Here is a 72,089-nt window from a genome sequence, read left to right on the forward strand (position 1 = left end):
GACGAAAGGAAAATATTCCCATGAGACAAGAACCATGATTTTCCCAGAAGTGAATGCAGAGCTACGGACTAATCAAATGTTTCGAGAGAATAAATACCCAGAGCACCAACGTGCCGTGTCTCTACTTACGGAACTACCGATAGACATGATAGATGATGTCATTGTTGGAGATGCGTTACATTTATTAGAGTTGGGCATTATGCGGAAGCTGATTAATTCTTGGCGTACTGGATGCATGACGAAACGAGCGAAATGGAGCGCTTACGGAAAACAGGTTATCTCTGAATATTTGGTTGATTAAAGGTTCCCTGTAGAGATTCACCGACGTATGCGTTCGTTGGAACATATTTCACTTTGGAAAGGGTTGGAATATCGAATTTTTTGAACTATGTAGGAGTTGTGCTTCTAAAAGATCATCTACCACCTAAGTATTATGAACATTTTTTATTATTGTTTTGCGCAGTCCGTATTTGTTCTGTGGAAAGATACAAATCATTTTTACCAATCGCGAGAATGCTCTTAATTGAATTTATAAATGATTACAAGATACTGTATGGTACGGAGTTTATCACAAGTAATGTACACAATGTTTGCCATATTGTAGACGAAGTGGAAAAATTTGGAACATTAATATCTCTTTCCGCATATCCTTTCGAAAATTGCCTACATTCATTGAAAAAGCTGGTGAAACCCGGTCCTAATCCGTTAGCTCAAATAGCCAACCGAATAACAGAAGCTGAATGTAGTGAAAAATCATCAAAATTACAGCATTTCTCCAAACTTACTTTAATCAATGTCATAAAAAACGAAAAAGTATGTAAAATTACCTTTCCATAATTTATTTTGACAAATAAGTTTACCAACAAATGGTTTCTCACAAATACATTAGAATTAGTTGGAATGACAGATGTTCATGAAGATGAAGATGAAGTATTAATCAAAGGACAACATTTGTTGGAAATGGAAAATTTCTTCCCAAAACCAATGGATTCTTCTTTTCTTTATGTATTCAGCTCAAAACTTGTGAAAGAAAATTTTTCAAATGCTAATTTCTATAGACCTGATTTGATTTTATGTAAAATGGTTCCTATCAACCGTAAAGATAAAACTGTATTCATACCACTTATGCATACAATGGCAAATTTCATCTGAAAATGGTTATACGATTGGCATTTAAAATAACAGATAATACCTAATGTGAGCATTATATCAAGTAATAAAACTAAGAAAGCAGTTTATTTGTTTAAGATTCCAATTCAACAATTTTTCATTTAAAAAATAACAAGAAATGTAAAAAAATCATTGATAGTCACGACCGTAACTTTAATCCTTCATTCCGTGATCAATCATTCAGAAGAACCATCACTGTTGCCTGTAGCTTAGAAGTCTCCATCATTGCCTTCAGATGTATCAGTGTCGTTTGGTTGATGAATTGACCCTGTGTTCTCAAAGTTATCCATATCCTCACCATCAGAGCCATTGTCATCAAGTTCGATGTCGTCTGTAACATTCATAGCACCTTCATGATGAGGCTTTGACCTTTTAACACCTCGCTTAGTACGACAAGATGACTTTCGCAGCATTTTGTTAGCAGATCGTGTCTTAGCATGTCTAAATAAGCGCGTTTTACAAAACTTCTCCAACTGCTGTTTTGTATATGTGGGGTCACCAATCTGAATAAGTTTTAAAAGCAGTTCCGTGACGTTTCCAAATTCACGGAAGCCTCGTTTGGATTTATGTCCTCTGTTCACGCCTGTCCAAGTAAATCGATTCCAAAATTGTCTAGTGAATAGACAATCTGCAATGACGTAAAACGCGTTATCTCCTTTTTCCACGTACGAATTAGGAACAATAATTCGGGAGAAAAATTCCATCTGGAAAAAAGATGTAATATTTTAAATTATGATACATTTGAATTCTTGAATAATTTATGAAACGGTTTATTGGAGTACTCACATATTTCATTTGAAGAGCATCATTTGTCAACTCAGCATTCCAATCGGTAACATGCTTCTCAGTATCAACAGGTGATCGTAACTCGATAACTGTGTCGTCTTTGGATGCCGTTTTATTCAATACCTCCGTCATGGCTGCTAGACGAGCAAAATTAGTCGCAAAACTTCTATCGACAGCTGCATTTACCGCACGTTCTACTATGTTTTCGATGTGTATGTCAAGATAGCTCCGCATTGCATCATTGACTGCATCGAAAATATTTTGTTTAATAAGTGCATCTAGGTCCGTTGCAGTTTCAACTTCATCGGTATCTTCACCTAAAAGGACATTTCATTATTTGTATTGTTTTTTTATTGACAATGATTATAATAAAGCTGATAATCAATATTAAATTAATATAAAAACTCAAATACCTTCCACATCCATATTCTTGGTATAAGCCTCAAAGTGAATGTTCTCTTCAGGAACATTTGGCGCAAATGATCGATAATCTGCAAAATGCATGCAATCAATAAATTTAATTCGGTACTAAGGCTGTGTTCCATTTTAAAAAATTTCACTTAAATTTGACACATTAAAAATAAATTAATCAGTTATTGATCGGTCGATTTTCGAGAAGGTGTCTGTCAAAATTGATTTTTTGTCTGTCAAAAATATGCAAACTCACCAAATGGAACACATGAATCCAAAACACCAATAATGTCATTTAAATTTGTTAACTTCAACAAAGCAACCACAATTTTTTTTTTTTTCAGTGTCAAAATTATCATTGAAGTTTTTACCTGGAAGGGAACTAGTAGTTTCCAGCGGTTTCAACTGGATCTGTTGAAGCATGAAATCCTCCGGCATACGTAGTATTGGTTCCTGGACAACGTTTGATGTTGATGACTGCTGCACAATTTGAACTGCTCTCGCTATTTCCGCAGATGTCTGGGCAATCGTTGTGGTTGTGGCAGATGGTTGAAGAAATGATTGGAAATCATCCCTTGGAGCTGTCACATCCCGCCGAATATTGATCACCGGTTCCATTGGCTGTGGAGGACGGATTAGATTTTCCGGTGGCGTATCAGGGCGAATATTGATGACTGGTTCCAATGGCTGTGGTGGACGGACCAGTTTTTCCGGTGGCTCAACCGATAGTGCTTTAACTTTCTGAAACGAGCTTCGGGAACTGCAAGCTTGTTTCTCTTTGCCAACGATTGCTGAAAATAGTCACGTTAGTTTATAATTGAACCATTTAAATGAAAACATACCTTTACAAAGTGAGTTGTAATCGTTCCGTTTTTCCGCTGGCCTCTTTTTTTTTTGCAGATTTCAGTTGCTTTTTTTTTTGCTTCAAAATCCGACACGTCTTTTTTTGACAGTTCTTCCACAGAAGCTTCCGCCGCTTGGAAGCTGCGGAATTTTCGTGTTACGATAACTGGTACGGATTTGGTTGCACCTTTAAAAATCGTCCCTTCCTTCCGCATCTTATCGATCTTCTCGTTGTTCAATGACTTTGGCCACATTAGGAACTCCTTTTGTATCCAGCTCATGGGTACTGCCAGAACCTGAAATCGGCCGTTTTCTATAAACTGCGCAACTCCGTACATCTGAAAGATTTGTTTTTGTTTTTAGTTTATTTAAGAGGATAAAGTTTTAATTCAACTTACTGTGATTAATCGACGAGAAGAAGTAGCTGTTCGATGCGATGAGGACAGTGTAGTGGAAAACGAATGTTTATTTACATTTACCGATCACTACTGATGAAAAGCCAGAGTAGCCAGTTATGTTATTTTGATATCATTCTTAAAGTTTATAGTGTAACACATTTCCCTTTACATAAGAGTGAAGTGAATTGCAATAATCAACCAAAACTGTTTTTTATTGAAACTGAAATTTCTTATCACATAATAATCTATGAAAATGGAGTAATAATTGGTGTGAAGAATTTGTACTATTGCTAGTATCCACTGGTTTGGGAACATTGATTAGAAAGTTTTGCTGCTGTTCCTTAATCATCGGTCCATTTAATGATCGTAGCAGTGTCCTAATAATCACATATGTTATGATGTAATTGGGAATGCATCGTATTTCGATCAAAACAATGTCGTATAGCGTTACTGGCATATAAAATTATAATAAACTCAACAACAGTCTTATAAGATGTTGAACTTAATCTTGAATCTAATGATTTTGTAAGATAGACGAAAATTCGTTGATTGACCAATATGTATATGGACTAATGGATAAGTAGCTGCCATGCAGATATGAAGACACCAGGATCGAGGCTAATGTAACCAGGTATGCGTTGAGTTATTTAAAAAGTATGTGTTCAAACCAATTATCATGTAGATCATTAAAAAATTCTCGAATTTTCAGTAATATGTAATATAAAAAAATCCATATCATTTGATTTATACCCGCAGGATTTTTTTTTCGTAAAAGTATGGATGCAAATAAACTATCAATGCATTGCGGTTTAACCATGATTATATATATATATATATATATATACACATCTGCGGATATGTTTTTTAGCATATCCTATAATGTGTACAATACAGTAACTTGAAAAGTTATATAAGCTATGATATATAATTGCATTATGCACGTTATGTAATACAAGACGAAAAATAACAGATTGCGTAATCATTCTAATGAAATCATAAGACATCTCTTATACGATGTTTGCGCTAAATACTATTTGTACGTATATGGCGTCCACTTTTGTACGCATATAAGGAATTCATGCATCTTGTACGATGCTTTTATATTGTATAAGGCTACAGCTAACTGAATTGCAACTGAGTAATGTTAACAAAATTGTTTGCTGGGTAATATGCGATATGCAATAAGCTTGAAATGCGAAGAAGAAGAAGAAGAAGAAGAAGGAGAAGAAGAAGAAGAAGAAGAAGAAGAAGAAGAAGAAGAAGAAGAAGAAGAAGAATCTTTGAATATTCGTACATTCTGGTTGTCTGGGTAGTATATATTTTGCGACAAGACATATGTCCAAGGAAGTAGAGACATTTTTCAACATTCCTAGACCGAACCGAGAATCCAGTCGCCTACAGCATGGTCTTGCTTTATAGTTGCGCCTTTACGGACTGAGCTAAAGAAGGCCCCATGTTCCCATCAGAACTAATTAGGAATGTTTGGTACAGTATGGTGATTTTTTGTTTGAATCCTGATTAATATGGGCGTCTATAGAGGAATATTTGTGTAAAGAAAGTGAGATGGATTAGTAATTTCCATTTAATTCCACTATCTCAATTGCTTATACTTAACAGAAACCCGAATTTCATCTGTATTGTGAATATTTCTTCAGTTTACTAATACTCGACTGGTATTACAAGCAGCAATTAAAGTAGCGGAACTAAATGTAAATTACTATTACTGCTCTCTTTCATGCCTTTTTAATTCATTTGGCGCCAAACATAAAAGCGTCATGAGAATTGTATTCTCTCAACCGTCATAAGTAAATACAATAGACGTGGACACGAGATGCTCTCTAAAACATCGTATGTATCGATGCTGCAGAGAAAAATTGCATAACTCCACGAGCAGCTTCTGCAATCATCACGTACTCTTAGCCGAATCACTTATCATGCACCACCAGTATACAGTAACTGCTTTTTTTCTGCATGTGCATCGGTGCATCAATTACTCACTCATCAGCACCTACGCTGGCACTGTACCGATAGACAGGACCGAGCCCCGGAGGGAAAACCGATGATTTTCCTTCGAAGGTTTTATTGATTGTAATGGGTTTTCCAATTTAGTCCGACCGCGAGTCCAAACCAGATCGGATCACTGTTTCGTTGGAACGCTCTGACCGATTGACTGATTGGGTGTCCTTACGAGGGCCAAGTCTCTGGTTGTTGCGATTTTTAACGTGTCTACATGAAGAAGAATCCGTATGATTCCTAACTGTGCTGAATGATTGAATTCGAAGAATAGGTGCTAGTGTGAATCGATAGTTTTGGAAAAAGAGGAAACATGAAGGGCAATAAGAGCCATGTGATCCTGTCGGTGCTGGTACTGGTGACAGTGATAAGTGTTGCCAACGGTGGCAGTTTGACCTATCTGAATGTGCTCAAATCGATAACGGATGTGCGAGGTGACATTAGGACAAGCCTACGTGCTATTCGGGAACTGGCTGTGCAGAGCGGGTTGATTGCAAGTTCGAAAAACGGAACTTCCACACCTGCTCCAGCTATGAGCGATCAACAGCCTTTGGAGTTACGGATGGATCCGGAAGAGTCTACGGAAGAGTCGGACGAGGAGTCGGCGGAGGAGGACGACGAAGAAGAGGTGGCGGCAATTACAGAAGGTTTGTTTGATTGGTTTATGTCGGGTTCTGTAACAATCTCTGTAACAGACCCGTTGGTCCCGGTTCATGAGTTGATGAGTCAATTGGTAGGGTCCAGTTGTGGAAGCTGCCTCCCTGGCGTCGGTAGCATTGGTGCTCCGCACGGAAACAATATAGATGGAAAACGAATCAAGGAAAAAATGATATTGGTATTTGGGTTTCAGCGTGAATTAGTTTCAAAGCCAGAAAGTTTCAATATTCCGAAGGAATTTTGGCAGCTTTCCGAGAAATATATAAATAGAACTTTGGGCTGTTCATAATATACGTAAAAGTTTTTGAGTGATTCTAACCACCTCCTCCCACTGCGTAGACACTTGTTCATACACTTTGTTTAACTATTTGTATGAAGCGTTCGCAATTGAACAGTTTCGGGCCATATCCCAGACAGTGTCCCATACAAATCCTGATCGTTACAAAAATCGATTAAATTTTGCACAGTTATTGCGGACCTCAATAGGAATCTAATGAGCTGCGAGGGCTTAAAAGTTTTATTCAGACCTTCAAATCAAAACTGAAGAGCTTGAAACGTGATAAACTTACGATGCATGCGGCATGTGCAGTATCTTGCTCACCTACCGGAAGACGATTCATCTTGCAACTGGGAAATCTCCGGTCATGATGCTGTTTAAATAATCGTCAACTTCATTCCCGTTTGGATCTTTTGAACGCAAGTGCTACGTTTGTCATAAAAGCGGTTCCTGAAAAAGTGCGTGATATTCCTGAGGAGGCGAGAGTTGCGGCGAGTGATTACTTGGACAGAGAAAAATTGAAGTACGGAGTTATGATGCAGAAGCTTGGTAGGCTGCATAACTATGTTGAACTCGACGATGGGAGAACTTGGAAGCGACACAGCCTGCTGCTATATTTCCTCAAGTAAACCAACCACAACCAGGCCACCGACACTTCAAACGATTTACTCATAGAACTACCGATTGTGTCAACGCAATCTTCATCATCATCTGGTATCGCTACGGGTATGAGCTCGTGCGATGTTTTTGCTACAGTGTCTACTACACAGCAAAAAATCAATTTTAATATTACATCCAAGAGGATGCACTTCAATCATGTCGAAAATCTCATGTATTTTTTATGGCCACAACAATAAACAAATGCAGTAAAAGCAGCGTAATGTCAGTTGATGCGCTGTATTAATGATAATTTTCTCCTTTTTGGCAAGTAATATTACACCATATTTTTGACACAATTGAAGTTCATCCACTTTGATGTGATATTAAAATTATTTTTTTGCTGTGAACAGTTCAACCGACCGCCTAATAAATTGAACCTATGAATTCCTTTGCTATGGCGGAAGAGAAGAACCTTTGTACTTTTGACTTTGTCGACAGCTATCATTTCTTCCCCGCGCTTTTGTTCAGTTTGAGTATACCACGAGAATAGAAAGTTCAGTTGTCTTTTTTGCATTTTGCTATATATCCATTACGGAATCCTTTTGAATACCGAAATGGCTGTTTTGAACATGGTCTTTATCACAGATAACCGACAAACGATAACACCAAACATTAAATTTAGAGAATCAACTCCACTATCAAATTGAACGTTGAATCACTTTCACCAGCCGCCGCCGCCACCGCCTCTGCCGAACGATACGAACAATGTCTCGTGATCTCGATTCCTTTTGCATGTCTAACCGAAATGCACCAGATCGTAAAACAACGATTTCAAATTCCACACTCATAAAGAGATTCCGATTTGACTCCAATCGACTTGCGGTACGGAAGCTTGGGCTGGGGCAGCCTGGACCAGGCCGCTTTCTCTAAATCATTTCCCACACATAATTTTTACAACAATCATATGTGGAAGGCGCCACCACCGACCGATTGAATGGGGCTATTTTAATGCGTGACCAAAACTAGGTAAGCCATATCACCACCCCGTGGAAAGCCTGTATCGCTTTATCTTATCTCTAAGTGGCTTCACAGCCGGTGGGGGGAAGGGAGATGCTACACGGTTGTAAAACAAGCAAACGGCTGCAGCGAAGAAATATTAGTGTTGCCAAACGCGGTGGTGGCGGCAGCGACGGCCTTGGTGTACGGTCAGCGTGGTTATCGGATTACAAATGCACTAACATCGCTGATGCGATTCACTGCTCTTTAGTAGGATTTTATTCAGTGATATATTGCAGTTTGTGGTCTCTTATCTAGTTGATGTTCGTTTTTATGTTTTAATAAATAAAATGGTTTTAAAACGGTAGGAGTAAATAATGCATAAACCAGTGCTGCTTTTAACTCGTGCTTCGTCTATCTTTGTTTGCAATCGGTAGCACCTTACTCAATGTGAATTTTTCCCAGCTAAAGCTTTGCTCAAAATCTTAACAAAAAATTGCAAAACTCAATCTTAAATTACACGTTTGTTCATAAAAATCAAATAGGTTGATCTTAGTACAGTTGTCTGGACATTTTGGTGGTTGCATCGCGAAAATAGAGTAAAGAAATGAACATTTGTTAAGAGGACAAATCTCTAGCAGACTATTTTGATATACTTTAAGATGCAACTAGCCACATCTGCACCTTCCATATCTACGTAAAAAAAGAGTGTAAAATTTATCAATAACTCATTCAATTCAAATTAAAGAAGCACAGTATATTTGAAGAAGTTGTGCATGATTACTCTGTTAACGACTTTGTAGAACATAGTGAATATGTACAAGTTGAAAATAAATAAATTCAACTATAAAAGGTGTTTTATGGGCTTCATTTTAAATATGCTCTCTAGCTTTATAAGTTAATAATAAAGTTATTTGGAATATTTTTTGCTTCAGCTTTGCCCAGGACAAAAAATAAACTGTGTATCTCTCTTTTAGGGAGATTGATCCCAAGCAACATTGCAGGTTTTATCGAGGTTTTATAGCATTCTACAAGTCTAAATCATGGGCTAAAGAACCATCATAAACTAAAATTGTTACTTGGGATCACAAAGCTCATCTCATATGAAGATGAAGGACGTCTTTGCTGAAGACATCATCACTCTTAAGCCTCTGCTCATGGTGCTATTAAATAGCGTTAAAATGTACTTTTAAACTGAACCAGGAAAATTGAAATTATTCGGAAAACGTAAGCAACCGAGAAATAACCGGGAATTTTATTAGAACATTTTTTTATTGTAATTATAAAAATCTGAATCTATGAATAAAAATAATAAGACCAATTGCTCAAAAATTTCTTTTAGAACTCTGATTATTTATTAAAACAAGAAATTCATACCTTATCCATAGTATGGCCTACTTACCTCACCAATCAGGCTACCCGTGCAAAGTAGAATAACAACCCGATATCATCTAGATAACAAGTCTTGTTATCCCAGATATCATTTTGTTTTCAGTTTTTATCGCATAACTTATTTAGTTATCAGTCTTGATCAATTTTGTTATCAGTTGTTATCATGAAAAATTCACTATAAATTTATTAACAATGCAAGGTTAGTTCAAAACTTTTAATATTATTCGCATTGAAAAATAAAAAATAGTGTTTTTAATCCCTAATCATATTTCAGTTATAAGCGTAAGGTTTTGATAACAAAATGATAACATGATTTTAAATTTATGAAATAAATTTGTATTGCTTACAGAATTTGTTATCAAGATATTATCAATGCTAACAATATGAGTTATTTTTGTGATATCCAACGAGCAATTTTTTGTTATCATTTTTGTTATGTTGGCTGTTAATTCAACCGTAATGATAACATATTCAGTTATCAAAAAGTGATAACCGGGTAATAGAACTTGTTATCAATTTGATATTTTACTTTGCTCGGGTAAGGTCTTGTTGTTCTCTGATGAGAGCATGAACGTGAGCATTGACGACCATACATTTCAGTAGTTGCTACTCCGTGATTGACCAGATTAAGCGAAATTGACTAGCAATCCATTCTCAGTGTACAGAATCCAGAGAATCCATATTTTTGAGGTCAATAATGGCGCCGGCCACGTCCTTACGGTCATCAGCATTGGCGTAAATAGAGGGGGCAGAAAAAACTACCGAAGCAATTCATTTTCCAGATTATTCAGAATAAATTCTGCTTTGATTATAAATTGCTTAATATATTGCATATTCATGGTTGATAATTTATATTTGGAATCATCCTTAAAATACGCTACACACTTAGAAATACATAATTTTACAAGTGATGGAATCCATCTCTGACATAAAAGATGAGACGTAAACAAACATGTCATGTAATATTAAGTGCTCCGAGACCGAAAAGTTCGTTGCTTGACGAAAAGTACGTTTGATTAAGCTATATTTCGCGTCTGTTATGACTCAAATTTATGTCAAAATTGACGCTCGTATATGTCACTCTCAGAGCACCTAAATTTACATGAGTTTTTCTAAGTGTGTACCTTTGATATTTTTCATCAATATCAGCATTGAAATTATCATCAGAACACCCTTTTAATTATACTTATATTTCTTTTTGAACTCTAATCGGAGGTCTTTTGGAATTCTACTTTCATTCCCCTGCTATTTTCTTCACGATGCTCATTAATTTCCTCAGATTCACCTATAAATTCAATTCAGAACTTTCTTTTATCTAACAATTTCTAAGAACTCCTTCTCAAAATTGTCTTGTAATGTTGCTCCCTTAGAATGTTTCCCCTATTTTTTTCTCCTCAAAATGTCTTCAATTCCTTTAAATTCCTTCCGCAGAACTCCATGGGTATTCTCGGCAGAGTTCTATAAAAAAATCTTTTAAAATTAAGAACCCTGAACATTCTTCTGAATCCCAAAGCCTTGATTTTTTTTCAGGGCATAATCTGGAACCTTGATAATTTAACAAATCTTATGTTTTGAGTTTTTTTTTTTTTTGCTCAAATACAGATTAACTTTCATATCTGTTTTTTTTTTTTTGTCTCTAAATTAACCTTTGTGTGCCTAACGTCTGCATTTGCATAGATTTCAAAATTAGCTATAAAAACATAATTTCTCAATCTTTTTCTTCTAAAAAAATTGCATTTTGTCGAAAATCTATTGAAGTTTTTGAAACTATCTGTAAATATTTGGATCAATTCATGGTTCCGGAGTTATTCCGGTTCCCGTTGGGGTCACTTTTGGTCGACATTCGGCTTTACTGTTCTGTAATAAGTATACACACGATGAACATCATGTTTTTTCTCTCCAATGATGTAATTGGACCAACGGCAGCTATACCAACGGTCCACGATCACATTTGGCATCCCGGAAATGTTCCGGTGCCCCGGGGAAGTGGCCAATTCTCAACAAGAACCAAAACCCATCATGCGAAATATCAAACTTCATGATTTTACAAATCTTGGCCGGTAATGGCCTTATTGAGCGTCTATGGTCACTCTAGCCCTCCCGGTAATGTTCCGGTGCCCCGAGGAAGTGGCCAATTCTCAATAAGAACCAAAACCCATCATGCGAAATATCAAACTTCATGATTTTACAAATCTTGGCCGGTAATGGCCTTATTGAGCGTCCATGGTCACACTCGCCCTCCCGGTAATGTTCTGGTGCCCCCGGGGAAGTGGCCAATTCTCAACTAGAACCAAAACCCATCATGTGACATATCAAACTTCATGATTTTACAAATCTTGGCCGGTAATGGCCTTATTGAGAGTTCATGGTCACACTAGCCCTCCCGGGCATGTTCCCCGGTCAAGTGGCCGATTCTCCACTAGAACCAAACACGTTATGCGACATATCAAACTTTATGATTCTGCTGAACTCGGCCAGTAATTGTCTTTTTGAGAGCCCACGATCCCATTGGCCCTCCCTGGGATGTTCCAGTGTCCCCGGGTATATTTTCTTGTATTATAAGAAACATCAATTAACTTGCATACATACTTTCGCCTTCATGGAAGTTGATAGAGTTGATTTATTTCTCTTCTTAGAAGTTGATGGTTCAGAGTTTTTCTAAATGTCGTCTATCGATTTTCGATCCGTCGATAGAAGCAACATAGTTTTACCCCTACGCTCGGTCCAAGATGTGAGCATCATTTTTTCACTGTAACCATGTAGTACAGTGCCAGCCTCTAGTTTTTTTTTTCTTATCGATGAACTCTGGTGGGATTTCTTTTTTATTACATCTAAGAGTACTCAAGGACACAGTCGAGCAAACCTTTAGCTAGAGGCAAGGTTGCAAATACTGATTTCAGCTAAAACAATGTTTTTCTAAATTATGAAATAATTAGATGCCATGATCATATTTTGAATTGGTAGCATACAGGAAGAGGTTGCAAAGAATGTGTTTGACATATCAAACCTGTTTATTTCACTTCATGAGAGTCACAATCAGCGATTTTTCACACACTCACTCACTCACTCAGTGATCAGAAAATTGCTGATTGTGACTCATAGAAAGCAAAATTTACAGGTTTTATGTTTCAATCGCATACTTTGTAACCTCTTTTTGTAAGTTACAAGTTAAACATGACATCATACCATCTTTTGGTTTTATTATTCCGAAAAACATTATTTTAGCTGAAATAAGTATTTGCAACCTTGGCTAGAGTATTTGGCAACCTTGGTACTGATGTAAAAAAGTTATCGAAACAAATCCTGCGTCCAGAGTTGTAGAATGGTTTCATCAGTTGTGTTACAACACGCTGTCCTCGATTCTTCTCGGGTTTATCGTTGATTTTTCCTAATAAATAATAATAATTTGCCTTATCATTAGAGAAGATGTCGGCTTCGGCATGTCCTTAGCCTATAATTGTGAGGGGTTAAATGAAGTCGTAGAGTGTTAAGTTTCATAAAAGGATACTCTGGATCATGACGCGCCTTCATGCACTCCCTGACGATAATAGGTTAAGAAGTACCGAAGCTGTTGTGGCCTTACAATAAAAAATAAAATTCACGTAATCTGAAAAATTTAACAAGATTTACGTTCGTAGTACGAAAGCAGCAAGATAAGTATTAGCTGAATACAAAACAACAAAAAAGTCAATTAACAATTGCATTGTAATCAGGAATCGTATGTACGCTTTAACTCTCCTGCACAGGTTTTTTTTCGAGAGCAGGAGACAAGAGAAAGCATGTTACAATTTTGAAAGATGTGCGATCTATGAAAGAGCGCACAAAATAAGAACAAAATAAGCTCATTGCAATAAAAATTAGTTCCAGAATCAATGCAAAAATGAGCAACATTTTGGGTCTTAGTTCCGTATCATGGAACAATATTGTGCTTCACTGAAACTTTAAAAATGGTTATATTTTGGAAAATGAGATAATTTTGCATTAGCGTTTATTTTTAATTAGCGAAAGCTCATAGTATCAGCTCATTGCACATGTATGTGCTTTGTGCAGTTCCATATCCCTGATTGTAATAATCACGTTATCGAAAATTAAAATAAAAGGTTAAGTCATGAAGAAGTGAACATTTTAAATTTTAGTATTACACAATGTTCTCAATGTTGTTATAAAATGATTCAAATAAAATAATTTATTCACAAGAAGATCATTTTATTAACCTGTATAAATGTCAAAATTGGTAAGAACAGAAGTTTGAGCATCAACTGCAGCCCAAACTTTTATGCTGTATCTACATGGTATTCTTTTCAGGTAGACTCTGAAGGCACATCTCATCTACAGTCTAATCCAAAGAAGGAATGTAAGAGCTACACATATTTTCTCGCATTTTTTTAGTTATTGAGTGAATCAGTCGCAATCGATCAGTTGCCAGGGTTGACCGTCCAGAATCTAAGTTTAATGCTGTAGGTTTGGCTAGTTTCGCCGCTACCTTCATAGATCGGGCAGGTCGTCTTGACAACGAATCAGCGAACCGAATATATCGGCATATCTGCTGAAATCTAAACACGAAACATAATTTAATCACCAAGGAACTTAGTTTTAGTCAACAACTACCTGTTTCGACTCATGATTGCAGAATAAAATACGTGTGTCATATCGTCACTTGACCATAGCTCCCGAGTATTAATTTTGGAATCATGATTTTTACCAGCACCAATCAAGATTCCAATAAATGCATGCATTGAATGTATATTTACAGGCTTGAATTCGTGTATTTTACAATAATTTCAATAATACTGCGGTCCATGAACACTTCAAACGCATCTTTAGGCGTGTTATTTTTCTCTATATCAACAGTGAATTTTCCATTACTGACGTGATTATGCCGCACAACTGAACTGAAATGTTACACGATGGGTTTTGGTTCTGGTTTGGGATTTGGCCACTTCCCCGGGGGCACCAGAACATTCTCGGGAGGGCTAGTGTGACCATGGACTCTCAATAAGGCCATTACTGGTCAAAATTTGTCAAATCATGAAGTTTGATATGTCGCATGATGGGTTTTGGTTCTTGTTGAGAATTGGCCACTTCCCCGGGGGCACCAGAACATTTCCGGGATGCCCAATGTGATCGTGGACCGTTGGTATAGCTGCCATTGGTCCAATTACATCATTGGAGAGAAAAAACATGATGTTCATCGTGTTTATACTTATTATAGAACAGAAAGCCGAATGCCGACCAAAAGTGACCCCAACGGGAACCAGAATAACTTCGGAACCATGTATTGATCCAAATATTTTGAAATGGATTCAAAAATTTCAATAAATTCCCGACAAAATGCAATTTGTTGTGAAGAAAAAGATTGAGAAATTATGTTTTAAGAGCTAACTGAATTTTGAAATCTATGCAAATTCAGACGTTAGGCACGCAAAGGTTAAGAATCACTAAGATTTGTAAAAGTTACAAATTTCGAAAAAATGTCATAATCTAAGACTCTAAACAAATATTAAAACCTCACAGTCTTGTCAACTTTCTTAGATCCCAAAACTTCTCCAAGAAATTTCCCTAGATCTAATTTGTTATTGAATTAAAATATTCTAAAACAATTTCTTAGACCATTAATTCCTTATTAACAATTTGATCTCATGACTCATTCAGGCCAATAGTGTTCCTGCTTAGTGCCCATTATAAATATCTCTATTTCTCAGAAAATTCTGGAGTTTTGAAAACATAAGGTCTGGGCTGGCGTAAAACATAAGGCTTAAAAAAGTGATGGAAATTGATTTCTCTAAGTACTATAAAAGATTTACCCACAAATAACCACGAAAACTTGCACTTGGTTTGAGGAAAAATACCCACTTTTACTTTAAACTAAAAATTGAAAATTGGGAAACTTTTGAGGTTCGTGAAAAAACGGGACTTTCAAAATGAAAAGTCACAGGCCACTCTGGTTTAACTAGTGAACATAATTCCTTATCATGCTTTTAATTCAATTTTTCTTTTTTTGTCCCACAATTCTTTTGGTGAAAAAGAGGAGTGAATAATAAATAATATGTCGGAAAATATATAGAATCAGAAGATTTCTTGCATAATTTTTTATTCTTTCATTAACATCGAAATTAAATTTGGCATTCGCCACCGAAAAATATAAATTATTTCACAATACATATTTGTTCTGCTCTAATTAGAAGTAACGTATGGTAAAAATGAAATTTCACAAACAATTGAGATGCTTAAAATCACGTTAAGCTACCACAGAATTCCTATATTGACTTATACTGCCGATACTCGCATAATTGTCCCATCTTTGCTTGATTCCCTATTCATATGGGACAGTAATGCTTCTATGGGCAGTATGGGAAATCGACAAAACTGTGCTAACAGCGGAAGCAATCGTCTTGCAGAATGTCCTCAAAACAAAAGGCTTGTCATGTAACCTCGAAAATCTTAAAAGGGCAAACTTACTTTTGAAAATAAACACCAATAAATGATCCATACAATATTGGAAAACGTTCCATAAAAAACATCCAAATGATCCATAAAACTTCGGAGAAAATCCTTAAAAAAGTGTGAATGATCCATAAAAAATATCAATATGATCCATATTTAATGTAAAATTTAGCAACACAATTGTAAAAATGTACCGCTAAATTTCTAAGGAATGAACATTGAAATTGTACGAATTACCCATAAACATATTGCAATTGATCCATAATACATTCATCAGTGAACCTTAAACTAAAGAAATTGATCCATAGAAAATCATGTTTGCGCACTTAAAAATATAGCCATGTTCGTGTTAATGAAAGCAACTTCCTCAGAGCAGTCTCGTTTTGGACAGCTTGAAGCTAAAATAGGTTTTATTAAACTAATATAAAATCAAAACCAATATTAATACTTATAAGGTGGCAAAAGGAACCAAGAAGTCTGTCCCAAAGAAACCATCTAGCAGAAAAAATAGAGTGAGGAGTGATGCCGCAACCGAATCTGGAAAAGGAAGTACCAATGAGGTCAGCCTGGAAGAATCCAGGCTGACCTCATTGGTACTTCCTTTTGCAGATTCGGTTGCGGAATTTTCAAACCGAGAATTATCTTCCGTTACTCTTTCAACAAAGATTTGGCTAGATTTAGCATTTAGGGATTCAATTATTATTTTAGTTAAACACACAAACGATGCAGAATGAGCTACTTACTAGTTACTTAGGGTAAATCATGTATATAGCGTTTAGGAACAAATTGTAGGTTACCAGATTTTAGGATCAAATTGTAGTATCTAGATTAAGCAAATATAGGGTTATTAAATTCAATATTTGCACGAATTCCACCTCCAACTAACCTAATTCAGTAGCTACATAGAGGTAACTTTAAGACCAGAAGGTCCCGAAGAAAAGTGCTCAACTTTTTGGCTAAGCTCTGGTACTATCTTCGGTCCCAAGCTTATCGATGCACCCCTATAAAACACGAGAAAATCCACGAACCCCTCATTTTACCTGTCAAACTTTCATAGCAAATCAAAACAAACATTGTGTAGTACTAGAATTTTGACTAGAATGGGGTACGTTAATCGATTTGCTTGGGACCAATAGGCAAGTCAAGTAGTGAGCCAATTTAAAATCGTTAGTTTCGTATTGATTGTTGGTAACTAGTTCACTACAAATAACTACAATTTAATTAAACGATAGGTATATTAATAAATGTAGGCAATTAAAATAATTTAGCTGTAAAACGTTTTTTAGATGGTTTGGAATTGTATCATGTTTTCCTCTTTTTTTTTCTCGTTCATACTCCGACCTATCTAAGGTTTGGTTCAACGGAACTGTGAGTTCACAGTTCCGTTGAACCAAACCTGATGTCTGTCATTTCTGACAGCAACCGTTACCGTAGCTCTCTGAATCCCCCACAGGGTTGTCACTGGGCTTGGCGGTACAGGGTTATCCCGATATTCCGAACAGCCATGATCCATAAATTAGACGTATATTATTAATTTTGATCCATAAACCATGAAAAATTGCTCCATTACTGCTTAACTACTTAGATTTACTGTCCTGCCGTGTTTTAGGTAGATGGTCAAGCGTCTAGAATTAGCTTCCAAAAGAAGCTTCTATAAAAATCTTCTTAAGAAAAAATGAAAAAAAAATGTTAATTTTATGGATCATACCTAGGGTAGGTGTTCCAGTTGTTGGTAGACGTGCTTATTTTGGTGTGTTCCAATTATAGTCTATATCTCGGTCTATATACATATGTTTTTTAATTTGATCAATAGACCTTGGAAAATTGCTACATTACTGCGTAGCTACTCAGATTTACTGTTCTGCCCGTATTTTTTTTTGTCAGAAGAGCGATGGGCGAGAATAAGCTTCTTAAAAGGTTTCTTAATGAAGCTTCCATAGGAAACGTCTTAAGAATATTATTATAGAATCTTCTTTTGAAAGGTAATTCTAGACGCTTACCCGTCGCTTCGCACATCTACCTTAAATACACGGGCAGGACAGTAAATCTAAGTAGATAAGCAGTGGAGCAATTTTTCAAGGTTTATGGATCAAAATTTAAAAAAATAGTGTCCTAAACATGAATAATATACGTCTAATTTATGGATCATGCCTATATGTTTAAGTGTGCAAACTTGATTTTTTATGGATCACTTTTTTTAGTTTAAGGTTCATTGCTGAATGTTTTATGGATCAATTGCAATATGTTTATGGGTAATTCGTACAATTCCAATGCTCATTATTTAGAAATTTAGTGGTACATTTTTACAATTGTGTTGCTAAATTTCACATAAAATATTGATAATATTGATATTTTTTATGGATCATCTACACTTTTTTAGGGATTTTCTCCGATGGTTTATGGATCATTTGGATGTTTTTAGTGGAACGTTTTTCAATATTTTATGGATCGTTTTACAATTCTAAAGGTGCAAACTTAGGGCTGCCTCTTAAAAGTGATGTTAGAGAAGACCTCACACCTAACATGTACAAGTTCTTACAAACTGCAATTGGTCTGCCGGTCAGTTCAGCAGGGTGTGAGAGAAGCTTTTCTGCCATGAGGCGCATCAATACGTGGCTGAGAACTACTATGTTCCAAGACCGGTTTTCATCACTAGCGGTACTAAACATTCAAAATGAATTTGTCAAAGAAAAGGTTACTCCTGAACAAGTTTTCAACAAGTTTGCTAAAGGCAACCGAAAAATAAAACTCGTGTGAAACTTAAAATTCTAAAAAACGTATTCGTCAAGGTAACCTCAAAACAACTTGAATATGGGTACATTTTTATATCATGTTTAAAATCGTTTAAATCAATGAAATTTATGCGAATAGTACAAGTAGTTATATAGAATAAAGTAATCTCCCTCCCCATACTACCGATGGTTTATGTCTTGTCAGCTAGGGACATGCTCCCTCCCCCAAGCCAACATGCTAGTTACGCCTCTGGTCAACGGGGAGGGAAAGGATTGTTATTTCAACAACCGTTGCTACTAGAGACTGAGTATACCTTTGCATCTCCACGGTTGTCACGGGAAGAACGAGTTTGTTCCAAGGTTGCAAATACTCATTTCAGCTTAAACAATGTTTTTCTAAATTATGAAATAATGAGATGCCTAATCATATTTTGAATTGGTAGGATACAAGAAGAGGTTGCAAAGAATGTGTTTGACTTATTAAACCTGTTTATTTCACTTCATGAGAGTCACAATCAGCGATTTTTCACAAACTCACTCACTCACTCACTCACTCACTCACTCACTCACTCACTCACTCACTCAGCGATAAGAAAATCGCTGATTGTGACTCATAGAAAGCAAAATTTACAGGTTTTATGTTACAAACGCATACTTTGTAACCTCTTCTTGTAAGTTACAAGTTAAACATGCCATCATACCATCTTTTGGTTTTATTATTCCGAAAAACATTATTTTAGCTGAAATGAGTATTTGCAACCTTGGTTTGTTCGTGGGAAGGGTAAATTAGATCTGGATTCACATTGGAAAGTGATGCGATCTTTTAAAATCTGTTCAGCAAATGACGCAACCCTATCAACTTAGTAATGTAAAGAGGCTTGGGTTTTAACCCACGATCTTCTGCTCAGTAAGCAAAAACGGTCGCTCTAAGACCACCGTGCCCCTTACATCACAACAAGCTACGACTGACGATCGTTCATTATCGGTTACAAGAAGCTATTACAATGAAATCATCCAAATTATTTAACAATGTCTTCCGAACCGATTCAGGTGTACGTCACATTTGTCTAAATATACTTTATGCGTTTCTGAATCGTTCCTCCAATTTCTGTAATTAACGATTTTCTACAATAGAGGCCTGCATATATTAACTAAGTAATGTAATGAGGCTTGGGCTTTAACCCGTGATCTTCTACTCATTAAGCAAAAACAGTTGCTCTAAAGCCACCGTGCCCCTTACATCACCACAATCTACGACCGAATCAACAAAAATTTATTCAAATAAAGCGACGTCTCATAAAGCAGCCAAGAATGTCTTCCAAACATGCACACACCCTTCCGAAATTCATGGTTTAAACTATTCAAGTTTTGGTTATTAACTGCTCTTTATGCTCTCGGAACCCAACGATGGTGGTTTATTCTGTTGTGGGAGAGCTTGGGATTAAACCCATGATATTCCGATCACTAAGCAAAATCGATCAATCCAGGGTTATCGAGCATCTCAATACTACAACACTCCACGACAAAATATGATTGTTTTTACATGATATGTAATGAACAACAGAGATACGCGATAATTCTTATAGTTTCAGCGGATATGGTTAATTTTTAATATACTAACGGTACTGCCTACGGCGACTACGACCGCGAATACGACGGTGCCTATGACGACGACGACAACAGCGAATTTGTAACTTACCATTTGTCTAGGATATAATACCTTTGCCCGACACCTCCACGATTGTTTCAATAGAGGCCTGAAAGGATCAACTCAGTAGTGTTACGAGGCTTGAGCACGAATACACCCTTTCTGAAATTTCAAATCGCAACAATCGAACTACACACGTCGTGTGAAAATCAAGATCAGTGACCAGGGTTAAGCTGGACGATTTATCTTTAAGATAATTATATATGACAATTTTACTAGGTTTGCAAACAAAATCGAACTGGTTACAGTTACAGATATAAATTTCCTCTAGAGTTTACAGTTGCTTCACAGCGATATAAATGTGAAAACGCTCAGGCGAATTAGAGATAATCAAATGATATTACGTTGCTCCTTCCAGTTGTGTTTTGATCGTGATTTAAATATTTATCATTGCATATATAATAATAGTATAATAAGACCTGGGATTTATTCAAACTCCACGGTGATGCCATGTACACAAGGATAAGCCTCTACTACCAATGATCTTTTAAACCTAGAGATAAAAAAGCTACGAAAAAACGCTTATGCCCTAATTAAATTCTAAATTTTACGCAACGTTCGTTGTTTCGATTTGGTCCTTATGTAAAATGGGAACTGAATCCATAAAACTTTTACATTTTTGGGCTACCCTTTATTCACGCTTGTCGATTTTACCAGCGTATACATATTGCATATGTTTTAAGCTATCTCGACCGAACTTTATTGCGTTTTAAAACGAATGTTTTCTCCTTCATATTTCGTCGTTAAAACCACCAAACCCCGCAATCAAACACGACCAGCCGTTAGTCTTCAACCACAGCCCTCATGATCATGTTAAGAACACACCTAACAACACAACAAAAAATAAGCGGTCAATGCCGAGCTTGTATGTTCGGTCGCGATATTTATTTTCTTAACGAATCATGCTTCAACTTGAAAAAAAAATCATAATGGATTATTCGTACACACCTTACTATAAAAACTCAAGGAACATGCTTCATGCGATCGAGGTCATCCCTCTGACAAATGGGAACGATGAAAATAAATCTCGATTACTCCCCCGAAGGGCCGCATCGGCTCCCGCAAACAATTTGCCCCTACCTGATAGCGGTGCAGCACGCACGGGCGAGCCACTAGCCACACCAAAACGACCATCAAACGCACTGCCCATAAAAGCAGACACGTCCCCTCGAAAATGCATTCGAGAAATGTATAAGAACTCCACCAATGCACTGAGGTTTATCGTAAAAAGTCCGACGCGTTTAAGCTTTTCCGGAAACGTGGAACACCCGTGTATTTCGAAGCGTACTCGGCTCTTGTACGCGAACTCAAGAGCCTCATCAAAGCCAAGAAACGCGGATACTGGCGGCAATTCGTGGACGGATTATCGCGCGAAACGTCGATGAGTACGCTTTGGAATGCGGCGCGAAGGATGCGTAACCGGTTTTCAAACAACGAGAGCGAGGAGTACTCGGATAGTTGGATTCTCAAGTTCGCGCGAAAAGTAGGTCCTGATTCTGTGCCGGCACAGATGATTCCTCGCGAAACGACGAATTCGGTAGACGAGATCAGCCAGCCTTTTTCAATGCTGGAGCTCTCACTCGCGCTCCTTTCGTGTGGCAATTCGGCTCCAGGGGCTGATAGAATCAAGTTCAACTTGTTGAAGAACCTCCCAGACGTCGCTAAGAGGCGCATGTTAAACTTGTTTTGTCAGTTCCTGGAGCTCAATATTGTTCCGGATGATTGGAGGCAAGTGAGAGTTATAGCCATTAAAAAGCCTGGAAAACCCGCTTCAGATCATAACTCGTATCGTCCCATCGCGATGTTATCGTGCATTCGAAAATTGTTCGAGAAAATGATCCTTTTTCGCTTGGACAAATGGGTTGAGACGAACCACCTACTCTCAGATACTCAATTTGGATTCCGTAGGGGCAAGGGAACGAACGACTGTCTCGCGTTGCTTTCCACAGAAATTCAGTTGGCTTTTGCTAAAAAAGAGCAAATGGCTTCTGTATTCTTGGATATCAAGGGGGCTTTTGATTCAGTATCCGTTGAAGTCCTTTCAGACAAACTCCACGCTTGTGGCCTTTCTCCATTAATAAATAACTTTTTGTACAAACTCTACAGCTTCTCGATTTAGTTACATGGGTCTCCCCCAGGGCTCATGTTTAAGCCCCCTTTTGTATAATTTCTACGTCAGAGAAATTGACAATTGTCTAAGTGACAACTGCACGTTGAGACAACTTGCAGATGACGGCGTAGTGTCTATGACAGGGCCCTAAGGGGTCGACCTGCAAGGACCCTTACAGGATACCTTAGACAATTTGTCTACTTGGGCTATCCAGCTAGGTATCGGATTCTCCACGGAGAAAACTGAGTTGGTCGTTTTTTCTAGGAAGCATAGCCCAGCACAACCGAAGCTTCAACTTTTGGGTAAGCCGATCACTCATTCCATGTCTTTCAAATATCTCGGGGTCTGGTTCGATTCCAAATGCACCTGGCGATCCCACATTGAGTATCTGAGACGAAAATGCCAACAAAGAATCAATTACCGGAACGTGGTGGGGAGCTTATCCACAAGATCTTCTAACGTTGTACCGGAAAATACGGTAGTTTTTGTTTCCAGTCGGCGGCTAAAACTCACATCATCAAACTGGAACGTATCCAGTATCGTTGTCTTCGTATCGCGTTAGGATGCATGCACTCGACTCATACGATGAGTTTAGAAGTGTTGGCGGGCATGTTGCCACTATCGGATCGGTTTTCGGAATTGTCCCTCAGGCTCCTCACCCGTTGCAAAGTTATGAACCCACTGGTAATCGAAAACTTTGAAAAGCTTCTTGAGTTGAACCCTCAAATTCGTTTTATGTCATTGTACTACGTGTACATAACACAGGATGTCAGCCCTTCACAGCATAATCCTCATCGTGTATGCTTCTCCGACTTCGGCAATTCAGTTAGTTTTGATTTATCTATAACGCGGGAGATTCGTGGGATCCCAGAACATCATCATTCCATGATTGTTCCGTCAATTTACGCTGCAAAGTTTGGCCAAGTTGATTCCGCAAGATCGTTCTTCACAGATGGATCATTAATAGAGACGTCCGCTGGTTTTGGTATTTTTAACGAATTTCATAGCGCCTCTCGAATGCTTCAAGCTCCTTGTTCCGTATATGTTGCTGAGCTGGCGGCAATATACTATACGCTAAAAACGATCGCCTCACTTCCACCAGATCACTATTTTATTTTTACGGATAGTCTCAGTTCTGTCGAGGCTATTCGCTCCATGAGGTCGGTAAAGCACTCCTCGTATTTTCTCATGAAAATACGAGAGTTTTTAAGTGCTTTATCTTTAAGATCTTTTCTCATCACCTTTGCATGGGTCCCATCTCATTGCTCGATTCCGGGCAATGAGAAGGCGGACTCACTTGCTAAGGTGGGTGCTATAGAAGGTGATATTTACGATCGACAAATCGCCTACGATGATTTTTTCTTCATTTACCGTCAACAGTCACTCGTCAGCTGGCAGAATAAGTGGAGTGAAGGGAGTTTGGGACGATGGCTGTATTCGATCATCCCTAAGGTATCGAAGAGTCCTTGGTTCAAGGGGTTGGATGTGGGTCGAGACTTCATTCGTATGATGTCTCGCCTCATGTCCAATCACTACTCGTTAAACGCTCACTTGTTCCGTATTGGGCTGGGGGACAGCAACCTCTGTGAATGTGGACAAGGTTACCAAGACGCCGATCATATTATTAGGTCTTGAGCTGAGCATCGTGGAGTCAGATCTGAGCTGTACGATTCCCTTCGGGCTCGAGGTAGACAACCTAATGTTCCAGTTCGGGATATTTTGGCTAGACGTGATCTGGAGTTTATGAAACTCATATATGTTTACTTTAAGAATATTAACCTTAGATTGTAAGTTTGATTAACCTTGCGTTTAGTTGTATTTTGTACGTGTGGGTTTTTTTATGTTTGTTTTCAAGATGAATAGAAATAAGTTCATGTTTTAGGATTAATTAAACATTTGTATCGTAAACCACATTTCAAACCTCCCTCTCCCTTTTTCCATAAAAAAAAATTGTAAATCCCCACTAACCTCGAGACAACCGCGAGTATCCGGTCCAGCTCCTCTAACTTTAAATATAAGACATCAATAATGTATAACGAAAATGATAACTCGGCCCTGTAAAGTTTATTCGATTGAGCCTGTACAAATAAAGTAATTAATAAAAAAAAATCACTGTAGTCTATTGATCTGATTTTAAACTAATTTCTCATGAAACAGAGAAAAATCACAACTCACGATTTTTCTAGGGATTAAAATTTGTTTTAAACTTGACATGACCTGATTTTAATATACTGGCATCGTGGATAAAATTTCTGTATCTATTTATAAATTTGGACTGACCAGTGATCCAAGAAGCTGCCAAATTCTGGAAAAGCCATGATCCTCTCTGCAAAAAAAAAAATCAGGACCTTGCAAAAATTTTAGACCCTCAGTCCGGAATCAATTTTCAGGATGCAGTCACAGCCCTTCAACTTTTAAAAAATCTAAGAAAACTACAAAGAAATTTTGAAGAATCTTAAAATATCTTCAAAGTATTTCAGAGATAAATTTCTATGGAGTTATGGAAAGCACTTTTAGAGAGTATTGATAAGAACTCTTAGTCAATTTGACGAGAGAGTTTCATGGTTATTGTGAGAAAGGCTCCTGATGAATTTTAAGGATAATTCAGTGATGAATATTTTGGTTGATCTGAGGAAAATTCGATAAAAATGCGAAGACGTCGATTATTTAATGGATTCCTGGTTCATTTTTGATGAAAATACCAAAATAGTTCGGAAAAGAATTTCTAGAGATAATTTCATGAAAATTCCAGCAGTATTTTTTCCCTTGATTTGTATGATTACTCACATATAAATTCTGATGTTATGTGATATTCAGATAAAAATAATTATTTTTGTTTTTCAATCAATAAAACTATCACTTTGCATTTGTACATTTTTCAAAAGCTATTTTATGAAAAATTGAAGAAAAAAAAAACGTTTATTGTAACAGATTACGAGAGTTTTTGCCTATCGATTGGTGTATTTGGATTTAAATTTTATCTACAAATGACAAAATTATTAGCGTTCAAAACCTTACACATTTTCGTAACGGTCGCAATTTTAGATTTTAGTCTACGTCAAAAATATGGGAAAAGACAGGAAAGCATGCTAATGGCAATTTGCTGATGCTTTCTTAAAAAACACTTATCAATTTCAGTAAAGTTCCTCATTCGAACTAGTGAACCCGGCCTTATTACGTTCGACAGTATAGTGTTCAGACTAATGGCGTTCTAACCTATTCACTAGACTGATGCAAAATTTGAAATTTTCTCTCCACAGTGCTTAAACGGTTCCAAATTGGGTCCTGCTTAGCCTCCCAAAATTTGAACTACTTTAGTAAGAAACTGACTTCGCACAAACCATTTCAAGTTTATATGGGAATTACTATGGGAAAACTTATGTTTTTGTTCATATGTATCTAACAATTCACCACATCACTATGCTTTTAAAAATGATAGCAATGATTGTAGAAAATTTTCTCAGCTACAACTTTGTTGAAATCCACTTTTCAATCAAATGTAAGGAACAAAAGTTATTAATGATTCAAGTCACTGATGTCTTATGATTATGCTCATTCAACTGTTCAGCAGGCAACATTGGTGTTTCTAGTGAGAAGAATAGAGCACAAATATCATGGCTACTATGTCACACTGCAGAATACAGTGTTGCTAACAGAACAGCTGCTTGATCATGCCATAAGATTATGAATCTCTTAAACAATTAATAACTATTTAATTTGACATTTGGCTGAAAAACGATACTCCGCAAAGTTGTAGCGTAGAAAAATTCCCATAAGAATAATTATAGAACTTTTCGAAAAAGCAATATAGAAAATGGGTAGTAGACAATGAACAAAAAAATTGGTTTTCCCTTAGTAATTTCCATACAAACTTCGAATAGTTTGTGCCAAGTCAGTTTCTTACCAAATGAGTTTAAACTTTGGGAGGCTAATCAAGACCTGATTTGAAACCGTTTGAGCACTGTGGAGCGAAAATTTCAAATTTTGCATCAGTCTACTATTCACCCATCATATACAAAATTATCTTCCTCCCCTATTTCAAAACTTAACTACGCCCTTGAGTGCAGTACGAGTTCGCAACTAAATGAGCTTAAATTTTGAAAGAAGAACTTGGAATCGATTTAGGGGGTTGAACAAAATCAATATATTGACCCACCATGCTATCCTATGACATAACATTATTACTGTTGTTCAACAAATACGAGCTATTCTAAAACACATGAAAGTCTCATTGAAGCAGCCGATTTTTTTCTTTCAGGATGAAAAGTAGCTTTGTACTGTTCGTCCTCACTAGCAGTATCTCTGACTTGCTAAAATCTTCCACCATCGAACAAGTTCAGTGGCTTCTGTTCCATATCAATTTCGACTTCATTAGACAACACAAAACAAAAAGACGCCAATCATTCAATTTCTTCTAACCCAATGAAATCGGGGCCACAATTGGGGCCATCACCGAATCATTCAAAAACTGACCCGTCCCAATCCATATCGCAATAATGCATAACAGGAATTTCCATTCCCAGGCTAATATTCCAAATGTGTTGCAACCTCTCAAACCAACCCACTCTGAACGATTATTATTTGCTCGAATTCAATTAACAAAAAAAGATGGAAACAGAAAAGAGCTGCAACAAATCCCGTATAATTTATCAATTTGGAATAATTGCTATGGCAGCAGCGATCGGAACCGATAGAGCCGATTTTGAACATTTAACTAACGCACTACTCGGGTGCGACTAATCCAGATTAATTGTGCGAGGGTGTCGAGGCCAGTTGAAATGATTCGAGATGGAGCCAAGTCTTGAACGAGTAAATATTTTGACATGATCATCATAAACGAAGGCACCAAAGCAAAAAGATAAAAGCAGAGAAACCATCGCAATTCATCTGCTGAGCCAATTACCGGATAATGGATCCACGATAAGACGGCGTTTTCGTTTGCAATAAACAATCGGATAACAAATTGAGTTTACGTTTTTTCTTCAGCCAATCCGAGCGCAGATTTGGTGCTACAAATGGGAAGGAAGCGAACCCATTTCTCGGCTCGGTATGATTTTCCATTTTGCTGTTGTTGTTGTTGTTGTTTTGGTGCAATTAAGCACGTAATGTTTAAGACCATTAACATGTCATGCAGTGGAGTCAGGGGAGGAATATTGGTGCACTCTCCGGCGTCGATGAAATGGAAGAGAGGAAAATGCTCTAGCTCCGGCTGCGTGAGTGCTGCTGCATTTTTTTTTTTTTTTTTTGTCTTTATTTTAGAGATTTTTAGCCTGAGGCTAGTTCATCTCTTAAGTGCTGCTGCAGTGGGTGGCGATTGGGATGTTGGTTGGTTATGGATGTGTGTAGAAAGCGTGCAACAGCCTGTGGATGTTGCTACAGCTGCCGCTGGAGGCAGGGAAATCATACAACAATGTTTGCGTTGTAAATGGTGCATTAGAACAACGAAAGACTCTGTTTTCATGAGTAACCGTGACTGTTTGGACTTAATACTTATTACTTGGAATGTATTAAGTTTCGTAGAAATCCTTAACAGCTGTAGATGAAAAATGAAAGCGTTGATGTAAGATCGTTTCAAAAAATAACTCAGCGCTTCTCATGCTTACGAACATAAATTTCATTGAACATATTAACAAGCAAAAGTTCTGCTATCGATAACTTTTCCATATTTTTTAATTTTCTTTATAACATTTATTTTGGTAAAATAACAATTTCGGTACAATTATAATATATTACTGAACCCTCAACACGAATATTTGATTAACATACACTGCTCTGCTATTCATTCTTACGGATCCTAAATGGCCCAGGAAGTTTCGGAAGAAATTGCTGATTATCACCGTAGACTTTCGGTATTATGCTATGAATCCATGTCTCATTCCTGCTGTCAATTAGTCATTGAATCTGCTCTTACAATTTTGCATATGTCATTGGATTTCTTCTGCTTTTATCCGTCCTCCGCCAATCAATGTGATGCTTATACGAATCATTCCAAGGACAAAGCACACTGCTTTCGACGTAATAGTTCGGTATGACTCACAACATGCATGAAGATGCCTTTTGCTATTGCTTGGTCCAGAGTCATTCAACATGATTCTAGCTGCTCGTCGATCATCACCCCCAAGTATTTCAGCACATGCTTCGATTCTATGACATGATCCCTGAAGACAAGTTATGCTTGGTGACCTAGATTGCAGCTACTGATCAATATCACTTAGGTTTTTTGATAGACCACCTGCAGTTTTAAGGCAGGACTACGTCTTTCTTTACTATACATTGAAACCTCCGTTTACAAAGTTTTTTTTAAGCAGTAGGGTAGAGAACTACTTCGGCCTAATCGCCCATTTTGGGCCTATCGAGCAGAAAACTTCATATAAATCCATGATTTCAGAGTTAACAAGTCAATTATGCGTTTGGTACAATACTTTAGTTAATAAGCTACGGAACGAAGTCAATGAGAACGCGTGATATCAAGGTTTGCATCCATTATTCCCAAAAACAAAAGAAGCGCTCCGACCGAATCAATTTTTATCGTCATCCGATAGGCCGAAGTGAATTCATTGGCGTTTCAATGCGTTAGGCCGAGTTTAGAATCTGTAGGCCGAGTTTGGCGTCAAGAAGCAGTGTTAGACTTTTGGCAATATCTCAACGATTGGTTTCTCTTTATCAAATCTTACGGTATATACGGAAAGGTAAATAAATTTGGAAGCCATCAGTAATAATAACATTTCGTTTGGTGCTAAACTGCGCTAGATTAAGAAATACTAAGTGCAGGTTGTGCTTAATAGGCCGGTAATGGGGTAGTTAACCCTATTCAATTTACGTCCCTCTTTTTACGAAGTAAATCCCAAAAAAATAACGAGGTTTTGTTACGAAGTAAATTCCAAACAACGAGTTTTCTTCGCCCTTTTGGGAAACTGCACAGTTTAAAAAGGTAGTGTAAATTTCCGTTACTATGAGCGTCATGTTGTTTACATTATTGATCAGGTAAATTTATGTGACATGTCATGAAATATTCCATATATTGTATACAATTGTCCATCTTTCTAAGCAACATTTCTTGCAAGCTGCTAGTTTACGTGAAATGGAAGTTTGCATGCATGGATATTTACATCACCAATAACATTCATTTTTTTTCTGGGTGGGAAATACTATGAAAAACCCCACAATATGGGTATTTTTACAATCGGAGTACGCGTAGGGACTAGGAATCGATATCTGATGAGATTTTGAAATCCAATATGGTGCAGTTACAGAAAAACTTAGGAATCATGTCAAATACCCCATAATATGCGTATCTTTGAAATGTTTGGTTGGTTGTCTTCATTAAGGAGATTTTCAGCCAGACATCTGGTTCATCTCCGCTAATCTTTGAAATCTGATTGACGTGTAGGGACCGAAAATTCATGTCTGTCGCCATTTTGCTATCCAAGATGGCGGCTGCCAATTACAGAAAAACTTGGAAGTTCTGTCAAATACCCAAATATGCGTATTTTTGGAATGGGCGTGACGTGTAGGGAACAGAAATCGATGTCTGACGCTATTTTGAAATACAAGATGGCGGCTTTGCACAGTGGTCTAGTACTGTGAAAAGACGGTCAAAAGTCATTATCTCATGAATCTTGCAATTTTGACTAATGGTCCCTTGAGGTTAGTTTCTGGATATTAAAAGTCCCCTCTTTTGACAATAACAAATAAATGATTAATCCTCCTAGAAGGGAGATTTAAAATTTATTTTTCCAAAAACTCCACATTCAGGATCGGTGTCTTCGGCAAAGTCTTAGAAAATATCAAAACAAGAAAGTTTGCTAAAGGCACTAGGTGGCTATTTCTTCATCTCATTTCATTTTTTGGTGGAAAACCTCTTAATAACAGTGTCTACTTAATAATTAATTTATTTAAATTTCTACTGGTTTGAAATGTTCTACAAAATTGTTCTACACATTAATAAACATAAGTTTGAAGAATATCATGGCATGATTTGTCATTGTCAAAAGAAGGGCCTTTTAATATCCAGAAACTTTCCTCAAGACGCCATTAGTCTAAATAGCAAGATTCATGAGATAATGACTTTTGACCGTCTTTTCACAGTACTAGACCACTATGCTTCGGGTTACAGAAAAACTTGGGAATTCCGTCAAATACCCCGCATTATGGGTATTTTTTATTCGAAGTTACTTTGTAGGGACCGGAAATCATTGTCTGACGCCATTTTGAAATCCAGGATGGCAGCTTCCGGTTACAGGAAAACTATATTCTGTCAAACACTCCACAATATGGATTAGACCTGTGCGCCGGTCAAGTTCACCGGCGGCGGCGGCGGCGTAGAAGCTGTATTAGCTTCAGCGGCGGCGGCGGCGTGCAGCGGTGTATCATTTTGATGGTCAAATATCGCATTTTCAACATATATGCAACAAAAATATTGTATTGGTGCTTGTGACATGTTATAGAAAATGCCATCGGAAATTACCTACCGACACCATCGTATCTTTTCGGAACAGAAACGAAATTAGAGTGGATTTTAGAATTCCGTGACAATTGGTAATTTTGTTCTTATCGAAGAATATTAGATAAGTATTTTTATGAATCATCATTAGGGTGGCCTCTCCTGTGTTATAATTTTTGAATTCCTGGGCTACACCCGTATTATAAAACGACCCATATTGTGGGGTATTTGACAGTGTTTTCCAGTTTTTCTGTAACTGGAAGCCACCATCCTGGATTTCAAAATGGCGTCAGACATGTATTACAGGTCCATACACGTCACCCCAATTAAAAAAATATCCATATTGTGGGGTATTTGAATGTGTTTCCCCCAGTTGTTCTGTAACCGGATGACGCAATCTTGGATTTCAAAATGGCGTCTGGCATGAATGTTCATAGTTGAAGATGCTAATTTCAAATAACAGACTAAAGTGGTAATTTTTATACGATAGATGAGGAGATGAAAGTATAGAATTGATAGTTCCGTTTAGCGTACGGCAGTGTAAAAATTGCATATAGAAGTAGAAAGCGAGCTAGACAACTTTTAGGAAGGTACAAATCAGTTTTATCATCTCTCTTTACCAAACTCCCCCTTTGGAGAGGGATGGTGAGGGGTGTGTCATCTAAAATATAAAAGTAAAACAATCCAACCTTTTTTCATTCACCTCATAGGTATAAACTTGTTGCTAAAATGCTCACATGCTACCTATTGCTAAGCAATTCATGGTACCAAGTGGTTTGGTTTTGAATTACCTACGTCCATATATAAGCCAAATCTGACACGTAATCAACATTAGAATATAATTTGCTGTGTATCTGTGAAAGTGACCTGCTTAAGTTCAGTAATGCAGAAGACGAAGTGGTAGTTAAAATGAATACTTTTCATTAAAAGTGTATACATGTGTTTAAAAAAAAAGTTGCTCGAAAAATTGCCGAAATCTCACGGATACTAATTTACAGAAATTGGTTGATCTGGGTTTTGCGGAACAGAACCAACTTAACGGTAAATTAAAAATTTGTGATTCTTGTCGTATACAGCTTTCTAAACGTACCGAACTATCAAGTAGCGATGAGTTATCGAACTGCGATGAACAAGATATCAACATGAATGTTTCACGTCAGGAATCTTTAGTAACTGTACCATCAATACCATCGGTAGAAACAATCGACTCTAATGTTGGTGAATATTCGCAAAGCGTCAATATTGAACTATTGAGCTCAACAAACAATACTCAAGGGCTATAACCATTCAAGGAACTCAAAAATACCATTCATTTATTCCTATTTCTAAAAGAAAAATAGAAGTCAGACACTTTTCAAACTGTAATACTGAAAAGAAAATAGTTGATATTACTAAGAATTAAGGTAAGGATTTCTATTACAACTATATCAATCTAACAATGTAAAAATAAATAAAATCCTTCACGAAAAATTGCAATTATAAGATTTTTTGCATTTGCTAACGAGCGAAATATGCATTTACAATAAAATAAATTGTTTTATCATATCGATGAGCCACCAAGAGCATTTTTATTGTAAAATTTTCTTATCGGTCGAAAAAAAATATTTTCGGAACTAGAGAACATACATTAAACTGGCCATAACTACCAACATTTTGAAAATATCTACTTTAAAACCGCTACATCTCGAAAGCGGTGCGGTACTCAGATTCTTTTTTATTGTTAATTTGGTGTTCTTTCATTAAATAAAGTCGAAACAGTAATTGGACCAAGTTTTAGATATTTTTTCAAAAACTTGAGTTTTTTTTTTTAAATCATAACTTTTTTGTCCATCAATTCTCCATCTTAACCTATAGTGCAAAAGATGGCATTTTTGTCTCTTAACATACATCAGCAAATAAAAAAAACACAAAATATCATTTTATGATAAAAATTGTTTTTAAGACTTTATTTAAAATTTAAAAAAGTTTTAGAGTGCATATTTTTTTATACAGTTTCATCTAATACCTGCAATATTGTCCAAGACACCAATCCGATCGGACAAACAGTTTTTGAGTAAAAAAATTCTGAAGATAAGCTTGATATTTTTCTATATGCCCTTTTAAAAAATAAGGCTGAAATCAAAACGGCGATATTAAGATGCAAAATGGCATTGTTGGTCATAAGAAACGTATCCGCAAATGTTCAACCAAATAAAAAAAAATACAAAAATAAACCGTTTTGCGAATTCGTAGGGAATTGCTCAGTGTAGTTTTAGCATCATCGGAAGTAAAATTGTTTTTCTGCAAATGGCAATTTGCCAACCAATTACCTGCACACGGATCATCGTCATCGAGTGTCAGCATCTGCTTCCGCCTTTACATCGCTCATCCATCATCGTGTGTACAGCTGGGTGCCGGGCCTCATATAAGTACACACTAGAAATACTCAGAGAGAGAGATAGGCGGAGAAAACAAAATATAATTCGGCAGCAGGGATTTGTACCTAAATTATCTTGCAACCCTTGCTAGAAGCCAGCATTTCACATGACTTTTATTTTTGATTCGATTTACATGCAAAGTAATAATTAATTGCGTCGCAATATTTTGCACATTTCTTGGTGCTATTAGTTAACCAACTAAGATCAATTAATTAATAGAGTTAGAATATTGTTTTTGATTCCAAAAACTAGTTGAATTTTAGAAGCACATGAAACATAAAGGTGATTGAATTCCTGATCGATTGCAATGCTCTTAAATTTAATTTAGTAAGAATAAGAAATACTCGGACAAATTCTAATGGGAATGTTCGATTGGCTCAGATTTTGACAGTTCATTTGACTCAAAACATTCTCTCCGCCTATCTCTCCCTCTGAGTATTTCTAGTACACACCAACGAAGAACGCCCACACACGCCGATCGAAGATCATCCACGCTGCGCATCGCTCTGCTGCAGCTGTGTAAACGCTCAATGGTAGTAGAATAGGATTATCATATACAGCTTTCCCCCGAAGAACGCGTTACCCACTGAGTTCTACCCACCGCTTTGTCTCGGTGGGTTTTCAACCAAGCGGTCTGATTTTCTGCGAGTGACTAGTTCTCCATTTGTACTACTCACATGTAAAAAATCAGACATGCAAAAAATCGCGACTGGTTGAAACCCCGCCGAGAAAAAGCGGTGGGTGCAACTCAGTGGGTAACGCGTTCTTCGGAGGATAGCTGTAAGTTTTTGTTCTTGTTTCATTCTCTCGCCCATCAGTTAAATTTTAAGCTTGTGTTTCTGTATTTCTAGATAGAGCAGGAATTAGGGCGTAACAGCTTTTGTAAACAATGACTTCTATAGGGGAAGTCTTTCCCTACCCGATGAGGATGTTGGTTTGCATGGGCGAGCCTCAAATTTCTAGAAATCATCAAGAGAAGTCATTGCTTACAAAAACTGTTAGGCCCTAATTCCAGCTCTATCTAGATTTATAGTTTTTTTTTTCTGTGTATTGTGTCCGTGTAATTTTGAATAACCTTTGAGTGGTAAAGCGTTTTGCGTTCCCACTAGTACGGCAAAATGGACATTTGGTCGGAAGGCGGTATGAACGTTTTGTCGGAAGATGACACCACTTTGCCACCCGATGGCAAGAAGGGTAGCAAACGTCTATCACAGCAGATATCGGATGATGCCATCCCTGGTTCGTCTGGGCAGGCTCAGAAAAGCTCCCGATCGCCTACCCCTCGGCTCGACTGGCCCATAGGTTGTCTACTTTCAGCCCAAAAAGAAACCTTTGAATGTAATGCAAATTACTAATGATCTGACGAAGCGATTCTCGATCGTGACCGAAACCTCGAAGGTTAGGTGCAATAAACGTGTAGTCGAGATTGTTGCCTCCCAGCTCTTTATGCTCAAGTATAGAGAGTGTACATCCCAGCTCGTGATGTGGAGATCGAAGGTGTGATCACTGAAGCGAGTCTGACTCCGAGCGGTTGACCGTTTCAAGAACCCCTTGCTTCCAACGGTTCAGATATCGGAAGTCCAGAAACTGGGCTCAGTATCTTTCAGCGAGGGTAAACAGAGCAGACTCGTTTCGGGTGACACCCTTTTTTTTCCTTGGTTTGTTTTCATTGATCTTGTTTTCCGTGCTGAGCACCAATGCTACCGACGCCAGGAAGGCAGCTCCCACACCTGGACCCTACCTATCGACCCATCAAGTCGATTAAACCCAGGCCTGCTGGGGTGAGAGGTAATCACGCATACCACTACACCACCGGCGCCGCTGGTTCAGCCCTTTCTCACTACATCGAGTTGGGAAAACTTCGGCTATCTGTGCAATTGTTTGTTCCTTGGTTCCCAACTGCCAAAACAGTTGGAGATTCGGTCTCTCACTGTGGCAGCAAGGAACGCTGCTCCAAATGCGGGAAGAAGCACGATAATGGCGCCTACACAGTCACTGCACCAAAATACATGTACTGTAAGGGAACTCCTCATGGTCGCTCGTCGTGCCCGGCATACAAACAACGCGGGGAGGAACTACAACGCTCTCCTAAGGAACGTTCCAGGCAGTCTTTTACAGAAATGCCTAAGACAGTCACGCCGTCGATCGACGACAAAAATCCCTTTGCTCTTTTATAAGATGACGAATCTGACTCTGACTTGGCTGAGGAAGGAACTCCTTTAAATTCTTGAGATGGACCACTTACCGGGCTCGGCATTAAATGAAATCAGCACCATTCGAATACCCATGTTTTTTTACGTAGGACATGCTTGGATTTCCAGTCAAAAAATTTAGCGGAAATTCTTTCTATATGAATATCAACTCAAAAATACACATATTTAGGGTGAAATGGGGCAAAATTGGCCACTTCCTGGGCTCTGCACAAGATGAAACCTACACCAATCGATTTATTGGCAAATTTCTGATAAGGAAAGCTTCTGTTCTCGCTTGAAATCCAGCGGCATCTCAACTAAGGAAATTCGGGCTCGTTTTTTCCACTGTGCACTGGTGATTGTCTACGTATTTTCCCTCCGAAAGCTTAATCATGATATTTGAAGCCATTGATCAACAACACAAGTTAAAGTCCAGACATTTGGAAATTTATCCAATACTCATTCAATTCCTTAGGATCTCTAACATTCGAACACGATATGCAAACCCTTTATTCATAAATTCTCAATAAAGTATTTTCGATAGGGGAAATGGATGTAATGTCGGTCTAAATGCCCCTAATTTGGGCCCATGCATAAAATCAGCAATCGACTAAATTTTCAATCGTAACCAACCGTAGTACCGTCCTAATGACGCGTTCAACTAGATAAAATTGATAAGGGGCTGTTCATAAACTACGTAGACTCTTCAGGGGGTTGGGGGTATGGGGGTTCACTAATATCTACGGTTCATACAAATTTTCTAAACAATGTATGGACGATTGTCTATGCGGTGGAAGGGGGTGTCAAAAACCTTTTAAAATCGGGCTGCATAGATTATGAACAGCCCCTAAATAGAAGATTTCTAGCGATAGGCTCAATCTTAGATCCATAGGCAAACATTAGAGCCATTTTCCCTATTACGTTTTTTAGTTTCAGCAATAAAACTTATGAAGCAGCAATCACGTATCAATATTGTAAACTACCGCAAAATTAATCGAAAGTGTTTCCCATCTTTTCCATTGCAGGCCGCAAGAAAGGAGGTGGAAGTGACAGCAACAACAACAACATTGTTGTAGCTGGCGGTGGAGGCGGCGGACACGGCCATGAAGTGTACTACGAAGTGCACGAAGAGGACAGTGGTGGCAAGAAAGGAAAGAAGAAGAAGGGTAAGAAGAACAGAAAGAAACGAAAGAAGCACAAAGGTTGGAAGAAGCACATGAAGAAAGCGGTCCCAATCGGTCTTGGAATTTTGGCTCTGAAAGCAATTCTCCTGCATTTTATCCTGAAGAAGTTGGTCTTGGCTACGGCGCTTTCTCTTCTTTTAAGCAAGAAATCCTTGCTGGTATCGTCACTGATCGCCCTAAAGCTCATGTTCAGTCAACAACACAGCAGCGACAAGAGTGAAAGCAGTAAACTGGAGGTAGTTCACATCCCAATTCGAAAGGAAACCGGCTTCCACAAAAAGATCCAACTAAATAAGGTCCAGGGAAAATCCAAAACAAAATTTCAGTCAAATCAAATCCATCCAACCCTGAAACCCCAGCACAGCTTTAACCACTATGGATCGGGATCGCTGATCAAGCACACCCACCAGCAGATGGAAGACTTTGGCGGAAAGTACATCCCGCTGGGATACGAAAGCACTCAGTTCAACTATGACCTAACGACACCAACTACGTATCTGGACTCCCTACCGGAAGGTTCGGAGGACAACTTCTTCGATGTGAACGATTTGCAGTACATCCGCCGAGAAGGTTGGGATGGCTGGACCGGTTGGAATCGAGGCGAAGTAAGCGCGGATACCAACGGCTATGCTGGCTATGAGCCCAGTACATCGACCGATTACAGTGTGAGTTCGAGCTACGATCAACCGTACAGCTACAATAGCCATGGAAACGGTGTCCGATACGGTGAGAATAATTACAACATCAACAACAACGGCCAGGGGGGAAGTCAAATCAACTACAAGCAACGGAACCTAAGTTTGATGAAGTATAGACGGAAGCGAAGGGTAGAAGGAGGCGCTCAGAAGTGAGTGTTGAAGAAGAAAGCTATTAATCTCAAAAACCAAAAATTAAATAGAATACATTAAAAACCTAAGAAGAGCTACTAACATTAAATATTGCAAGTGTTAGGTTAAGGCATTAGCATTTAGTAAATTATTTATATTTATCTGTTTGAGGAATTCTGTTATAAAGTTCTACTAAGAGTGAAATTTTTGGCAGTGCTGAATGATGTAGGGATTCTTTTTCATCGATGTTCGAGTAGTAAAGAGGACGCTGAATAAATGATAGGTAGATGTACTTTAAAATTTTGTATCGATCTAGAGAAAATAAAAAAATAAACGCTTAAGAAAACCTTCTTCACGATTACTGAGAGCAACATATTCGAATTCCATGCATACCAGAACCAGAACCAGAACCGTATTTAATCCTTTGTCTTTATAGGTTTTAAACCAGAAGAACCAGAACTGCATTTGAGCCTTGATCAATAAATGGATTAATATAAAAATGCCTACTAGAAACAATCCGTGGAAAGATCTAAGACCAGTTCCAGCTGTATCGCCAAGGTACAGAGGCAATTGAACAAGTTGACGTATTCTTCACTGCAGTTCGTCTTGAGACAGGTCGGATGTAGACAGCGCCAAATTTATCTACTCCTATTTTCTTGAGCGGACTTGAAAAGGTGTTACTGAGATGACGGGAATCCACCCATGAACTGCTACTACTCCTAACTGCAATTGTGAAGCAGCATGCAGTATTCGTTCGTGAAAGCATCAATTAATCAACCGGGTTAAATGGGGTTAGTATTTCCAATTTACCGGCCATTTTTGGCTTTCCGGGAAACGAGAAACAGCTCATGGTCATGGTGTGGGAGCTGACTCCTTGGCGTCGGTACCATTGGTGCTTAGCACGAAAAACAAGATCGACGGAAAACAAATCAAGAGAAGAAAATCTTAACCAGATTAGCATACAAACACAAACTGGTTACAGTTACAGATATAGATTCCTTCTACAATTCTCAGTTGCTTCACAGCGATATAAATCTGAAAGGTAGCCTCAGTATCGCATTGTTTCTCCATGAACTATGACGAACGTTCAAGTCAACCGACTCAAGAATAGCAGGGCAGTCGATTCTTCCTTGGAACGTGTTCGCTACAACCATAGCCCTAGCGATGTGCATGCGTGACTGAAGCATTTCCAAGTGAATTAACTGACATCGGCTTCTGAAACTGACTTCGACTTCTTTAGTGAAGCGGCGTAGAAAAGCTGCAATCCTCTCCTAACCGTTCTGATAGTACGGATGTCAAACAGCAGAGCAGTTGAACGGACCAAAGAGCAGTACAATTACTTTAAACAGTACTCACTGGTAAAATCCTTGGCGACACGGAAGATGAATGCCTTCTCAACAACGTAAGAAACATTATGCTTGAACGTTAGTTAAGTATCCAGAACGACTTCAAGGTCCTTCACATGGTCCACGCGCTGAATAACGGTATCTTGAAGCTTGTAATCGTAGACGAGTGGTCCATGAATCAGAGCAAAGGAGATAACAGAACATTTTTCAGGATTAACGATCATTCGATTTAAAGTGCCCAAGCCATGAACGTGTCGAGTTCTTTCTGCAGCAGGCTTGCTGAAACTCTTCAAACTCACTGGAGGTTTTAAAACACTCTTGTCCTGCGAGTTTAGCCAGCCCTCAACTCGAATAAGTGGCGGCAGGAATATGGAAGAAGTAAACAAAAGCTCCTCCTCCTCCTCCTAGACTAACGCCGAGTCTATTCAATTTAGCTATCGTTAAATCGTGGTTGAATGTTTCGAAGGCCGCAGATAAATCGGTGTAGATGACGTCTGTTGGTGCTCTTTCAGTTAAACTATCAGTAACGTAAGACGTAAGGCACAGAAGATAAGTGGTGATTGACCTACCTGTGATAAATCTATGTTGATCATCACTCAGGTGCTGCTTGTAATGAGACAGCAGCGGATTCATCACGACTAGCTCAAACAGCTTAGAGATGACACACAATAACGAGATTCCACGATAGTTGTTAACGTCTTTCCGATCGCCTTTCTTAGTTACGGGAAACATAAAAACAATTTTCCATACGGACGGTAACACTACCCTTGTCAATGACAAGCAGTGCTGAGATTTGTCATTATCATTGAGAGACTTTCACGCGATATTGACAAAATTGTTCGTCACATAGTCACTGACAGACTTGATCCTCAAAAAAACCTTCGTCAAAATCTCATTCATTGTTTCGTCAATGACAAAGATTCACCTGGTAACAAAAAGTGTAATTTCGTACTTTCTGTGCCACATTATTGTTATCCAAGTAGTTCAGGACGTAGATGCTTGTTCACATTAACGGATCCATGTAATTGTGTTGCTCAAATCATTTAATTTCGTTACAAATTTAGTTAATATAAAAATCTACACATGTTCGTCACTGACAGCATTGTCATTGACAATTGACATGGTTTGCCTTGACTATGACTGTTAGCTCAAATGAGTGACCAAAGCAGAACTGTCAATATCACTGTATATTGTCGAGATTTTGCAGCACTGGTGACAAGTCAAACACATGCCGAATAGGAGTGAGCAGATGTTCAATATGCCTCTCGAAAAAAAAGGGAATGCCATCCGGACCCGGATTCATCGATTATTTCGACTTAGAGGCGGCTCTGGAGATCATAGCATAAGTTTCTACAATTGATTTGTGACAAGCGTGCTACTAGGGAAGTAATTTCGCCATTCAAATCATGGTCTAAGGGAGGCTGAACTCCTTCCTTTGTTAGTTCACGTATCTCCAAAATGTCTTCGGTCTCATCTTTAGATTTCGTTGGTGATTTTGTTGGACTTGGTAGGTAAAAGCGGCTAAAAAAAAGCTGACTGCTAGACTAGTAAGCGGTGTTCAGTCTCTCATAATGCTGCAGATTTTTGGAATTTCATTCAACGTTTTCCGTTGTGATCGTTCATCTTTCAATAGCGACAAGCACTGCATTGGTGGTGCGCTCATAGCCGTTGCCGAACGACATGCGAGCTCACGCATTGATACGAACAATGGCAGGAGGATGGAGCAGGTGTGTGTTTCTGCCAATATTCGAATCGTGGTCGTCGAATCCTGTTGTGCAATATTAACATTCCACCAGGCGAAAGCGCCGTAGCTTCTGTAGTACATTCTGCTGATGATCCATTGCTGCCAGTAGATCTGAACCCCCCCCCCCCCCCTATTTAATAGTCGCGTTGATGCTACCGCTGAATGTCCCCTCCTATTTGAAACTTGGCTACACCCTTGAGCAGCAGCAGTGCTTTTGGCGCGTGGCGTTGAACATTGTTCTCCAATACACAAGCAAAGGCTGCCCGAAAGCAGCGAGCTGCAGCCCACATGAGCGTCCATTCACCGAAGAAGGAGGAATAAACCGCTTCGCTACTGATCGTAAGTCGCTGTGAGATTCATCCAATTTCGTCAGCAAGTTTTTTTGACGTAGGACTACGTCTTTCATTTCTATACTGAGGGTACACTTTGCGAAAACCAAAAATGGAACATGAAACAAAATTATGAAAGATTTTGAACATTAATAACTCAGCTGCTCCTGGACCAATTTAAATAATTTTATGAACAATCGATCAGAGATCTTTCTAAGCATCTATAGCTTTGCTTTCGACTGATGATTTTTAACGTGAAGCTTGTGAAAAAGTGGTAATGTCAAGCATTGTCCAATGAACAAATAAAAAGTGATAATTTTATCACTGTTTTCATGAAATAAACGTTCTTCCCAAACCCAGTCCTCATAATCGAGTACCACTTGGTTGCACGTCATTCTGCTTTAACCTGAAAAGATATAAATGAGCGCTGCTGTATGGCTCACTTTCACTTCGAACGGCGTGGTGAACAGCAATAGCAGCAGTAGGAAGGTGGTGGCTAGTCCACTCCTTCACACCTCACAATTGACTGGTCGTGGCAAAGGAGGAAAAGGTCTGGTAAAGGCGGTGCCAAGCGTCATCGCAAAGTTCTTTGAGATAACCACCATCCGTCGTCTGGCTTGCCGTGCCGGTGTCAAACGTATCTCCGGTCTACGAGGTGTGCTGAAGGTGTTCCTGGAAAATGAGGTCTGTGATGCCTACACCTACACTAAACACGCCAAGCGTAAGCGGCCATGGATGTCATCTACACTTTGAAGCGACAGCGACGCACTCTGTACGGTTTCGGAGGTTAAATCATCACCAGCTTATTACAGTAAAGAGTAGGAATATAATTCATCTGCCTGTTTTTCCATATTCAGAACCACACGCCCCCAACGACCACACAAAATGCTCATGTAACCAAACTTGGAAGCAGGAAAACAAATGATTTTGATCGATTCTCTTCATCAACTTTCTCTTTGAATCGCCACAATCTAGCTTCAAATTCGACGAAGACGGCAGGAAACACTTTTGATGCCAAGTTATTTACGAAAGAGAGAGAAGAAAAGAAGTTATTGAAAAGTGACGCGAGATTTTTTTTTTCGTGCTGAGCACCAATGCCACCGACACCAGGGAGACAGCTCCCACACCTGGAACCTACCTATCGGCCCATCAACTCAACTGAGGACCAACGGCTTTACTTCCCGAAGGAAGGCGTGATCAGAGATGTCATGCCTTAGAACATGCCAGTGACGCCGACTGAGATTGAACCCAGGCCTGCTGGGGTGAGAGGTAATCACGCTTACCACTACACCACCGGCGCCGCTAACTTTCAAGGTGTTGCCATTGGCAAACTACGCAAAAGGAAAAGAGCCAGTGTCAGTATCAGTGTTATGATAGCAAACTACTCATAATGGGAGGAGTCTTTGTAGCTGTTATACCACTTGGTTGCACAGCATTCTGATTTAACCTGAAAAGATATAAAACCGCGCTGCTGACTAGCGGTGGTCAGCAATATCAGCAGTAGGAAGGCAATGGCTAGTTTTATCTTCTACATCCAACAAGCAACAATTGCCTGGTCGTGGCAAAGGAGGAAAAGGTCTGTTAAAGGAGGCGCCAAGCGTCATCGCAAAGTTCTTCGAGATAACCGCCATCGGTCGTCTGGCTCGCCGTGGCGGTGTCAAACGTATCTCCGGTCTGATCTACGAGGTGTGCTGAAGGTGTTCCTGGAAAATGAGGTCCGTGATGCTGTCACCTACACTAAAAACGCCTAGCGTAAGCGGCCATGGATGTTCTCCACAATAAAACGGCCCTTTTCAGGGCCATCAAGTTTATAACAGTAAATAGTTGGAATAGAATTTATCTGTGTATCTGTATCTGTTTGCCCATATTCAGAACCGCAGGCCCCCAACGACGACACAAAATACTATCCAGAGTTGAAATCGTGTAACCAAACTTGGAAGCAGGGGTGCAAGTGATTTTGATTGATTCTCTTCATCCAATTTCGTTTTGAAAAAAAAAAATACTTCAAATTTGGTACGCCTACAATTCAAAAACGGAAAGAGTTAAGATAATAGATGATTGATCAATTAAAAGAACTAAATGCTCTTCACATTTATTCCATCCACTAGCTGTCCTGCGTCAAGCTTCCGTTCGTGCCTCTAGGCACAGACCCTTCTACTTTTTTTTTTGACGTAGGACTACGTCTGTGATTTCTTTATGGGGGTACACTTTGTGCAAACCAAAAATTGAACATGTAACAAAATTATGAAAGATTTTGATCGATAATAACTCAGTTGCCCCTGAACCAATTTCAATACTTTTTTTAACCAATCGACCAGAAATATGTCTACGCAATAATTTAATTTAAGACTTTATAATTTTTCGAAATTACACTATTGAAAATTGAATGAATTTGCAACTGTTGCTATGATATTTAAAATTATCACCGATTGCCTGCGAAAAACGATTTCCCTAAGACAGACTTAAAAGTTGAATTCCATCACTGCGTGGTGAGTGGTGGTGTTCTGCAGTACACAATGAAAGGCTTCCCGCAAGCAGCTAGCTATCAAGACTGTCCACAGGAGCATCCATAGAAGGAGGGATAAGCCGCACCGCTATTGATCAGAATCAGTAGCTCTTCGTGAGTCGCTGTGAGCCATCTAGTCAAGCGCGTCATACTAAAGAGTATAAACTGAGAGAAAACTCCGCTCAAATTCCTATTCCTACACAAAACTCAAGCTCCTGCTGCAGTTAACAAATAAGATTTATTATATAAGACCACGTAGTCCTACGTCACCATTGCGTACAAGCCCATAGGGCTGTCCTTTGTAGTTTTTTAATGTCATTGAAATTTTAGATTTAACCGTTTTTACCTACGCCAGAAGTTTCTTCGACATCTCCGGACGTTTCTCACTACTTCCTTGACAAGTCAAGCCGAACAATGGATTAGGTTCTACGACATATTTTCTCTTTGCATCCCCAGATCCATGTACATATTTCTCCAGCTATTTTTATCATACAGTTCAATAAATTAAGCTTACATCCGTTGCATATATTTCATAGAACAAATGTAATTGCAGTTCGTGCAATAGACTGCAGCGTAGAAACAAGTTTTGCCAGATGCATATTTTCTTATAAAAGATTCACGAGGTGATTTTCTAGACGCAATGCAGTTGGGAAAACACACTTTGTTCGAAAATTACCCTGACTTAAAATAATTACATAACATAAAAATTCCAAAGCAATATTTTAAAATCTTTCCGGCGACCACATATATGGTGGCCACTGGATTGAGAAATTTAAATTCTCGGTTAATCCCTGGTTTTCTTGGCTTAATGGGAACAACTGAATATGGTGAAATACCCCAAGTAACATTAGAAGATTTGTCGAAGTTTTAGAGACCAAGCAGTTAATCATGGTCTAAATCTATATGATAAAAAGTAGTTATTTGAGACGGGAGCGGGACATTTTGCTGAAGGTCATTTCGCCGAATGGGTCGTTCCGCTGAAGAGCAAGCCGGTTTTGAATTTTCCTCAAAGCTCAGTAAATTTTGAAATCAGTCTCGAAAAAAGATTAAGAAGGATTGTTTTTTTTTTCAACCTGGCAAGCTTTTTTTCAAGCTGGCTGGTTCGTCTTCGTACCTGGCAAGCTATTCAAATGTAATGCTTCCTTCTTTTGAACATAAGGATTTCTTTTGAGTTGTACTGATTTCAGAAAATAATGGATATTTTTGATTTTAGGAATGCTTCCTTCTTTTGAACATGATCAGTTCTTTCGAGTTGTATTGATTTCAGAAATTTTTAAATGATCAATTTTTTACATCTGTAGAAATGTTTCCTTCTTGGCGATTTAGTTATTTTTAGGAATGCTTCCATCTTTTAAACATGAGCAGTTATTTTGAGTTGTAAAATTTGGTGAAATAATGCATTTGGCGAAATGTCCATCGGCAAAATTTTTTCGACGCAACGTTATTCTGTGAAACGTTTTTCGGCGAAACGTTTTTCGGCGAAACGTCCTTCGGCAAAATGACGCAGCCCAATTTGAGACATTGTTGATTATTTCGGATAACTTTTGACCCAGAGGAGTGCAATCTTTAGTTGTGTGATTAGAATACGTAGTTTACACAGGATTTCAGAAGAGAATTACAAGGAAATTACAAGAAGAATTTTAACAAATTTTGACAGGAATCTTAACGTGCATTTGAAAAGAAATCCAAATAAATAATGGGAGAATTTAGAGGGAATCCTGAAATGCTAAACAAAATTAAAATTAATTTCCTAGAAAAAATCAGAGAACTCTTTATCATTACCTCATTATGATCGCGCACGGAACTTCGTTTCCCTACGTTGTGATATTTTTAATAGATAAAAACAGACCGACTGTTGCGCCATCCTGCCATGGCGGAGGCATACGAACTAGGGGAATTTACGTATTCTCGTCTATCTATGCAGCGTCTGCACTTCTACTAGCATTTTCTCAGCGCCACACACATATATGATGTGTCTGTTTGTTTACATTCATCTGCTGCTTGCTTCTCTATCCATTCCAATCGACAGAATTTTTCAAAACGTTTTGAAAGCGTTTTTACAACGCTCCAAACTTCTCAGGTGAGTGTGTCTATTGTCGGCAGCCTCTTTTTCTTCGGCAACCTTCCCATTAGAACAGCGTGTTAACCAGCTGTTCTATTATCGGCAACTCGAAATCAACCCGATTTTGTAGTGCGTATGCTTTATTTGAAGAAAAATGTAGCATTACTGGATTGCTCGATCGTTCAAATATAATCAGATTGAAGCTGAAAGGCTAAGCAATCGTTTGGACACATTCAGGGAAGTGAGTTGATGGGAAAACATAGTGAAATTAACGTTTAAATTGTGGTTGCCGAAAACAGTCAATGGGTGCCGAAGCCAACATTTACCCTATATAAAATTATTATAAAAATCAGGAAAAATATTCAGTTAGGCTTCCGCTTTTCCAAATCCGAATTGCCGGGCCTTACGCTTGACCCCTGCCATCAGATTTTGTACAGCCACCTTGTCCACCTTCTTCGCCGCAGAAAGCCAGTTTGCCTTGAACTGCTGCTCGCCCTTAGCAGTTTTTTTGGTCTTCTTTAGGTTCCGCTTGACAATAGCCCAGTATTTCTCAATTGGGCGGAGCTCTGGCGTGTTGGGAGGGTTCTTGTCCTTGGGAACCACCTGCACGTTGTTGGCAGCGTACCACTCCGTGGCCTTTTTACCGTAATGGCAAGATGCCAAATCCGGCCAAAACAGTACGGAACAACCGTGTTTCTTCAGGAAAGGCAGCAGACGTTTATTCAAACACTCTTTCACGTAAATTTCTTGGTTGACAGTCCTGGAAGCTATGAAAATGCTGCTTTTCAAGCCACAGGTACAGATGGCTTGCCAAACCAGATATTTCTTTGCGAACTTTGACAGTTTCATGTGCTTGAAAACATCTGCTACCTTTCCCCTTCCTTTTGCCGTATAAAACTCCTGTCCCGGAAGCTGCTTGTAGTCGGCTTTGACGTAGGTTTCGTCGTCCATTACCACGCAGTCAAACTTCGTCAGCATCGTCGTGTACAGCCTCCGGGATCGCGCTTTGGCCGTCGTATTTTGTTTATCATCGCGATTTGGAGTCACTACCTTCTTGTAAGTCGATAGTCCGGCTCGTTTTTTGGCTCGATGCACGGTTGTAGACGATACACCCTGCTTATTTGCGGCATCTCGGAGAGAGAGGTTAGGGTTTCGCTTGAAACTACCGGCAACTCTCTTTGTCGTCTCAGCGGCTTCCGGTTTTCGATTTCCCCCCGATCCAGACTTCCTGGCTGTCGACAAACGTTCCCCAAACACTTTAATTACATTTGTAACGGTTGATTTGGCAACTTTTAGCGATTTTGCCAACTTTGCGTGCGAGTAGCTCGGATTTTCGCGATGCGCGAGCAAAATTTTGATACGCTGCTCTTCTTGCTTGGACGGCATTTTGACAACTGAAGAGTGAATTCCAAAATCAAAATAGGAGCAACATTCTACACACACACACCTTCAAAATGAGGGGTGTTCAGGTTTTTTAAATGCAAAATTGAAAGAAATACGTCAAGTTGATATTGACCAAATTTTGACCGTATCACCCTTTACGTCTGCGATTTCTATACGAGGGTACACTTTGTAAGAAACCGAACATGGAACATATAACAAAATTATGAAAGATTTTGAACGTTAATAACTCAGCTGCTCTTAGACAAATTTCAATAATTTTATCACCAATCGATCAGAAATATTTCTACGCATATGTTTAATTTAGGACTTAATAATTTTTCAAAATGAAACTTTTGAAAATTGCATAAATTTGCAACTGTTGCTATGATAATTTAAATTATTACCGATTGCCTGCGAAAAACGATTTCCCTAAGACCAACTTTAAAGTTGAATTCCATCACTGCGTGGAGAGTGCTCGTGTTCTCCAGTACAGAACGAAAGGCATCCCGCAAGTAGCTAGCTATCAAGGCTGTCCACAGGAGCATCCATAGAAGGAGGAATAAACCGCACCGCTATTGATCGGAATCAGAAGTGACGCTGAGACATAGGATAACTTTTAACCCAGAAGAGTGCAATCTTTAGTTGTGAGATTAGAATACGTAGTTTTCACAGTAGCAGCGCCGGTGGTGTAGTGGTAAGCGTGATTACCTCTCACCCCAGCAGGCCTGGGTTCAATCCCAGTCGGCGCCGCCAGGCTGCTCTGAGGTATAACATCTCTGATCACGCCTTCTTTCGGAAGGGAAGTTAAAGCTGTTGGTCCCCGGTTCTTGAGTTGAAGGGTCGATAGGTAGGGTCCAGGTGTGGGAGCTGCCTCCCTGGCGTCGGTAGCATTGGTGTTCAGCACGGAGAACAAGATCGATGGAAAACAAATCAAGCAAAAAAAAAAAGTTTTCACAGGATTTCAGAAGAGAATTACAAAGAAATTCAAAGAAGAATTTTTTTTTTCGAACGTGAAGTTTAGAATAAATCCTAATAAATTATGGGAGAATTTAAAGGGAATCCTGAAAGGATGCTGTGAGAATGGTAAACTAGATTTTAATTAATTTCCTGCAAAATAATCAGAGAACCCTGAAATAGTTCTGTTAAGACTTCCAAGAGATGAATTCCAAGGAAATGCTTAGAATTATTTCAACCATTAACTTTTGAAGAGTAACTTTAACTAAAAAATACGGAGAGCGTTTTCATGGAATTCTTACGAGAATTATTGAGAATACTAAAATAATTGAAGAGTAAATTCTAAGAATTTTCCAGAGAGGATTCATAAAAAAGTATGTAGAGAATGTCTATGGTTATTATGGGTAACCATTGCAAAGAAATGCCAGGATGAATTTTAAGATGACTCTAAGGAGTCATGAAATAAGCTCTAAGTTTTTTGATGCGAATATAAAAAAATCCAAATCACCAGGAGCTTTCATATTATGAAACTTTTTAGTTATAGATCTTACTTTGTCCAAATCAGTTTCCCAGGAATCATCAAACATATTTTCCCGACAGAAAATATTCAGAATATCCCGAGCAACCTGATCTTAACCTAGGACTAGACTAGAAAGACCCAAACTGAAATTATGGGAACTCTCGAATTGATGAGCAAATTTCTGAGCTTTGTCCAAATTTGTGATTAATATGTTACCAGCTTCTTTAAGCGCTGAAATAGGCTTTTGAGGTTTTTTTTTTCAAAATTTTTGTGAGTTTCCAAAAGGGTTTGGAACTCGGGTCTAATTTAGAAACATTATTTTTAAAAAAAATGTTCCTCAGGGCAGAGAATTGCATTTTAATTTGTTTACTGTTGTATATTGTGTGCTAAACACAATGATATTCTATGCCCAAGGAAGTCGAGAAAATTTCCGACACGAATGGACCGGGAATCGAAACCTCCGGCTTGGTAATACTGTGCTGGATGGAATTGGAACTCGCGGGACGAATTTGGAATCTGGAAGCACCGTTATTTTTTTTTTAACAATATATAATTATTTTGTGATTATTTACTAAATCCAAAGATAAATTTAAAACTCATCTTCAGTAAAAAAAACTTTTAGCTTTTGTTTAAAAAGAGAGGCAAAGCGTGGGTTGTGCTTGGTAGCATGGACATTAATTATACGAAACATCCGGATTATCTCTTTATACAGTCTGCTTTTAATGTTAGCCCCGTTGGTAGCTATGGTGGAATTGAACATTAAGCTCCGTTATAATCACTTTGTGAAAATGATTTAAATTACCCAGTGTCCGTTACGTGTGTGCTTATGTTTTTTTTCGTAATGATCAGAACCATACTGATGATTGAAACTGCTCGTGATAAAAAAACATTAGAGTGACCCATTTCAGTTACTCGCCAAACGGTTCCACACCTAGCAGTTGCGTTAATTTAATCAATCCAAAACAATAATTGATTATTTCATCAGATACACTTTTTGCTATGCAAATCAAGACCATGAAGCATAAAGAGCACGCAACAATTTAATTGTGCCTTTGCTTTGATTAGAGCAAGTCATCTTTCGAATTACTTGCCACTGTGCTGTTTAATTCAGTTCCACATAAAATCCCGACTCTCGATGTTATATCGAGAACGGTTCTTAAGATCAAGCTTGCAAATCCTGGGTGATTTGAGATTTGCGTTTGTAAACAAACATGTCAATCGCCGATTTCTCACGAATAAAAGCTCAATCTCGTAAACAAACTATATCAAATGATAAATAAATCATTACTCTACTTGATTGTGCTATTTGTGTAAGAGATTGAGCAATTACAAAAGCAATTACGCCCAAATCTCAAATACCTTTTCGACTCGTTTTCACCGCAGCTACTGCTACCAAAGCCGCTGCCTTTCTCGCTAAAACGTCGGGAAACAACAGGATCGTTCTCCTCGACGAGGCGAACCGACTCCTCCGCACGGCCGCCGACGTAGATCTCCCTCCAGTGGCCAGGGTCCAGGCACGGAGACAAAAGTTGGCAATCGCACAAGATCAAAATTGACAGCCGAATCAAGGACCGGGCAGGAGACAACTCGCTGGTTTTACGCCGGACAGTTGTCGAAACTCTCGGGGCGCACTAGCAAGGTTATGAAATTAGGTACACCGACGGCTCTCTCTTCAGGAGCAGAGTGGGAATGGGGGTCTCCGGAGATGGTCTGCTTGTGAGCAGATCGGTTCCGACCCAATGCACGGTGTTCTCAGCTGAGGCAGCGGCCATTCACCACGCGGTTATATTGCGTGATATTGGCTCTAACAACAGAAACACCGAAGCATCCGTGGATCCAAGGAACGGTAAAGCACGCGCAGCCCAACACAGTATTCATGTGGGTACCCGGTCACTGCGGGTTCCAAGGGAACGTAATAGCCGACCACCTCGCTGGCTCAGGCCACACTGGACCCGGCAATTTACCGCTCCAAGATGTCAAAGCCTGGGACACCGAGTGGAGGAACAGCAGGACACACCATCTTCGGAAGATTAAGGCGACCACCGGAACCTGGAAAGATTGACCAAACCTACGAGAACAGCGAGTGGTGTCAAGACTGCGCACAGGGCACAGAAGAGTCTCCCACAACTTTGGAGGAACACCGTTCCGGAGGACCTGCAAAACCTGCGGAGTGCCAGCCACCGTGGAGCACATCCTCGTGAATTGCAGTTTTCTACACCTTTTCATTATAGCAAGATAAATGTACCACAGCCAAGATTGGGAATCTCCCAATTTTTTTTTCTTCTTTTTTCAATATTAAGAGATGAACTAGCCATATGGCTAAAAATCTCTATAATAATGAAAAAAAAAAAAAAACAAATCTCAAATCACTCTGGAAATGCTCATTCCAGCTAAAACACTTTTTTTTCAGCTATCATAAAATCGCTAATTGTTACCCTCTCAAAGCGGAATTGACAGGTGTTAGGGTTGATGCATATATTATGTCACGCTCCAGGGGGAGGGAGGGGGTGGTCTTAGATTTTGTGACAAGCAATGCATTAGGTATAGGAAAAACGTCACGATAGGGGGGGGGGGTAGCTTTATCCTCGATTTAGCGTGACATAATTAATGCATGGGCCCTTATGTGTCTTGCACTAACTTCACATCCTCTTCTTGCATCTAACTAACACAAATTATTATTATAATACACTAAATTCTGTTTTATTCGATTTTGCACCACCTCTATTTTTGTCTTGTGATCTCAAATTGAATCCAAATTTAATGTATTTTTTTTTTCAAAAATCACTGAAGTTCTAAGAAAATTACTGTGTTATAAAAAATATTGTATCAATCTTGCAAGAGAGTACATAAAATGGAAAGAAGAAAAAATCGTGAAACAACTAAAAACTAGTATTTTAGCTGAAATGAGCATTTGCGAGCTTGCTTATGATTGAATCATTTATTAAAGCAACTGAGAGTCAATATGCAAGTTCATTGCAATAAATATAAAAGAAGTTATGAATTTGTTTAAGCACTACTATTGGCTACAGTAATTACCAAAATGGAAATAATAAAGTAATTTAAAATTCAAAACCTTCTAAGAAAAAAAAAAACTCGCAAGATATATTGCTCAAAATAAGTTACCTATTCGAAAATTAATTTGATTATACAGCCATTCCATAGCAAAACGATATAGTGGTTCTCAGAATTTCGTAACAATTGGCAGTTTTGTTCCTTATCGAAAAAAATAAGACCCGTATTTTTTTTTTATTTTCTCATTAGGGTGACCATTTTCCCGTTAGGGTGGTCCAACAAATCAATTTTTTTCTATTTTTTTTTTCCAAAAATGGCAATTTTTAAAAACCATTACTTTTAAACCATTGAACCGATTTGAATGATCAAAATATCAAATGAAAGGTTATTGAAAATACTTTTCAGAAAAAAATATAAACTTTTTTGAATATTGGAGTTTTGTATCGAAGAATTTTGATTGTAAAGGGTGATACGGTCAAAATTTGGTCAATATCAACTTGAGGTATTTCTTTCAATTTTGCATTTAAAAAACCTGAACACCCCTCATTTTGAAGGTGTGTGTGTGTAGAATGTTGCTCCTATTTTGATTTTGGAATTCACTCTTCAGTTGTCAAAATGCCGTCCAAGCAAGAAGAGCAGCGTATCAAAATTTTGCTCGCGCATCGCGAAAATCCGAGCTACTCGCACGCAAAGTTGGCAAAATCGCTAAAAGTTGCCAAATCAACCGTTACAAATGTAATTAAAGTGTTTGGGGAACGTTTGTGGACAGCCAGGAAGTCTGGATTGGGGGGAAATCGAAAACCGGAAGCCGCTGAGACGACAAAGAGAGTTGCCGGTAGTTTCAAGCGAAACCCTAACCTCTCTCTCCGAGATGCCGCAAATAAGCTGGGTGTATCGTCTACAACCGTGCATCGAGCCAAAAAACGAGCCGGACTATCGACTTACAAGAAGGTAGTGACTCCAAATCGCGATGATAAACAAAATACGACGGCCAAAGCGCGATCCCGGAGGCTGTACACGACGATGCTGACGAAGTTTGACTGCGTGGTAATGGACGACGAAACCTACGTCAAAGCCGACTACAAGCAGCTTCCGGGACAGGAGTTTTATACGGCAAAAGGAAGGGGAAAGGTAGCAGATGTTTTCAAGCACATGAAACTGTCAAAGTTCGCAAAGAAATATCTGGTTTGGCAAGCCATCTGTACCTGTGGCTTGAAAAGCAGCATTTTCATAGCTTCCAGGACTGTCAACCAAGAAATTTACGTGAAAGAGTGTTTGAATAAACGTCTGCTGCCTTTCCTGAAGAAACACGGTTGTTCCGTACTGTTTTGGCCGGATTTGGCATCTTGCCATTACGGTAAAAAGGCCATGGAGTGGTACGCCGCCAACAACGTGCAGGTGGTTCCCAAGGACAAGAACCCTCCCAACACGCCAGAGCTCCGCCCAATTGAGAAATACTGGGCTATTGTCAAGCGGAACCTAAAGAAGACCAAAAAAACTGCTAAGGGCGAGCAGCAGTTCAAGGCAAACTGGCTTTCTGCGGCGAAGAAGGTGGACAAGGTGGCTGTACAAAATCTGATGGCAGGGGTCAAGCGTAAGGCCCGGCAATTCGGATTTGGAAAAGCGGAAGCCTAACTGAATATTTTTCCTGAATTTTATACTAATTGAACTTGAAAAAGAAATTTAATTTGATTTTTTAAATAAACGATTTCACCGATTTACACGCGTTTTCCTTTGACCAAATTTTGACCGTATCACCCTTTATTTGTTTTTTTATGGTTTTCATGGTTTGTAGACAATGGGCGTAACACGTTTTTATATAATTTTTTTTTTTTTAATTTAGTCTTTTCTACACAACGTATCAAAAAATCAGCGATGTATTTGTCTTCGTTTTTGAGTTACGAAATATTCTGTACAGCCAGTGTTTTATAAAAGATAAATTTTAAGTGTTCTTGTTGTTGTTTGTGGGTTTCAAATGCTTTAAAAAGGAATCTTACCCAAGCTCTTCAAGTTCATGCGGTGAAGAAAAAAGTGAAATTAGATGGCAGTTCCTTCATATGCAGAAATTGCTACCTCAAACTATATAAACCCTCACCCGAAGAGCCCGCCCATCCGGAGTTCCTGCTGTCAACAGCCAAGGTGAATATTGTATTTAAAAAATGTATTTACATTGGTAGGCATGAGTCAAACGAGCATGACGTCACATTATAGCAATCTGAAAACATTGTAACGTCAGGCTCGAATGTAGTGTAGTGCTTACAGTATTGTAAAATATGTTTTTCTTTTAACTTCATTTTCAGAGTCACTAGAAGCCCCCAGTTTACAATCGATCAGAAGTACCGACAGTGTGCCTACTACAAACGATGATGAAATCATTTAGCAACTCAAGGAAAAGTTTCTAGAAACTCATGATAATAATGAGAAGTATCGCATTCTCACGACTTTACCTAGAAGCTGGTCAGCATATAAAATAACGAAGGAATTCGGTGTTTCTCAATATATGGCGGATCGGACCAAAACACTACAAGAGGACAAGGGGATAATGACGACACCAGGAAGAAAGCTGAGCAGGGCGTTTTTAGCAGACGAAACTTTATCACTCGTGCGTGATTTCTATACCAGTGACGAAATAAGTCGAGCCTGTCTAGGAAAACGCGACTAGGTTATGTCAAAAAAAAATTAATGGTAAGGTTAATATACAACGAAGATTAGTATTGTGCAATTTGCAAGAAGCTAAAGAGCTTTATACATGGGCAATTTCTAAAACCGGTTCAAAAATGCACTATAGCTTTATTTTAGACGCAGATCATAAAGCGATGGAAAGAAAACTTAAAACCCGATATAATAGTGTCAAACAAATTTCCGGAACCCAGTCATAGTTTTAGGCCAGAAAATGAATATTATATAATTGTGAAACGATTCTCGTTCTCGTCTACAAATAAAAAAAAAAAAGTATAAAAAAATAATGAATTTTATTTCAAACCAGCCATGTGCACAGTTGGAAACCATAAGATTGTCTTATAAAAGCATTGATTCTAGTCCAAATATGGACTAGATATGGAGTTCCAAACAGTCCGTGAAAGATGTACTACCCAAATTTAATATCAATATATTCTATTTGAATTCCTATGCTATGAATCACTGTAGTAATTATTATTTACACGTAACGCAAAAGCAATCAATAAATTTGATTCAATTTTCTATGAATGTCATGATAGTCTAGGATCAGAAATTGAAATAAGTAAGTAATGTAACCATGTTACATTCGATATGTATCAATGGAGACGCAGGGTAATCTAGTCGTATTGGAGTAATGAGCGAAATTTTAAACATGATAATTTCAAAAAATCGTAACTCAAAAACGAAGACAAATACAACGCTGATTTTTTGATATGTTGTGTAGAAAAGCCTAAATTTGAAAAATAAATAAATATAAAAACGTGTTACGCCTATTGTCTACACACCATGAAAACCATAAAAAACAAATACAATCAAAATTCTTCGATACAATACTCCAATATTCAAAAAAGTTCATATTTTTATTTAGTATTTTTAATAACCTTTCATTTAATATTTTGATCATTCAAATCGGTTCAATGGTTAAATAGTTATGATTTTTTAAAAAATGCCATTTTTGGAAAAAATAGAAAAAATCGATTTTTTGGACCACCCTAACAGGAAAATGGTCACCCTAATGAGAAAATAAAACAAATACGGGTCTTATATTTTTCGATAAGGAACAAAACTGCCAATTGTTACGAAATTCTGAGAACCACTATATCGTTTTGCTATGGAATGGCTGTATATTAGAAGTTCATTCGCCATTCGACCTTACTTCACCACGAAAAATACTCACCATAATATACGCAATCATCGACCGTTACCATCCGTGCTTCTCATGAGCTAGTATCCATCTGGGAGATCTCCGCATACCTGTAGCTAAAATGCGAAAATAGTGAAGACGCATCAAAGCTGGGTAAATACTTTCTCCCAAGATTGTACACAAGCTTTTGCTCAATTCTCACCACTGTGAAAGCTCTCTTCTTTCTTTCTTTCACTTTTTAGCTCTTTAACTTTCTTCGAGACGAGCGCCGAACGGCGGTTTACACTCAACACGGGGTGATGACAGTGATGCTTTTCATTTTGTTAGACTAAGAAATTTGCGGTATATTTGGACGAAATCAGCCGAAGCGTACAAAGATTTTTTTTTTACTGTAGCGCGTTTTTGTTTTTCAATATTTGACCGCATGTCTAATTCAAACAAGAATAATTTAATTTATTTATAGTTCACGGCCTTGGTCGTACAGACTGATTAAAATGGCGTAATCCTATTCTTATGGACTAATTTACTAATGTTGAAATCATATAGCGGTACCTGGGGTAACATGCACCGTTGGGGCAAGATGCACTTCCTTCGTTTTAAGCCTAACATAAATTTTACCAACAAAGTAGTTACCCTACAAGTTAAATCTATGTTTGCTTTAGACATCGTATCAATTTCGAAGCTTTATGTTATCAGATAATGTAAATACAAACAAAAACTAGTTTGCATTGGGTATAGACGCATTTCGCGCCAAATCGAATCGAGACTGGCAAAACCCTTTCAGATTTTTATTAAATTTTCTGGATGTGTAGACTTTGACTAAATAAGCACTTTTGCACACTCAGTTTATCCAAAACTTATCTAGACTAGCATTTGAGAAGAGCCAAACTTTTTCTGCCGATTTTTTCAAAAAAATAATATGGAAAAATCACAACTCCAACAAAAATGTTATGTATGGATGACTTTTAGCTAATTGTCCAAGTTTTCGAAAAAAAATACTGAAAAAAAATTCCATATGAGACATACGATGATTTTTTTCGATTTTTAAAATTTGAAGTTGATTAAAAAAAATGGCCATATTTGATTTGGATGAAACTTTGCCTCAAGATAGGTAATTATGTTAACTACCAGCCGTCGATACATCGCGAAATGGGCACTTTTGAGGAAAAAAAACCCGAATTCATCCACCTATGGTGTGATCAGACCCTTCTTACTTAATCAAGTTTATTTATTTTATTGTCATTATCAGTGACCAAGCCCTCCACCCCCGTGTCATCAAGTGACGCTACGCCACTGCCTGGGGGTACCCGGAATATATCCGGGTGTAGTCTACTTCGTGTCGTCTATCGTATTTTAATGTGATTTAATGGGTTTTAATTCAATTCATATTCAAGCAACTTCCCCGGGGTACCCGGAACATGTCTAAGTGTGTCCAATGTGGTCTGGAACACTTAACACGACTTGGATTGATCTTATTTTTGAATTCTGTAGTAATTTGATGTGTCGCATGATGGTTTTGATACGTTTTCCGTTAAATCCAGCGTGAAGGCCCATATTCACCGGATCCTATTCCGGCCATATCTCCGGAACCGGTTCACCGATTCCAAAACCGTTCAATAGCGTTCAATGGGACCCCAAGACCTATCATTTGGCGCCGAGTTTGTTCAAATCAGTTGAGCGGTTGCTGAGAAACGTGAGCACATTCATTTCGTTACATACACACACACATACACACATACACATGTACACACACACACACACAGACATGTTCCGATCTCGTCGAGCTGAGTCGAATGGTATATGACACTCGGCCCTCCGGGCCTCGGATCGATAGTCGGTTTTTCAAGTGATATCTATACCCTTCTTTGTAAGAAGGGTAAAAAAAGTTTTTCTTACAAAAACTTGTTGATTTTTTTGAAATCATCTGAATTCAGTTTTGTCTAATCAGCAACTAATTACTTGGATTAATCAAGAATTCCCTTTAAAAAGGGCTTATATCATAAGAAAATAATATACTTACTTGATACTTGATGGGCTACGAATCGCAAGGTTGATTCAATGCCGAACGAAGTACTCTTCTCCATTGCACTCGGTCCTGAGCCAATCGCTTCCAGTCGCCATGAACGTTTAGCGACCTGATGTCCTCCTCAACTGAAAATAGCCAAAAGTGTCCGAGGTCTACCCCGGAGTCGACGACCTCTACCGGGTTCTCTGCTGAATATAATATTTGCTTGTCGTTCTTCCGGCATCCGCACTACATGCCCAGCCCACCGTAGTCTGCCGTGTTTTATAAGCTTCACTATATCCGTACCGTTATACACTTGGTACAACTCGTGATTCATGCGACGCCGCCAGATGCCATTCTCCTGTTTACCGCCGAGTATTGTTCGCAGCACCTTACGCTCGAAGACACCAAATGCTCTCCGGTCAGACTCTTTTAACGTCCACGATTCGTGGCCGTAGACGGCTACCGGAAGTATCAGCGTCTTATACAGAGCGAATTTCGTTTTCGTTTGCAGGCTACGGGACTTCAGCTGGCTACGTAATCCGTAAAAGGCCCTGTTTGCAGCTGCAATACGTCTCTTCACCTCGCGGGTAACATCATTATCGCATGTCACTAGTGTTCCAAGATACACAAATTCTTCCACTACCTCAAATTGTTCACCATCTAACAACACTACACTACCAACACCACTATTGCTCCCACGCTGTCTACCGGCTACCATGTACTTCGTTTTGGTAGAACTTATCGTGAGCCCAATCCTCGCCGTCTCCCTCTTAAAAGGCACAAACGCCTCTTCCACTGCTCTACGGTCAATTCCGATGATATCGATGTCGTCCGCAAGGGCAAGGAGCATGTACGATCGTGTGATGATGGTACCGTTCCTCTGCACACCAGCTCTCCTAATCGCTCCTTCAAGAGCAATGTTGAACAGTAAGTTTGAAAGTGCATCACCCTGCTTCAATCCATCTAAGGTCACGAACGAGGTCGAAATCTCATCTGCAACCCTTACACTTGATTTCGATCCATCTAGCGTTGCGCGAATCAGTCTAATTAGTTTCACCGGAAAACCATGTTCTAGCATAATCTGCCAAAGCTCATTTCTCTTCACTGAATCGTATGCTGCTTTGAAATCAATAAACAGATGGTGAGTCTGCAAGTTGTACTCCCGGAATTTATCAAGGATTTGACGCAGGGTAAACATTTGATCCGTTGTTGATCGGCCCTCACGAAAACCAGCCTGGTATTCACCGACGAAGGACTCCTCAAGCGGTCTCAATCTGTTAAACAGAACGCGTGACAGTATTTTGTACGCCGAATTCAGAAGAGTTATTCCTCGATAATTGGCGCACTCGAGTCTGTGCCCTTTTTTGAATAATGGGCAAATGAGGCCATCCAACCAGCTAGCAGGCAGTTCTTCGTCCTCCCATATCTTTGTTAGAATACGGTGGATTGCTTGATGCAGCTGCTCACTTCCGTGTTTGAAAAGTTCGGCCGGGAGCTCGTCCTTCCCAGCAGCCTTATTGTTTTTCAGCTCACGTATTGCCTTTTTAACCTCGTCTAGCGTTGGAGGCTCCACAGCTTGATCGTCGTCTGCGATGTTTACTCTGTTCCTCGATACTCCCTCACTCTCTCCATTCAACAATGTCTCAAAATGTTCTTTCCACCTGGCAGCCACCATTGTTTTATCTGTCAGCAAATTCCCCTCAAGGTCATTGCACATGGCGGGAGATGGCGCTGTTTTACTCCGCACACCATTGACAGTCGCGTAGAACCTTCGCATATCGTTCTGTTCCATACTTTCTTGCGCCTCAGCAATCACGCGTTCTTCATATTGCCTTTTCTTTCTGCGGTGGGTTCGTTTCTCAGCTGCCCTTGCTACCTTGTACCGCTCTCTGTTCAGCCGGGTACCAGACACTAACATCCGGCTTCTGGCAACGTTTTTCTCATCCGTCAACCTCTGGCACTCCTCATCAAACCAGCCATTACGTGGTCGTCTTTGAGCTGTACCTATCACTTCTTGTGCTGTTGTGTTCACCGCTCCGTGGATTGTGTTCCACAGATTGTTGAGGTCCTCGTTCACGTTGATTTCGCTAATCCGCTCATCAAGCTTCTGGCGGTACTCTGCAGCAACACCTTCTACTGACAAGCGATGGATATTGAAACGCATCGATCTCCGGTTCGTTGAATTCGTAACGGTCGATAGACGCGCTCGAATTTTGCAGACAACAAGATAATGATCTGAGTCAATGTTAGGCCCCCTAAAAGTCCTTACATCAATGACATCTGAGAAGTGCCGGCCATCCACCAACATGTGATTGATCTGGGTGCAAGTTTCGCCATTTGGGTGTCTCCAGGTGTGCTTTCGGATATTCTTGCGTGCAAAGTAGGTGCTACTGATGGCCATACCTCTAGCAGCGGCGAAGTTTATCAGTTTCAGGCCGTTATCATTGGTTACTGTATGTAGGCTCTCTGTACCAATGATTGGACGAAAGAAATCTTCCCTCCCGACCTGCGCATTTGCATCTCCGATTACAATCTTCACGTCGTGTTTTGGACACTCATCATAAGTTTTATCGAGACTGTCATAAAACGCGTCCTTCACGTCATCGGATTTATCGTTGGTTGGCGCATAGATGTTGATCAGGCTGTAGTTAAAGAATTTGCCCCGAATCCTTAATACACAGATGCGGTCGCTTACCGGTCTCCACCGCATAACACGCTTCATCTGCTTCCCGATCACTATGAACCCTACTCCATGTTCTGCCCTATCGCCACCGCTGTGATAGATATGATACTTGAAGGAAGTGTTGGCGATGGGATCCACCGCCCGGAATTCACGTTCTCCGGATCTAGGCCACCGTACTTCCTGAATAGCAGCTACGCTCACATTCACTTTTTGCAGTTCACGAGCCAAAAGGCCCGCTCGTCCAGGTTCATTTAAGGTTCTGACATTCCAAGTACCGAGTTTCCATTCATTGTCCTTATTTCGTTGCCGGGTCGGTTGCCGAAAATTCCGTTCGTTGTTTTCTCTTTCTTCGTTTTTCTGAGTAATGTTGGGGGTTTCAGTATGCTACCTTACCGGGGTCACGATACCAACATCATGTTGGTGGGGCTGCCACCTTAGGTGTAGCTGACGTGATACAGCATTTCTTATTCAGCCGCTCGCTCCGAGACAGATGCTGTTTGAGCCGCACCTCCATGGTGAACAGACGCTCGAGGGTCGCACCTCCTCACTTTGCTATCACCACGATCCGGATCCATGTTTTTATCGTGGTGACATTGCCCAGGCTACGCTACCAGCATCTTTTGCTGGCGGTCTTTGTCATCGGCTGACCCGTGGAAGCGTGTGGTAGGAACTTGTGAGGACCAGAGCTGTTGGGACAACACTCCTTCCAGTTTGTCGACTCACCATTTGTAGCCATTTGTATACATTGTATACATTTGTATACATTGATACAATTGATTATATTGTCTACTACTGAGGCAAAATCCGATGCTTCTATAGCAACTTAGCATTCGTAGCTTAAATTATCCATAAAGAATATGATATGAATAAAATTTAAATTGAGATCTTCTTTCGTATCAACAACCATTTGGGAAGTCAACGCATCGCATCATAATTCTATATGCCCTTCTGTTATTTATACCAAAACCATTTACATTATACACCTACCACTTCATTCTACAGGGTGCGTGACGAACTTTTGCAGTAAATGGCATATTTGAGAAAAAATACACCAGTTAGTTATTCTAGCAAATAATTTTGTGCGATTTATTTTCATTCGCAACATATGGAAGTTGTAAGTAAATTTATTCAAAAAAATTGCCTTCCCTTTCGACGACTGTAGTTAGACGCTTCCGGAAACTGCAGTTTGCACGTTTTAAAATGTTTCGATCCATAGATGTCACCACTGCCTTGATTTTAGCTTTTAGCGACTTAAGAGTGGTGTGAGGGGTTCTATTGGTATCCCGTTGGACAACGCCCTATACAAAATAATCCAACGGATTGATATCGGGACTGCTTGGGGGCCAAATTTCTTCCTCCCAAATTTACGAAATATTTTCCGTAAGCCATTTCTGTGCTTTATTAGCAGTATGAGCAGGTGCTCCGTCTTATCACTTTCCCAAGCCTTTTTTAATATTATACACTGTTCTTTCAGACACATTTACCGACCGAATTATTTCTTTCATGCATACTCCGGCGCGCAACAAAGTGACAACGGCTGACAGATTGCTCTCTTGTTTCGACATCTTTACGTTTACTCAACATTGTTTGTTTAAATCTTACACCTAACAGGATAAGCTATCCAGTGCTGCCAAATATATCTAAATCATGATGCACAAGCATGAGAAATTTCTATTTGAAATTTACTGCAAAAATTCGCCACGCACCCTGTACCTATGAGCACTATAAAACTAAGGTTGATTTCATACAAGCAGCAGTCAATCTGATAACGAAAGTTGTGAAGACAAGTTTTAGTAAAAATACTGTCCTTGATAAAGTAGTAAATTAAGGCTCAAAGGATTGAAATGTTGTGCAAATATAAATAATTCGAGATGCAACCGAAATAAGTTACGGGCCATATCGTCAACGATGGTAAAAACAAATACATTCTATGGAATAGAACCACAAAATTGATGAAACGATGAGCATTTGTGAGTCATGCCGTAGCGTGATATCTCATAATAGAAGTCCAGTTATGAAAAAAACGCCGATCGGTTGGAAATGAAGTAACTATCCAACCGTCAACTGGTGGGCAGCAGGTCCATCAACGAGTGGCCATCGATCCGTAGATGAGCTAGGTAAGAACAGTCATCCTGATGATTCTATCAACTTTTAACTGCAACCTAATAGTTGCACTTATTTTTTTTTTTCCTTCAGTTACGGTACCATCGGATCCATCATTGGAGTCAGTTCCATGAGTAGATGATCTGCAATGCCCATACAATGTTGAAAAGTTTAATGGCTTTGTGGAAACGTTGAATTTATCTCCAATTTCATCGAGGAACATGAGGAACATGGATTATCGTTCAATAAAATCTCTAGAAATTACACAAGCAGTGCGAAAAAATATATTTGGCCTAGATACAGCGGACATTAGCAAAGTAGAAGCATACGAAGAAATGATTGTGCAACTAAAGGAGATGCAGCTGACAGAAAAGATCAGATAACAGTATTATCAGTATTGCCAAAGCCTTGGTCCGTGAATAAAGTTGTAGCAAAATTCAACGCACCAACGTACATGGTGAGGCAGGTGAAGAGCTTTGTTAATGCGCAGAGTATTCTAAGCACACCCAACAAAAGAAGTGGGCATGGTATCAACGATGAAACAAAAAAAAAGTTATGACAATGATTTTAATAGACCTATGTCCGGAACAAATGATTTTGTTTCCGATTTTAGAAATGGACGAAAAGTCCCTCAAAGAAGCGTACATGATTTTTGTTTATAAATATAAAGATATTAATAATATTGGTTTCATTGTATTTACACAATTGCAACAAAAACATTGCATTTTGCTTGATTCTACTGGTATACATAATGTATGTATTTGTACAATTCATAAAAATGTAAAATTAATGATCAACAGTTTAAGAATTATGTCACAAGATGCAATAATAGAAAAAAAAATGCTTTGTAATATTTCATCTAGAACAACTAATTGCTTTTTCCGTGCTTGCGAAAAGTGTACTTCCAATGAACATATTGAAGACGAACTTACTTTGCTATTAGAATCAAATGACAAACAAGATGTTGTGTTTCAACAGTGGCTGAATACTGATCGTTGCAATTTGGAAACGATTATAAAGCCTTTTTAAGAATTTGTTCCATATCTCGTTGATAAAATTAACAAACTTATAACTCAGGACTTTATTTACAAACAACAGTCATCTTTTCTAAGAAATAATTAAAATATCATTAAAGGAAGGGAAAACTCTAGCAATTTATGATTTTTCTGAAAATTATTCATTCATTACCCAAAATTCTGCTCAAGGATATTACTGGAATAATTCTCTAGCAACAATACATCCATTTGAAGTTTATTATAAGAAAGACAATAAACTTGAAAATGCTTCATTATCATATCAGAAGTAATGACTCATGATACAGTTGCAGTTCAGTTGTTCATCTAAAAAATGATAGATTTTATTAAATAATCGATAGATTATTCTAAAATTGTTTAATGTCACATGGGGAAGCATCACAATACAAAAAAAAAAACTTTGCTGGTCTGTGCAGATTTCAGTCAAAGCATGGATTAGACGTAGACTGGCTTTTTTGCAACTTCTCATGAAAAAGGTCTCTGTGATGCCATTGGTGGCACTCTCAAGTGAATGGCAAAGAGAGCTAGTCTTGCTCGAGATTATGGAAGCACCATAACAACTCCATGATAAGTATATAACTGGGCAGTTGAACGAACAAAACTACGTTTTGAGTACATATCCACTAAACCGTGCATCGAAATGTCAGAAGAACTCGAAGAACTATATAATAGCACAAAGACAATATCTGGCACACAGAAACTACACAGTTTTGTGGCTATAACTGGTGACAAAGTAGCGACAAAAAGGTATTCTAATTCAGAAGATGAACCAAAAATATTTAACTTGATTGGAAAAAGAAAAAATAGCATGTATGAAAACTGTTTAAATGTTTAAAATATTAAAAATATATAAATAAATGATATGTGAAAAATATTGTCTATTTTCTCTCACATATTATCAGACTTTGCCTCAGTAGTATACAACAGAATAAGGGAATCTGTCCAGAAAAATTTATTGAACTCTGAGAGGGTGCTGCAAATTCCGAATACGATTTGGCGAGAAATGCATGATGAGCCCTTTTCATATGAAATTCTCGATGAATCAAAGTGAACTTAAGTGCTTATTAGACAAAATTGAATCGCAAATTGAGCTTCATTGGATTCTGAGATGATTTTGAGCTTCACTGGTTTAGTTTTGTGTGAAAATGGCAAATTAAAAAAAATCAGTGCAGATATGAAAAAGTTTTTGTTAGAATTTTGTTTCCTTCAAAGTGCTCATTTCGCGATGTATGGACGATTGGTAGCAAACATAATTACCTATCTTGAGACAAAGTTTCATTCAAATCAAACGTGGACATTTTTTTAAATCGACTTCAAATTTTGGACAGTTTCCTAAAAATCATTCATACAACACATTTTTGTAGGAATTTTCATTTTTCCATAATATTTTTATGAAAAAAATCGACAGAAAAAGTTTAGCCCTTCTCAAAGGTTTGTCTAGAAAAACTAAGTATATGCAAAGAGGCTTATTTAGTCAAATATGAGAGGGTGATTCCAGCTCCGAATACGTACGTACTTTCCCCGTTACGGAGAAGATGGGCGTGGCCGTCAATGGTAATTGTCATGCTTTTCCTGTTCTGAACTTTGATTGGAGAACTATTCAATGCCAAATAGTTTTGCTTAAGCAATCAAAATAAGAACGTTAAAGTTGATTCATGACAGTTGCCAGTATGTAATCTACGAAATACTCTGTTACACACGCAACAAAACTAATGAGAATTGAGGTTCAATTTGGCTTATATGTTTATATATTCAATCTGAAATGGTAAAGCTGGGTGGTTCTGTTGATTTAAATTATCATAAACAGAACTTTACTCGAAAATTGAATTTGATTCGCAACATTTTTTTTTTACTTATTGAAAAATACAGGAAAATGAAGTGTGAAAATACAAACCGTAAATTTACCAGTTGTCATCAAAATTTGTTGGATGGTTCATCTACTGTGTCATCTTCCTCCTCAAAGAAAATATTCAATACTCTCACTGTTGCTTATTTCATCACCATCAAACTTATCACCACAAGATGTGTGTCTTGGAAGCGTTGGTGACGGTGTTTCTACCGGCTGTGATTCATGGCAGTCTCCTGTATGCCGTTTCATTTGATCAAAACCAGCTTTTTAATTAAAAAAAAACATAATGAAACGTTCAGGCCCACACCAGTCACCCATTACCCATACCTCTATGCCTACATTCTCTCTTGTTCAAGGATCAGACTAAGCCACGTTGCCAACTCGTACAGCATATAAATGACCGACGGATAATATTTATTTACATCACATAAACGCAATTTTTATACAATGGTTTGATAAACTGGCCGAACGCCGTTTGGCCAAATGCCATTTGACCGAATACTTGAAAACAGATTTCCAATTTTTGAACACTACTAGATTCCCAAATGGCAGCCCTGTGGACTTTTCTTTTACGTTCCAGATTTCTGGTTTTTTGGCATTATAAATATGGGATTTTTTGTTAAATTGTATATTGATGTATATAATTTTATATTGTCGATGGATTCATTATTTTTATTGATTAGCTTTAAGTTACTGTGGATTCAACTTTCCGTTGGGAAGAATCGCCCCCCGACCGATGAACACGACTTACTCCGTTGACGTCCTGGATACGAAAGATGAAGAGTGAGCTGCTGCTGCATTGCAGTCGGCTCGGACTCGATAGGCGGCGAACGAATGCCGTGTTGCCAACACTACGAGTATAGTGATTGCGTAACGCTGTTGCGTAACATATGCTTACCTGTTGGAGTCACTAAATCCCAGGGAATATGCTTACCGTGTTGGAGTCACTAAATGTCAGAGAATATGCATGTCCCACATCTTCCCTCTTCTCCATAAAATAATAACCGTACCAAATTGAAAAATACATGATGCCTTCGGAATATGTTGTTAAACAAATCTAGTTACTAATAATTAAATCAAGAAATAGGGGCTTTTAATAACGTTTTTTAAGATTGTTGAGAACAATGCACTGTTAATATATTGCCGAGCTGGGCAATGGAATACTAAAATAGACATTTTATCCGCTGATGCTGTCGGTTGAAACTCATTTAAAGATGATCCGAAAAAGTTGAAGCGTAAAAGGAAAATATCGAGAACTTGGAATGGAGTCGAAGAGGTTGATGACCTTATTGTTGAATACGCTGAAAAAACAGTTATAAAATTTCCAGATAATTCAAGGGCCACGATCTAAGGGGTTAGTATTCATGCAATTACACATATGACGTTATTTTGCTACCTTACCTCGTCTGCTAGCATTCGTACAAAATCTTTCAGATACGATGGAGCGTTCTTTTTTCGGATTGGTCGCCCAGGTGCCATTGTTGCCTCAGAGTCTTCATAGTCCGTAGATGAATTTTGGGGGATCTCCGACCATTCGCATACCTTGCTCGTCTGGGACACGTGCCGTTTTAAAGTGCCCCCTTCTTCATCAGCTAATAGCAAGTTACCATTATTCTCTTGCAAAACGGTGTACCTTTTCTCTCCAAATCTGGCTTCTCCCTTCGATCGTGATTGTTTCTCGACTATAACGATGTCACCCGGTTTAACTCGACATACCCGTGCAGACCTTCGTAGGTCCTCACGCTGCTTTGCTTGCAGCTTTGCTTCTCGGTCCCTTTTATTCAGCAAATCCTCATCGTGGTTCACCCTTCCTCGATTCATCAAAGGTAGGCCCCTTTTTATCTTTCTTCCAAGCATGATTTCCTCCAAATCTGGCGTAGGGTCCATTAAAATCTATAGCTATGGTTTCCCAGACCGCCTTGGGTGTAAAATGCGTTCCATCGGGGTTGGTTTTTCCGGGTTCCCATTAATTGCACAAACTCGGCAAGCTTTCACAAAACTTTCGGCGTCTCCAGGCATGCCGGGCCACCAGACACGTTCTCTTAGAATGCTCTTCAGCTTCGCAGTATGGGGGTGACCTCTGTGAGCAACCTCCAAGGTTTTTGTACGTAATTTGTCTGGGATCACGACGCATCCATTCTTAATCACAAGGCCGTTTTTAACGTATAAATCTTCTGCCACATGCTGGATCGGTCACTCACCGGAGTCCAACGCTTGCATTACCTTGCACAGGGTCTCGTCAGCTGAAGTCACATGTCTAACCTCGTCATCCGTTAAAAAGGCCACGTTGTTTACCTCAAGCTTGGCAATTTCCCAAGGACTGGACAAATCGTTAAATGGATCATCGGTTCCCTCGTATAGACGCGATGGTGTATCTGCGATATTGTCCTTTCCGCGGATGCATTCTATGTCATAATCATATGGACTTAACCTTAGGACCCAACCATCAGCTCTGGTTAGAGCACGTTTTGAGTCCTCCCTCGTCCTGTCTAACAAGAATGCTACCCCTTGAGCGTCGACGCGAAGAGTGAAGTGCCGTCCCAACAAATAGTACGCGAAATGTTCAACGGCCCATACAGCACCGAGAGCCTCACGTTGGTTCTGGGGATATCGTTTTTCCGTTTGAGTGAGTGCCTTGGAGGCGAAGCTTATGATGCGTGGAGTGAGATTTTCGCAAATTTGAACGAGAACAGCCCCCAATGCTGTAGGTGATGCGTCAGTATAGAGAACTGTTCGATCGGTCTCACAGAAGTATCCAAGGGTTGTAGCGCATTTTGCAATTCTGTTCTTCACCTCTTCAAAAGCCTCTGATTGAGATGGTCCCCATTCCCAGCTATTCTTTCCCGCAACGGCCCATAACGGGCTGGTCAGATCTGCGAAGTGTTGGATATGTGGACTTATGAAGGAAGCAAGGCCATTCGACAGCAAAACACCCTGCACTGTGTCTCGGATTTCACTCCGCTGCGATGTGACATTTGCGCAGCGGCCCCTGAGAGCCGCACGACAGCAAAACAACAACATCGCCATTGAAACTAGCGTATTCGTCAGTGCGCCATTTGCATTGAATAGCCTAAACCATTCAAGAGCAAAACAACCTGCACTGTGGTACACATTTTCGTTCCGCTGCAATGTGAAATCTGCGCTGCGACTCCTAAGAGCCGCACGACAGCAAAACAACGACATCGCGTGAAATCTGGCAAGTTCATCAGTGCGCCATTTGCATTGGATTGCCTGAGCCATCCAACAGCAAAACATTCTGCACAATAACACGCCATTCTTGGAAAACCAAGCGCGACGGTAGCCAAATCTGTTGCACACACACACATACTGCACAAAATTCTGGCTAAAACACTCGCGTAGAAAATGTAGGAAAAAAAGAAATAACACAATTTGCGATTTCAATTATTTCACTTCACTTCACTTTCGAAAAAACAATGGGGGCGATTCTTCCACAGTGGATAAGAAGTGCCAGGAAATTAACCCTTTTTTCGTCTCTCGGTAACGAAAAAGGTCTGGCAGGATCGCCATTTTGTGGATTCAACTTTCCGTTGGGAAGAATCGCCCCCGACCGATGAACACGACTTACTCCGTTGACGTCCTGGATACGAAAGATGAAGAGTGAGCTGCTGCTGCATTGCAGTCGGCTCGGACTCGATAGGCGGCGAACGAATGCCGTGTTGCCAACACTACGAGTATAGTGATTGCGTAACGCTGTTGCGTAACATATGCTTACCGTGTTGGAGTCACTAAATCCCAGGGAATATGCTTACCGTGTTGGAGTCACTAAATGTCAGAGAATATGCATGTTCCACAGTTACATAACACTAAAGCAGTTTTGCACAGTGACCGCAGCTTATCATAAAGTTAAGATTCGGCCAAATGGTACTCGGCCAAACGGTATTCGACCAAATGACCCGGAACCGATAAACTTTATATCAGACATTGATCACATATTCGAAAAGATTTTGATCCTGCTGTATTAACAGTATAATTGTGGATTATCAAAAAGATGAAATAATGTATGTATGCACTATGCTAAAAAGAAACATAACCTCCAACTGACTGGCTACACAGTATAAATATGCTCCATTCTCTCTTCTACTCAGAGAAAGGTAGGAAGGATTTTCTCCCAATTCAGGAATACGTGTACATTTAAAGGAACAGCTTTGAGGTATAATCTCTCAAAAATTATGGCAAATAGAGTTAGCTACCCTAGCGGCACCGGTGGTGTAGTGGTAAGCGTTATTACCTCTCACCCCAGCAGGCCTGGGTTCAATCTCAGTCGGCGCCGCCGGGATGTTCTGAGGCATAACATCTCTGATCACGCCTTTCTTCGGAAGGTAAGTAAAGCCGTTGGTCCCCGGTTCATGACTTGATGGGTCGATAGGTAGGGTCCAGGTGGGAGCTGCCTCCCTGGCGTCAGTAGCATTGGTGCTCAGCAGCTCAGCACGGAAAACAAGATCGACGGAAAACAAATCAAGGAGGAACGAGTACGTGATAGACATAATATTCGACTTTTACGAAAGATGCGTTGATTGGAAATCTAGATAAGAATATAGAAAAAGTAATGGTTGAGTTTTAGGACAGACCTGTAGATTGGAAAATCCAATCATTGAGATTAACCATCAACATCGGAAAATATTTGTATTATCCCGTATTTCAGTCGTTCGTTACATACCAAGCGAAAACGTAAGCATATTTTGCCGCGAAGAGTAATGGTTCTGAGATGCTCGATGACCCTTGAGGGATTGTTTTTGCTTACTGAGCAGAAGATCATGGGTTTAATCCCAAGCTCTCCGTCATGCCTCTTAAAATACATACTCTCAAAAAAAAAATGCAACAGATAAAAATGATCACCAAAAATTCATTTTAAGTCGGATATTTTTGAAACTCTCAAAGAATAATTAAATACATATTAGTTATAATAAGACAAAGTGGGTTTATTTAACCTCCTGTCCTAGGCTAAATGCTCGCACCTTGGACTTAACGCTACTCATCCAATTCTGTGCAACACTTGCGCCATCTTTTTTACACACTTTCATCGACTCTTTCTTTAAATCCTTGTCGTTTTTGAAGACCTTCCCTGTTTGGCGGATTTGCCTCCTTCGACACAAAAACAACATCGATGGCTTCGTACCACTCCATCACCGGTTTTGCGTAATTGCACGTTGCCAGATCCGGCCAAAACAGAGTGTCATCTTCGTGGGGCTGGAGGAAGGACATTTTTAAAAATCTTTATTATAGAGATTCTTAGCCGAAGGCCAGCAGGTGTTTCTGGAGGCATTCTTCTTTATATATTTGGACATTGATGGTACAGGTCGTTATGCGTGGTTTGATGAATTTGTCACACCCACAGATCGCCTGCCACACTAAGTACTTCTTGGCAAATTTGTCGACCTCCTTCTTCCGGAACTTCTCCGGAACATCCAGGCGGGACTTGCGAATGAAAAACTCCGGGCCAGGGATCTGCTTGGCGTCCCCATTAAATGTACGTCTCGTCGTCCATTACGATGCATTTTAGCTGGAGCAACCACTCGCGGTACAGCTTCCTGGCGCGGGATTTGGTCATCGTATTTTGTTTATCGATTCGGTTAGGCGCCTTCCTTACCTTGAAGACATGAAGTCCGGCCCGATTCATTGTCTGCTGGACAAACCAGACGAAATAATTGACCTTCTTGGCCACGTCCCGAATCGAAAGGTTCGGATTGCGCTTGAAGTAATCCCTCGCCTTCCTTGCGTTCACGGGGTCGGTCGTCTTTGCTTTTCTTTTGCTGCCTGCTTGTTGCTTGACAGATTTTGGCGAGATTTTTCACATTTAAACATTACACTCTAAACTAGTTTTACTCAAAATTTCATCAATTTTTACCCATGCAATAAAAAGTTATACACAAAAGAAAGTGTTGCATTTTTTTTTTCGAGTACAATCTTTAATCACAAAACAACATGAATATTTTCTTTTGATAGTCGGCTATCGAGAGATTATAGGAGCAACACATAAACTATATATACTTTTGGTAGCTTCACCAACGTGAGGCAAATCCTAACCGAATACCCTGTGGTTATACCCCTCCAACTCCGTAGCACTTATGAGGGTGTCGCTAAGTCCTAGGCCTTTCTTTAAGTAACATCAACATCTCTTTCCCTATCCCTAGTTATGTTAAAGATGGACGTGGCCGGGAATAGCGACAGTCATGCTTCTGGAATCCTTATTTAGATTGAAATCAATGTTTCCTCCCCAGCATTATTCTTGAAAGTAGTCTAAGTGAGAATTTCAAAAAGGTCGTGAGTGTCCCTAGTATCCAATTTACGAAGTATACCATAACAACAACCATGTTAGGAGCGGCTGATCACCGTCCTAGTGCCAGCGTGGGACTCTAAACAGAGCTGTGCACGATGGTCCCCCGGCGAGACAGGGGGTTGGGGCAGGCCCAACCAGCCGCCCTGGAAAAAAACAAAGTTGCAAATACCGAAGAAAGAAATACGGATCGGAACAATCGGCACAGACCTACGCGACGAAATAAGGACTACGATTGGAAACTCGGAACATGGAACTGCAAATCGCTCGGCTTCCCGGGTTGCGATAGGTTAATCTATGACGAACTTCAACCACGCAACTTCGAAGTCGTAGCACTGCAGGAACTTTGCTGGACGGGACAAAAGGTATGGAAAAGCGGGCATCGAGCGGCTACTTTCTACCAGAGCTGTGGCACCACCAACGAGCTGGGAACCGGCTTTGTAGTGCTGGGTAAGATGCGCCAACGCGTGATTGGTTGGCAGCCGATCAACGCGAGGATGTGCAAGTTGAGGATTAAGGGCCGTTTCTTCAACTACAGCATCATCAACGTGCACTGCCCACACGAAGGGAGACCCGACGACGAGAAAGAAGCGTTCTATGCGCAGCTGGAGCAGGTGTACGACGGCTGTTCGCAACGGGACGTCAAAATCGTCATCGGCGACATGAACGCTCAGGTAGGACGGGAGGCAATGTATAGACCGGCAATCGGGCCAAACAGCCTGCATGCCGTATCGAACGACAACGGCCAACGATGCGTGAACTTTGCAGCCTCCCGGGGTATGGTAGTTCGAAGTACCTTTTTCCCCCGCAAGGATATCCACAAAGCCACCTGGAGATC

At 39.2% G+C, this 72,089-nt stretch overlaps 2 protein-coding genes across 2 annotated transcripts; one reads left to right on the plus strand and one right to left on the minus strand.

Moving 5' to 3' along the window:
- Nucleotides 1–1,379: 1,379 nt before the first annotated feature.
- On the minus strand, nucleotides 1,380–3,491 carry LOC135710197 (uncharacterized). Its single transcript, XM_065232710.1, has 4 exons — nucleotides 3,398–3,491; nucleotides 2,739–3,158; nucleotides 1,957–2,273; nucleotides 1,380–1,874 (listed from the first exon to the last, which is right to left on the minus strand). Exons 1-4 carry the CDS (start codon nucleotides 3,489–3,491, stop codon nucleotides 1,380–1,382), a joined length of 1,326 nt encoding a protein of 441 aa, XP_065088782.1.
- Nucleotides 3,492–5,934: 2,443 nt separating this feature from the next.
- On the plus strand, nucleotides 5,935–37,779 carry LOC135710186 (uncharacterized). The gene is made up of 2 exons (XM_065232700.1): nucleotides 5,935–6,268; nucleotides 36,615–37,779. The coding sequence occupies exons 1-2, from the start codon at nucleotides 5,935–5,937 to the stop codon at nucleotides 37,622–37,624; spliced, it is 1,344 nt and encodes a 447-aa protein (XP_065088772.1). The 3' UTR covers nucleotides 37,625–37,779.
- The last annotated feature ends 34,310 nt before the right edge of the window (nucleotides 37,780–72,089 follow it).

The sequence above is a fragment of the Ochlerotatus camptorhynchus genome, unplaced genomic scaffold (genome assembly GCF_037179485.1).
Source record: "Ochlerotatus camptorhynchus isolate MF236.1 unplaced genomic scaffold, CSIRO-AGI_Acam_v1.1 ptg000371l, whole genome shotgun sequence".
Classification (NCBI taxonomy): Eukaryota; Metazoa; Arthropoda; class Insecta; order Diptera; family Culicidae; genus Ochlerotatus; species Ochlerotatus camptorhynchus.

Excerpts from the sequence above, each read along its gene's own strand:
- LOC135710197 (XM_065232710.1), bottom strand. The coding sequence starts at position 3,491 with ATGAGCTGGATACAAAAGGAGTTCCTAATGTGGCCAAAGTCATTGAAC. Across the intron at positions 3,159-3,397 it reads GGAAGGGACGATTTTTAAAG|CAATCGTTGGCAAAGAGAAA; the intron begins GTGCAACCAAAT and ends GACTATTTTCAG. Across the intron at positions 1,875-1,956 it reads ATGCTCTTCAAATGAAATAT|ATGGAATTTTTCTCCCGAAT; the intron begins GTGAGTACTCCA and ends TCTTTTTTCCAG.
- LOC135710186 (XM_065232700.1), top strand. The coding sequence starts at position 5,935 with ATGAAGGGCAATAAGAGCCATGTGATCCTGTCGGTGCTGGTACTGGTG. Across the intron at positions 6,269-36,614 it reads GGTGGCGGCAATTACAGAAG|GCCGCAAGAAAGGAGGTGGA; the intron begins GTTTGTTTGATT and ends TTTCCATTGCAG.